Source organism: Aplidium turbinatum, chromosome 17, assembly GCF_918807975.1.
Source record: "Aplidium turbinatum chromosome 17, kaAplTurb1.1, whole genome shotgun sequence".
Taxonomy (NCBI): domain Eukaryota; kingdom Metazoa; phylum Chordata; class Ascidiacea; order Aplousobranchia; family Polyclinidae; genus Aplidium; species Aplidium turbinatum.
In genome coordinates, this window is record NC_137488.1 from 16,676,798 (window position 1) to 16,731,797 (window position 55,000).

At 37.1% G+C, this 55,000-nt stretch overlaps 2 protein-coding genes across 2 annotated transcripts; both read left to right on the forward strand.

The window, feature by feature from the left end:
• The first annotated feature begins 10,084 nt into the window (after positions 1–10,084).
• Positions 10,085–39,059, forward strand: LOC145786259 (uncharacterized). Its single transcript, XM_082597901.1, has 24 exons — positions 10,085–10,199; positions 10,488–10,641; positions 11,335–11,423; positions 12,511–12,664; positions 13,390–13,478; positions 14,451–14,604; positions 14,977–15,059; positions 15,491–15,644; positions 16,939–17,027; positions 17,459–17,612; positions 17,941–18,026; positions 18,305–18,458; positions 25,606–25,694; positions 27,872–28,025; positions 28,697–28,782; positions 29,511–29,664; positions 30,371–30,459; positions 30,776–30,929; positions 34,327–34,430; positions 34,926–35,079; positions 35,912–36,000; positions 36,912–37,065; positions 37,617–37,705; positions 38,971–39,059. Exons 1-24 carry the CDS (start codon positions 10,085–10,087, stop codon positions 39,057–39,059), a joined length of 2,880 nt encoding a protein of 959 aa, XP_082454027.1.
• A 3,031-nt stretch (positions 39,060–42,090) lies between these two features.
• On the forward strand, positions 42,091–54,173 carry LOC145786260 (uncharacterized). Its single transcript, XM_082597902.1, has 14 exons — positions 42,091–42,214; positions 44,233–44,386; positions 44,812–44,900; positions 45,504–45,660; positions 48,370–48,461; positions 48,926–49,079; positions 49,523–49,614; positions 50,392–50,548; positions 51,188–51,276; positions 51,657–51,810; positions 52,427–52,506; positions 53,443–53,596; positions 53,952–54,040; positions 54,169–54,173. Exons 1-14 carry the CDS (start codon positions 42,091–42,093, stop codon positions 54,171–54,173), a joined length of 1,590 nt encoding a protein of 529 aa, XP_082454028.1.
• Positions 54,174–55,000: the final 827 nt, after the last annotated feature.

Sequence of the window (55,000 nt, forward strand, 5' to 3'; positions counted from 1 at the left end):
TTTTAAATAATTTAACCTTTGTATTAGAATTTCCTCACGGGTGTCGATTCTACCGAGGGCCCCACCCTACCCGTTGCTACATAACAATCTTTCTGAGGGTTGGCTGTGTGAGGCCTGGTTGGGCTTACCCTGCCAATATTACAATTGCTTTGAATCACACTCTAAATTTGTTAAACCTAGTGTAAGTACCTATTTAAATCTTGCAACATATAGGCTACCTATTACTATTAAACATATGTGTGCTGTAGGTAACTTTCTTATACAATTGCTATAATTTGATTTTTTTGCAGTGTTTTTTTTTTTGTCATATACCGTGATGATTTTTAACGTGATTTTGTAATGATGAGTTTACACTACAGTGGTTTATAACTGGTGTAGTTTACCCAGATTTCATGAAATTCAATTCATCAATTTATAACAAGAGATAATAATCTTTAAAACATTTCAATATTTCTAGCGAAGTGGAAGATTACATGGATAATATGACTCAAAAAGCAGTTGTGCCCACACTTGACAAGCAAGCTCAGCTAGACTGCTTTGGATTAGGTATTGTTATGTAATTTTGGCACACGTAAACGTGATAAAACTCACTCAAATTGTTTAAAAAGTATATTTACAGTATTTTACTTATCCACACTTAAAAGCCTATATTCACAAGAGCATTACATTGCAAGTGTAATTGGTATCATTTGCGTACATTTTCAATGACCACAATTTTATGACGATTTATTTTGTATTCCAGTATTTCCACCAGGCTGTCGTTACTATCGAGGCCCACATCCAGAGGAATGCCAAAAGTCGATTTGGCTAAGGATTGGCTGCATTAAACGAGGCTGGGATTGGCCATCAAATATTTCTATTACTAAAAACGCAACAATTAATTCACTACCTCTGCCGTAAGTTCATGCCATTGGTGATTTAAGAACAATGTAATGAAAAGTTTGTAAGATTTATCGTCAGCTAGGTCAGGACTTTTCAAAACGTTTTTATTGTGCGACCCCATATAAGAAATTAATTTTTCTATCCAACCATTGTTGGACAGTTTACAGTGTAAACTACGCAATGTAGGCCCACTTTTAATTTGTTTGGCGACCCTAAAACTATGGGTTTTGGCGACCCTAAAACTAAAACTATCGACCCCGATAGTTTGAGAAGGCCTGAGCTAAATGATGCTTTTCCTTAGTATTTTGCTTATAGGTGACATATTGTATGACCAGATTTGGTGTTGTTTATCAAAATTGGTTATGTTTTGCTTTTAGTGATGTGGAAAGCCATTTCCTAAACATTAGTTTATCTGCTCTCACAACTCGAAATGCTTCAGCTCAAAGACGTTGCTATGGAATAAGTGAGAAAATTCCTTTTTATCATACAAATGGTGTTTTGTTGCTGTTCACTTTTAACTTAAATGCAAAAACATAGTCATCTAACACGAGATTTAGGCGCGTGAATTGTGGTCGTTGCTTGTGATGAACTGATAAATTAGCAGAAATATAATGAAGAGAGAGTGATTTGCTGTGTCAGACAAAATTAAGATCCTGGTCAAGTATTTTCTAATCTTTTAGGCAATTTAAAATGACCAAAAGTGATTTAAATTGTAGGTGTGAAAAGACTCAAAACCTTATTTTAAAACTTTTATTAAAAAAACACCCTTGTTTAAAAACAACTAGATTTTTTTTATGTTTCAAAGCAAACGATATTTACAATTTGTTTTTGTTGTTCTTAGCAAAACAACCACAATAAAGGTATTCACATCATCTTCATCACCTTGAAGCCATTGTTGTCTATGAACTTCTTTCAGAATTTCCTAGAGGTTGCTATCACTTCAGAGGACCGCATCGAAATGAGTGCTTGATCATTGTTTTTGAACAAGAAGGCTGTGTTAGAGATGGTTGGAGATATCCCCACAATATGACAGGAGTACAAAACAGAACCATGCACCAGCTTGATTTATAGTACGTTTGTAGTTTATCATTATATTATAACGGTTTACGTTACGCATTGTTAATGCGTTCTTCCTTACACGTTTATCATAAATCTATGTGAACATGTTAACAACAACTCTTCACGATAGTGGCATATATAATTGTGTAAAAACATAATGTCTTACACGTTTTCATTGTTTTAATGTCTTACACATATTCCTCAATCTAATTACGTTTTTCAGTGGTCTTCGTGCATTCTACCGCAACTTAACTGCGAAAGCTATTCATCCAAGTTTGGATACCCAATCTCAACTGGACTGCTTCGGGATACGTGAGGAAAAAGTCTTTAATGCACATTTTAAAGATTTGTGATTTTTTTGTCATAAAGTCGAACTTGGAATGTAGCCTAAAACTGGCATAACTTCACTATGGAGGGTTGTTGTTCATTGCCGCCCTTTGAACCTTTCTTTGCGAGTCTACTAGTCGAGGGTGCCTATCTTCTACTTCCCTATTAGTATTTAAGGTAGTGGATTAGTAACATGGATTAGATGCCAGTGCAACCATCAAACAGCATTTTATTAGTCAGTGGCGACGCTTGTCTGTAACCTTTGCTATTTGGTAAATGTAGTCTCATCATTGTGACATCACATTTTACTAACTGTGCGCTGTCAGCGTGTACCCGCTGTTGGTAACCATTGTGATTTGAACTAGAAATTCCGAGACATCAAATCTCGGTCCTTGTTGACATTGAAGCAGTGTCTTCAAACGTTCAATCAATGTCGAGAGCTGTTTTACCGTCTGGGGTATAGTTGTATACTGCATTTGCTTTGCAGGGTTTGCGAATGGCTGTCATTTCTACAGAGGACCCCATCCAGTAGATTGCCTCATCACTATCTGGCGTAGAGTTGGATGTATTGATTTTGGTTGGAAATTTCCACCAAATATTACCCCTACCGTCAATATGAGTTGGAATTACATGACTTTAGTGTAAATGCTTGTGATTAATTGTCTTTTAATCAATTATCGCATCATTTACACTGCTTTACTAAGACTGGAAAGGCTATCTTTTTTTGGTTTAGCAGTTAATGCAATAATTTCGAATAAACAAGAATAAATCAATCAGCCAGCCAAAAACACTTTGGGACACTGCACGACATAGGAAACGCTGGAAAAATTGAATTCACAAATTAGCTCTGCTTGTTTGTTTATATGTGGCGCTATTGAAACAAAATAAATTGACTTGACTTGAGCATCTCTAGTTCATCACAGACCGCATCGGCTATGATACAAACATGCATAGCTAAAGATAGTATTATTACATGCTCGAAGCTCACTTGTACAACACTCACAATGAAATAAACTAGGTCTCTTTTTGCTGGCTGTCGTACCAAGGCCTATCTATCTTTCAATATAGTATTTGTCTTAAAGTTGACACAGAATGCTAATATTTTTTATTTACAGTGAAGTAAATCAAGCGATGTCTGATATTCTCCAACATGCTGTCTACCCCACATTACATGTAAGATCTCAACTGGATTGTTTTGGATTGAGTAAGTTATATTTTGTCACTTTCTAAAGCTGCTTACTGCCATATCAATTCATCAGTGAAAGTGTTTAGTCCACTTAATAAATTGTCTATTTGTATTGTTCGATCAATTTGGTTTGTCTCTGCAGTAACATGGCACGTTGCTTCCCTATATGACGTAGACTTGATGTTTTACAACAACTTTCACTTTTATATTTTTGTCAAGACATATTTGAAGACTTTAATTTTCAATACACTTTAGAAGAGAAGTTATACAAATCCACATTACTACGAAGCTTTGTCATCTCTTTTCGGCATATTTGATAATTTGAACGGATTAATTGTGAAGAAGGGATCGTTCTTCCTGGCTATCAGCTCAAGGTGGAGCACTCACTAGTACAGCAGCAATTGCGATTCGCTAACCATAACAGTGTCTATTGCTGTCAATTCTTGCTACAATCGGCTGCCAAGAAACATATTGAGCGGATTAATTTTACTGGATGAGTGTGAAAAGTCCACACTTTAAATTGTTGGAATAATAATGCTATTTACAGTTAAAGTTATTTTTGTAATTTAACCGTGAATAAAGATACCTTTTCCATTGAACCAAATTCAATATTTTTTTTTGTTAGGGTTTGCTAAAGGCTGTCGTCATTATAGAGGATGGCATCCAAACTTATGCTATAAATCTCTATGGGAGAAAGTTGGTTGTTTGAAAGAGGGTTGGCAATATCCTAGTAACTTAACAGGCATGCAGAATATCACTTGGGGAACGTATAACTTAAGGTACGTAATTTTTTGGGGGTTATCATGAAAACCAAAGATGATTTAAAAAAACAAAAAAAAACAGCTCAGAATGCTGCCGAACCAACTGTAATCATTTCTTTAAACTCTTTTACGACGCCTGACGATGAAAAGTGATTACTATTCAGTGCAAACTAAAGTAGTTTCAAAATCTAAATATCATGTAACTGCCCTAATGACTTTGTTAATTAAACGTTTTTTTCCCAAGAACGCTTGAAGAATATTTGGAAAATATCAGTCTTGCAGCCATTCATCCATCACTTGACCCAGCATCTCAGCTGGACTGCTTTGGAATAAGTGAGCTTTCTTTCACTATGCATGAGCAGCATTTTGTATGTTTTTTGTCGTATTTAGACTTACGCCCTGTGGTTGAAGACTTAGATTAAGTGGAAGAAAAGACAAGGAAATCAGTTTTTGTGTCCACCTTCAAGCATGCCTTTAAGTGTCTTGCCAAAGACACAGCCACATGCTCTTGAGCGGTGTTGAACCGGTACCCTTTCGAACGTCGAACCTGTGCACTCACCACTCTGCTATGAAGCCGACATGTTGCATGATCATAAGGTTCATAACTATTTAGCAAAAACTTGATACGTATGATCATGCAAACTTAACAACACATGTATTCCTCGGTCGCTTAAGTGTCTGATTCTAGTAGGGATAAATATGGCAGCGTTGTTTAGTTGCTTAAGTTATGTAGATAAAGATTTGTTTTCCCAAGATTTTACTAATCGCCACAGTGTCGTATACTTTTACAATCATGAAATCTATAATATTATGCACAATAATCATTTCACAGTAAATACTAACCAGCCATTTACATGGTTAATTGGTTAACCATTTGAGCAAATATAGTTGCTACTCTCCTAACACCTTACCAGGCTATTTGACTGTTAACTAGGTTTTTAGAAGATTCTTATTCACATAGAACCTTACCATTATTAAATGCTTTTTCATTCATCCGACTGCAATTACCTTTATCCAGACCCCTGTTATGTTATGGCAAGTCATATTGTGTTTTTGCTTGGGTAGTCGAAATTTATAAATATTGAAAAAAATTATGATTTAGAGTTTCCAAAAGGGTGTCACTTTTATCGTGGACCACATTCCGAGGAATGCCAAACCACCATATGGTACGAACAGGGATGCATCAGGGAAGGCCATGGCTTTCCATCAAACATCAGCATCACTAGGAACGGCTCAATCAACTCAATGAATTTAAGGTTAAATTGTATTGTGAACTATGTTTATTTCTAACGGATGTGTAAACGTCGTCAAGTGAGTTTTGTCACAACAATGCTTTTCAAACTGAAGTTTCGATCTGCCCTGAGAGCTGTTAGATTATTTTGTGAGAGTTGCATTGTTTCCCTGAAGATGATGCCATTTGTTTGAAGAAATATTGAAATAAAAATTGAAAGTGACGAGAGATTATTTTTTTTCGAATGTCCATGATCTTTTGTGCTGCTGAATCATACCTCGTCTGTTGTATTGCGTACAGAGAACACAGAGCATACGTGTACGACTTGCATCAGCGATCTTATGCGCTTGACGTGGAAGCTCAATTGCTCTGCTACGGAATAAGTAAGAACAAATCATACGAAAGATTAGCTGACATTACTGATGAATTAAAAAGTCTTTTATTGATGAGCAATGTTGAACCTCCAATGCTCATATACAAGTTTTTATCTGGTCCCGTAAAATTGTAATTATTTGTTGTACTTTTTTAGAATTTGCACCTGGTTGCCGTTACTACAGAGGACCCCATTCGACACCCTGCCTAACTAGTTTATGGCGGAGGGTAGGTTGTTTGGAACAGGGCTGGCAATACCCTCCTAACATGACCAGAAAACAAAACTTTTCGTTCTACAATTTAAACCTTGTGTAAGTTCTAGCATAATTACATTCTAAAATATGTTTTAATGACCTGCCATATGATACCAGTAACTACTATAGGTTAAAGACTTGTTGAGTTATTTCAAATATTTAAACTCGTATTCGTATATTTGAAAATGTGCTTCATTTTAAATAGTAGCCTGTAAAATCCTTGCTTGGTTTTTGTGTAATCCATCGTCATACGTTGCGGAAAAGGCATGTGGTGAAAAGATGGAAATAACCACCATTTATGTTATTTCGCAACTAATTGCTTGCCGTGGGCCTTGAACTGAAAACAAATTCTGAGTTGACTATCGTGCTAAATTTGGTATTTAGAATTAACTATTGATTAATATTATCGGCAGCTTGCTATTATAGAATAGGGTAATTATTTTTGAGCTATTGGCAGCTTTGCGACAGCTTCTCATCAAAATACTTTCACATTCACATGTTATTCAGCGAAGTGGAAGATTTTATGATGAACATTACAAAAGCAGCAGTCACTCCCGTTTTAGACAAGCAAGCTCAGCTCGACTGTTTTGGCTTTGGTAAGACTGCATAACTTTGTATGGCACGTTCTAGACTTGTTATTAACGGAATTATTTTCACAAAGATTTAATTCAGTTTAGTAGATGGTGTTTGAACGTGTTACCAAGCTGCAATATACGTTTGTACACCAATTTAAATTAACATGTACTCTTTGTAACCAAAGAATTTCTGTTGATGTGCATATATTTTAACTTTGAAACGAGAAACCCCAGTTAGCAAATCAGTCGTTTTTTGTCATTATCTTCAGTCAACGTCTGCAGACGTTGAATTAATGTAAAAAAGGATTGATTTGCTGACCGCGATTAGACACAAAATGACATCTCGTATTCATCAAGTCAAGCTTTGATTTACAGTGTTTCCGAGTGGTTGTCATCACTATAGAGGCCGACACCCTGAAGATTGTTACATCACAATGTGGCATAGTGTAGGTTGTATAAAGGAGGGATGGAGATATCCTGCTAATCTAACAATAACGAGGAATGGCTCGTTGAACGTGAAGACTTTGAGGTAGCGAAAGAAACTTTTTGTTATCGTATGAAACTCAAGAAGTGTTTTATCACGAATTTTTATGTATCCTTGAAATAGAAAATCATTACGCTAAGTTACTTTATACAATAGTAAGGCGTTCTGTCTAAGGTGTGTTTAGTGTTTGCTGCACTGAGGAGACCTTCTGGTTGAAGAAGTTGCGCCCTGTCTGGACTTAAGCTTACTGATGTTGTGAATATAACGACCATACGTAATTTTACAGAATTCCACGTATCGTTACTAACGTTTATTTGTTGCTTTTAAGCGTCAAAGAATGTACAGAAGGCTCTGAATAATCAATGATGTTATGTTTTGTTTTTTTTACGCTTTCTGTGCCTCAGTTAGGCAATAAAATCCATGTGTATGTCAACATTTAAGTATGCCATTAAGTGTCTTGCCGCCAGGGACACAGCCAGGTGCTGTCGGTTTGTTTCGAACTGGCGTCCCTCGAACGTCGTACACAGCTTTTAATTGAGTTTTGCTTTTAGCAGCAAGATCGTTGTTTACTTCACAAATGTTGATGCAAAAGACCTGTTTTAGCCTGATGCTTTTTGGAACACAGTTTTTTGGTCATTGCACATGGCTACGAAAGTGTGTTCCAAAAAATAGTAACAAACCGCTACTACCACAGCGAACTCGCAGCATCAGGCGAAAACAGATTGTTTGTATCTACATTTGTGGGGTAAACAGCTTCCTTTATTCGATCACACTGCCGATTTTAAAGGTTTTGTTATCTTTTGCTGTTTTTGTGCCACATAGACTTTCAAATTTTACTTCATCCAACCTACTTTACTGTTGTTCATTTCTTCAGAGAAGTGCAAGAATTCATGTACATTGTAATTGAAAAGGCAGTTTTTCCGAACTTACAGAAACAATCTCAGTTGGACTGTTTTGGCATTGGTGAGGGAATTTCTTAATATTTTCCTAGTTTTTAATTTTTGGTTGAGCATGTAGAACAGGGATTCTTAACTACGCCCCTCAACCATTTTTCCTGCGGTCCTCATAAGAACTTCCCAAAATTCCAAAAAAAATCGCGGTTGTTACATAACGTACGTGCTAGCAAAAAATGTCTCATGACAACCTTTCTTCACACTACAGATACAGAGCAATTAACTGTGTTTATCAGGGGAGCTACGCCTGACTTTAACACTTGCGAGCAATTCGCGTTCCATTCACGGCACACCAAACGGAATATACAATATACATGTTTTGTGAATTTCGTTTAACTCTTCTGGAAGCACATGCGGACTCTTCAAAGCTGTTTAGTTGCAACAGATAGGTATCCTTCCATGTTCACTAAGAATCAAAGTCTTCATGGACTCCTTTACAGATGGCGTGATGAGGATAATCTTACCCCGGTGATGTGACACCACTGCACTTATACCAAGAAAATATCGTTGCTAAGTCACTGAAGATATCTAATGTGATAGAAATCGTAACATCAACAGTTAATTGGATTCCTGTAAATGTGGTTTACCAGCACAAACGTATTTCTGGAAGATATTGATGCTGACTATGGAGAGATTCTCATGTTCACTGCCGTTCGGTGGTTACGCCATGCTCTGGTTAGGCCAGAGCACCAACTCAACGGATCATTTAAAACTCAAAAGTACACTAGGCTTATTAGCGACGTGATTTGATTATTTGAAAGTCGCATTAACGGTATCAATTTTTTCCGGTCTCTGATGAAAATATTTGCAACACCTACGGCAATAGACGCAGCTACCGCCTCCCGATGATTTTCAGTCCGAGCTGCTACTTATTTGCAATCAGATGTGGAGCTGACGCAAGCATTCAAATGTGATCATCTGTTTCACTTCTAGAGTCGAGTCCCAGAAAGAATATACTTAACTTGATGACCAATGCACTGAAAAATGCCTCTGTATTCGGTTCAACATAACCTTCGTATGTGAAGCACTTTTCAGCTAAATAGTTGGAAGTAAAACCAAATATCACAACCGATCGACGAACCATCCACTTTAACCAGCTTTTCAGTACAGCATTTTTCAAGATTACTTTTAATAAAGCTCCAAGCCAAAATCCAATTCCACATTAAATTGCTTTGTATGTGTTCGTTTTTATAGTACATGTCATATATTCTTTTGTGAGTTGTTTGCTTTTGTTGCGACCCATGACAAAACTGAAGTTTTGAATTTGGCCTCGTGCTGAAAAAAGTTAACAACTGATGTAGAACAATGCAATATGTCTTTTGAAGTAAAACTTTTTCTTGTTTTTGTTTATTTTTTTATTTATTTTTTGTTAAAACATTAATTTGTGAACTTGTTTTTCCTTCTAAATAAGGAAAACCACAGAAGTGTTGGAGTAAGTTCCTGTATGTTTTCCTAATAACAAAAACTTGGTTTGGGTTATATCTCTGCAAAAATTGAGAGGAAAATTTTGGTTTAAATATCAAGCCATCTTTTTAGCTTTCCCTTGTGGTTGCCGCTACTACAGAGGCCCCCACACTGAAGATTGCCTGTTAACGATTTGGGATAGAGTTGGTTGCTTAGAAGAAGGTTGGCAAAACCCGCACAATCTCACAGGGATGCAAAACCTATCACTGGGCAACTTGAATTTGAGGTGTGTTCGCTTTCTTGACTACGATTCAAACTCAGTTTTGTATATTGAAATATGGTTTCGAAAACTACTTCGCTTTTGGTACCACAGACAAGCAAGGCACAGCAACACAACATGGTTGAGAATTATAACAATTTATTTTACATATTTACAAATACTTTTTACCATTGAATGTTTTCGGCTTAACTTAAGCCTTTATGAGAAATAGTTTTAGAAGCAATTTTTTTGGGTGAAAGTAGTAATGATATTAATTTCATAAAGCTGCATTCATCTGTCTGTGATTCTCTTCCAAACGCTTTGTCTTTTAAAAGAAATGCTTTTTCACATTCAAATTCACAGAGAAACCGAAGAATACATGCGTAATATCTCGTTGAGAGCAAATCACCCCAACTTGATCAAATCAGCACAATTGGATTGCTATGGAATGGGTACAGAAGTTTAACTAGAATAATATACTTAGAATAATAATTTTTTTGTAAATTTATATTGATGCAAACCTTCTTCAATGTTTATTCTTGTGATAATAATGTGTTGCTCTCAGCGCTTCTCAACAGTTTTAGCGTATCTACATAAGCACAGTTTTAGTATCACATTTTGCATGTACCTATGGCCGATATAGCATCAAAGCCTCTTTGACTTTGTAAAGATGGGAACTCTATGCAACCAAAGAACTGGTTATCTGCAAAAATATTGGACTAACCGCAATATATTTTCAGTGTATCCTAATGGATGCCGGTACTACAGAGGGCCCCACCCTCTTGACTGTCTGGATAGGTTGTGGAATAGTGCAGGCTGCGTTGCCGCTGGATTTGATCATCCCAGTAACATATCGAGGAGAAAAATGGCTTTACTTAACAAGTTGAATTTAAGGTAGCCTACTGTGTTTTTTATTTTGCAATAGTAGGCTTACTATTTTGTTGCAAAGTATATGAATTCCTATTAATAATAATAATAATTTATTTTACATCAGTTGGGTACAAAATAGCGTCAATGAAAAGTTTCCACCACTGGCGATTTTCATCCAACTGTCCCAGTTCTTCCGGACTGTGTAAGAGATCGAACGGATCTTTGTAAGAGATCGAACCCTTCGCATGAATGTTTCTGCTGGTCTTCCTTGATTTCATTTGTTTTTGATATTATAAATTCAGCTTATTGAATGTTGTGTTCTATGCCCCAACCATTAAAGTTGAAGTTTGCTGACTTATTAAAGCAGGGGAGTTTCTGCTACAGCACAGTATAAGAAGTCATTGTGAATTATTCAGTCCATTAAACTTTGAAAATTCTACTTAATGATTGTATGTAGAATGTCTTAATGGTATTTTGAAATTTTCATGTTGGTTTCCATGTTTCACAAGGATAAGTAAAAACGGGAAAAAGAAGTGTTTCATATCGCTTAAGTTTTAAAGTTGATGACAAAGAATTTCTATTACAAATCGTAAACTAAGTTTCAAAAATTGTTGGTATCTTGAACTTTCTAGCTAGGTGTACGACTTGGTTATAAGCATGCAGAAATATTTTTGTTTCAAATAATATCTTGTTTTAAAAGCCATTTTTATGTTACAGAGAAATTTCTGATCAATTTCTTCATTTAATTCAATCAGCATTGGGATTACTTGGAGATATGCAAGCACAGAAAAAATGCTTTGGAATTGGTAATTTTGCCATGTTTCAACTTTTTTACGAATTCCTACTTTAAAAATAGTTGCTTGTTAATATTGTTTTAAAACAAAATCTAGTAATTTCATGCAAAGGCAATAGTAAAACTATTTTCATATATTACTTCAGTAGTTGCCTGCGTTGGTGTTTCAAAATTATTAAATCTTTCAAAGTTAGTAGCCTATATCGCGTCTTTAGAATCAAATGTTTCATAAGTTTCGAAGCGACACACTTAGAAGAATTTGTTGGACTCGCGACGCACTTATGACGATTGATGACATTGACGAAGCGATATGAGCTAAATATGTTGGCACACAAGATCAAAAACCAGTAATCTATATGCTCATTTAATGGTTTTCTATAAATTTTATCAAAAATGAATAGAATATTTGCCACCTTTACAAAGAATTCCTTCCCTTTTGTATTTTTAATCATTATTAATTCGTTGTCATCACTCAATCATGACACAAGTGTTTAGTGGTGAGATACTGCTAACTAATGTATGCAATTTTAAGTTAAGCATAGATCAACAATATGCAGTCTCAAAACAATTAAGTTAATTATTGCCAACATAGTCTTATTAAAAGATTTAACTCATTTACATGATTTTTTTAGTTAGAAAGAAAAAATTTATGCGATGTCTTTTGAAATTTCAAACGACGCACCACCACCAGTGCAGTGATACACATTGTTATACAAAACATCACTGTAATACATAACTAAGACACAACCAATTTTTAAATTTCGTAATCAATCATGCTGCGAACTCGGAAACTTTTCGGCCCCCCTGAAATCGCTTCGTGGACCCCTGGTTGAGAACCACTGCACTATGTTTTTGAATTAGTTTCAGTTAATTAGTTTTACTTACCTCATTTCTTAAAAAAATTTAATTCACCAAAAATGCTTTAAATTTTCCAATACAAGCCAACGAAGCTACTCAATTGAACACTTCGTTGGTGGTACAAGATTGGAGTTGGCGAGGTGGCAACTCTATTGAATCTTTTATTCCGTCAAAGGAATAAGATTTTCATTGTATTATTTTGTTGACGAACGCAGCGCAAAAACTTTTTCATTTATTTTTAGTGTTTCCATGTGGGTGTTCACATTACAGAGGACCTCATCCAGACAACTGTCTCATAGAGTTGTGGCGTCGGGTTGGTTGCATTGAAGAAGGCTGGCAATATCCTCCTAATATGACAGGGAAAGAAAACGCTTCGTTACACTATCTCAATCTCGTGTGAGTTCAATGTCAAAACTTGTTTTCCTTTAAGAACGATCATCATTCATTTGTCTCTACTTTAGTAAATGAGACTTGGCCTATGTCCCCACTATCAGGGGTCCGCCCAGTTGTTGTAGCTACTTCACCATGCTTCCAGGCTATAGGAGCTAATTCTATCAAGGTTTCTTACTCTGATGTCTTCTTTTGCCAACTCAGGCCATCTCTTTTCTTTCCCAAAATGGAAAGCTTTGCCAAGTTTAAGGTGATGACCGCAAGTGGGCCAAGTTAATTTGGGCCGATTGAACGGAAATATCTTGCGGACACATTGGTTCTGTCACAAACGTTTTTATGAAGCTATTTACTTTTTATGACTGCATCTTATAACCGCATCAGTGAACTCCTCCTGTGAATGTGGTGCCGAGGAACAGACCGCATACCACATCATCAATGACTGTTCCATCTTCAAGCCACCTAACGGAGTGGAAGGTCTGCGTGTCATGGATGATGAAACCAAAGACTGGCTGCTCTCAAGCAGCCTTCCAGTGTAGTCCGGGAATATCGTGAATCTGTGGTGGTAAAAGGATGGACCCTCGGCCCCAGAGGCTCAGACGACGACGAGTGAACCATTCCTTTTCTAGTTTGATTCATTGTTAGCAGTTGTTCAGTCTGTGAAAAGGGGTCGATAACTAGGAAGCATTTTTGAATTTATGATCGTAAAATTACAAAACTTTAACGTATTTTAGAGAAATTGAAAATCGCTACAGAAATATAACCATGAGAGCTTTGGAACCAAATTTGGACACTCAAGCACAGTTCAACTGCTTTGGAATGAGTAAGCACAAAATTAATAACTATTTTCCAATACTTCGTTATAGTTGAAGAAATACGTGCTGACTGCTGATGTCTCCTAACCTCTGTTCTGGTTCCTCCGTGTTATTGATTTAAGATCATTTAAGATACAATCAAAAACTTAAACTTAACTAAACAAAATTAGTCAGGTTCGGTAAATCGGTATAATTTATTGATAAAGCTTTTGCCATCGTAAAGTCAGCTTCTTCAGTATTTTATTCAAATAGAATGTGCTTATGTTTGCCGCTTTGTCAATCCACTTTTGTAAGATAAATTGGTGATGGTTATTGATCATCAAATTGTTCAAATGTTAGTGAATTGAACGAGCAACAGCAAACACTACAGACATGATAATTTGACATTATTTGGACTTTGTCGTTGATTTACTCTGAACACAAAATTCCCTGACATTGCATACGTTGGATCCAAACCTGTGCTTCTCTCCTGCATCGGCTTGACTGGGCGTGTTGTTGTTCTCTAACAAGTTAAATTGCTTACTCCATTGTTTTTGAGTGCAGTTTTATACGGCCTAATGCTGAAACAGACCACATAAGACATCTCTTCTTTCATACTGGAAAATGGTGCAAAATAATACACAAAAACATTGACAAGTGTGAAAATGTTCATTATGGAATGCCCTAGTTCATTTAGACTCTAACGATCTGTTTTAGCCTGATGCTGCGAGTTCGTTGTGGCAATATCGAATTGCACTAGCTTTCGGAACACAGCTCCCTAGTCATGTGCTATGACAAGGGAGCACAGAGGGAACACACAGAACACAGTTCCCTTGTCATAGCACATGACTAGGGAACTGTGTTCCGAAAGCTAGTGCAATTCGATATTACCACAACGAACTCGCAGCATCAGGCTAAAACAGATCGTTAGAATCTACACTGTGAAGTAAGCAACGATCATGCTACTAAAAGCGAAACTCAATCAATTGCTTAACATTTAGAGTTCCCAGCTGGATGTGAGTACTACAGAGGACCTAATCCACTTGATTGTTATGTGTGCATATGGACGGAGGCGGGTTGTAGTGATCATGGCTATGATTATCCAATCAATATGACTGGATGGAAAGTCAGACGGCTTGCCCCATTCAATTTAAGGTGAGTTGATATTCCTACCACACTAATTTCACCTGATTTAAAAGGAGTCGTTATTTAACTTCTTTTTATAACTTTTTTAAAATTTTCATGATAGAGATTTGTTGCTTAGCACCACAGATACAAGGTAGAAAAATTTTCAATGCCGTCAGTACAGGTCATCAACAAAACAGCCAAGTCTGTATCAAAGACACATAATGGCATACCAAAATAAGAGAAGCAGCTGACCCGAAGACTAATATGTCACTTCGCTGCTTCCTGTCCGTTGTATCGCAATGGGCGTAAAAATAAAAACAAAATTGCGTATTATTATTATAGTGATGTCACATTAATTATTATAGTGATATCACAATTTATACGTAAATCTTTCAACAGACAACTTAAAGAAAGATTTTACAACTTATCACAGTTGGCATTGTCGCCAAATGTAAAAGCTCAACGTGAATGCTTTGGAATGAGTAAGCTTTTCAAATTGTTCATTCAAGTTATTGAGATAATATATGTCTTTGAATTAAAAAAGCGTCTTAGGAATCCTTGCAGTTTCATATGCCTACAGCGGCTTTGAACCATGAAACACTGGCCTGGTCAGTGAAGTTGTTAAATGGTATCTGGAAATTTTGCTTAAAGCATTGCCTGTAAACTTTACTTATCCTTTGCTACCAAGTGTGCTGTAGACAAGAGTAATCAAAGCAGACAGTACAAGCATGTGTGTTGCTTGTAACCGTTCCATTGTGACGAAATAATACTGCATCCGACACCCCATGTTCTTCCAATTAAAATCACAGACTCATGTAGACCTATTGATTGTATTGTATTGATCAAACACTAACATTGATTTCTTCCTATTGTTCAAATAATTTTTACAAATCCTGACTTGTTGTTGGTATAGAGTTCATGCCGGGCTGCACCTTCTACAGAGGTCCACATACAGCGCAATGTTTAAATAATGCTTTTGTCAAAGTTGGCTGCGTTCCTCAAGGCCAGCATTATCCTGCGCACCTGCCATGTTCAGAAATGGAGGTTCTCAGCAAAATGACCTTGCAGTAAGTGAAGATAGTCAAGTTATTACAAGTTTATACAAATACAGAAAAGTTTCGGTATTTATCAAGATGATTGTTTTTTCAAGCAACATTTATTACGCTCATGTGATGAATGCAAAAGTAAAAGCAGAAACATATGAGATGTTTTATTGCACCACGGTCGTCTTGCGCACCATCTCAATGCGCATCCTCAGAGCAAATGACGCACAGAAAATGTTATTCGCTCTGAGGATGTGCAAGAATGCGCATCTACCAAGAGTGCGCATTCTCATGATGCGCAAAATGTCAGTGAAGCAATAAAACAACTTGTAGGTTTCTGCTTTTACTTTCGCATTTATCAGCTGAAAGATAAAATTATGACGTGAAAAGTTTATACAAGTCACTTATGTATTATTATCATTTTCATGGATAAGTCTAATCCCAGTCAGCAAAGGTTCGTGGGGCCCACTTGGGCTGCATATGGGTTACCCACATTGTATTGCGTGGGCCCCAGTACGTATGTGTCCACGGTTTGCAGAAATTTCCCAAGTGGGCAGCCCACCTACGTCTAATGGGTGGGCAGCCCACCATGAAACCATTATTAAAATGTAAACCGCCGTCGCATTGTATCGTTGTATATATTCAATTTTTATGATTATTGCACTTTAATATAGCATAATGGACCGGTGCGAACGTATATTTTATAATTTTTCATCATGGTGGGTAGCCCACTTCATGCCCACAGAAAGCCCAGAAAGTTTATTTCAAGAAATGAAAATAAATTCCCAGATACATTTTCATGATATGATAACATTATTAAGATAAATTCAATAAAATATGTCGGGAATCGGTTGTAAAGAATAAAATATGAAGTAGGTCGCGCACTTGGGGCCTAATCGGAAACATCAGATAAATCCACCTTAAGACCACAAGCCCACGAATGCCCATGGAAATCTCACGTGGGCCCCACGAACCCTTGCTGACTGGGAACAGGGTCTAAATACAGCTTATACTTTTATCCTCAATTATTACCAGTTAATATTGATGTGATGCTTGATGAAAATCTTGTAAACTACTGAGTTTACATTAAATGGGAAAATTTTTATATAAATGAAGAGCCTAAAACTTAGACTCATGTTTGAAAACTAAACTGTCTTCATCTTCAGTACTATAAATGTATATAGCACTGAAGGTGAAGACAGTTTAGTTTTCGAAACGTTTGCTGAAAATAAGTTTGGTATCTACATTTTAGGCTCTTTATTTTTTGATTAGACTCAGCGTTCCAACTATTTTGTTCATATCTTTCGTTTTATCTCAGTGAAATTGAGGCTTGGTCTCTTGCCACGCTACAGGACGCAGTATTCCCTTTACTTGACCCAAAAGCACAACTCCGCTGTTTTGGGATGCGTAAGTGTTTATAAAATACGAAGATTTTAACTGGCAGCATTTTTGATAAACTACGCCATTGTTACATTATTCTGCACCTGTGTTCACTTGTCGCTAATCATACGCTGACCACCACAAACTTTTGTTCAAACTTTCTCTCTGAAATTCGTGTTTTATTTTATTGTTTTAAAAATAAATGAAGCTTTGAAACGACATACCTCTTTGCCATTTAATTTTATAGTTAAGTTCATTTTAGAGAACGAAAATCATTTTCAGTGGAAAGTATAGCAGTCGTTTTCAAATTGAGAAGCAATTTTTAGAAAGTCAAAGCACAACTCGCTCGCATGAAAGGCCTGATAGTTCGTCAACGCAATGTGGAAGCTGTTTAATGAAAAACAACACTTTATACACTGAATATAATGCAACGTTAATCACACTCTATTTTATGTCAGGCTTTTTGAATGGATGTAAATTCTACCGAGGACCCAATCCAACTGAATGTTACAACAACATATGGCGTGATGTTGGTTGTTTGGATCAAGGCTATCAATTCCCTTCCAATATAAGCGCAAGACTAAACGCTACCTTAAACAGTAAAAATCTGCAGTACGTAGTTACTGCTTTTGTTGAAATGGTATTTTTATTGCTTTGTAAAGTTATAAAAACGCAAGCCTACAAAGTTTTGAAAATGACATTATCAGGCGCTAAAACTGTCTGCTTTGTACTGCGCTAAGAGTAATGCATATTTGCCATGGATACAATGTATGATCCCCTACCCCTACCTAGTATGTGAACACACATTATTATTATTATTAATAAAAGCATTTTTAGAACCATTTCGTGTGTACATTTCTGAGTGTTAAAACTATAGATTTTATATGTGAACTGCATCGTTTTCTACTCCAAATTATTTCCATGCTATTTTTATTTATAGTCAAATTTTCGAGCAGTTTGAAAATCTGCTGGACACAGCTGAAAAACCTGGATATCTGAGACCACAACTGAACTGCTTTGGAATGGGTATGTGTTTTTTAATATAATTCCTTCATACATTTATATTAACAGGTAACACTGCTGAAGACCTCAATATTTGTGGTTAAATTTTTTTTTAGATCAATTGACGCATTGGCTTAGGGTTTTAGTTACCGAAATTTAAGGTGTTCAAACTTTTTAGTGTTGTTGTATCATCACCTGCTCGATTGTTATTTGCATAAGTGCACTATTGTTTGTATTATTGTTGGGTCATTGTTATTGCTTGCATTGTTGCATTCAAGATATAAACTTGCTGAATATTTCAGCTGTCCCCAGATCGTGTGGTTCATTTCGTGGGTCACGTACCACCGAATGCTACACTGACATTTGGAGGGAGGTTGGCTGTACTATGAAAGGACAAGATTACCCATCTAACATATCCGCTCTACGCAACGCGACCCTGCACCTAATGAATTTATAGTGAGAAATATTGTAATTGTGTAATAGTTACAAAAACGTATAGTAGGCTACATAGACTTAGTTTTATGACAATTTTATCACTTTTTCATTGATATAATTGTTCAAAGTATGGTACAGTTAGTTTGCAAGAAGTTGGCCTAATGAGTTTATAGTACGATGTATTTGTTGTAAACGTAAAACAGTTACAAACGTATAACATATAAACTTATATTACTGACGACATGATCACATCGATAATTGTTGGAAGCATGGCGCAGTCACTTTATAGGAAGTTGAACATTGCTGAAAATTGGATGTCACGTTGAGATTTTGTTTATGCAAATGGTGGTAGACTTTCCTTATTTTTCACATTTCGAGTGGTTTATCAACCAAATTTCCCCAGAATAGATATTGCGATTAATCTACTTTTGTGGCTGCAATTTTAAGTGATGACTTATATCTTAAAATGTTTATTCAAAGTTTTGCTGTTCTTTTATAATAAACGGAGTAACCCATTCATTTCTTGTGTCAACGGACATAGAAACTGCAACAGCACTTGAAAAAAAAGCTTCGCTGTGTGAAAAGCTTAAATTGTCGAAAGCATGAGAAGTAAAAAAATTCATGTACTAGTTTTCTGTTTCACCAGAACAGATGTTGCGATATATCTAAAATTCGTGTAGGCTACTTGTTTTCTGTTCAACTGATGTCCATGTCTTGCAGCGACGTGAAGCAATGCTTTCTCCTTTTGGTTCAGCAGTCTAATGCGGGAAATGTTACTGCTCAATATCTCTGTTATGGAATTGGTAAGTTTGTTATCACAAAATTAAAGTTTTAATGCAGTGTATTCTATGTCAGAGACAGAAGAGTGTTTTTAATTGAGTTTATAAATGGTAATCTTGCACATGAGGCCTTTGCATGAATAAATTAACAATAGAAAACTTAACTCTTGTCAAACTTAGTAACCAGGCCTGCGTCAAACCGTCACCTCCGAGATAACAAGGCCAATTGTCCGATTGTGATGTCATGCACTGTCGATACAGATTGCTGAAGTGCATAACCACAGTTAGGCTGAGCTGTTGTAACAAGATGTTCAGGTGATAGGCTACTCTATAAAACACAGAATCCGTTTAGGCAGCAAAGTTTAGCGATTCGTGTGCAGCAAGTTAAGTTAATTAAGCATAGTGGTCTTGGGACATTGGTGGACTATTAAGCTAAAATGGTACCTTGGTTTGAAATCTTTATCCTCGGACTGACCAAGCCTTTGATAAGTTATTACTGGTAGTTTTGAATACCTACTTGTAGGCTAGACTCGTAGAGGCTTATTGGCAAAGTGAAGTTTTCCGATCGTTGAATTATTGTTGCTGGAGAATTATTTCATAGAAATGTTTCATTAGATTAGCAAGGAAATAGGATTTGACCAAGTAGTGTGTAGCCCAGCAGCAGACTGCTGAATATAGGCTAAGCCATCTTTACATTACCGTTCATCTGCACTTTTTCAGCAGTATGTTACAGGCACAAAAGTACGGAAAAAACGTTTGTGTAGCCTACCTATCACGGGTCATAATAATAATAAAATCGTTAGGTCTAGTAAGGTGGTTGCAAGCAGTAGGAAATCACATTTTATAACTTTTTGTATTATACTGTTAAACTTACGTTCATATTAGAAAGTTAGTTGCTAAATAGTTAATCTGTTAATTTCTCTTTTACAGTTTATTAATACACCATAAGTGTAAGTTTATGCCCCTTTGCAGGTTGGGGGGGGGGGGCTGTCAATTCAACTTTTTTGTATCAACAGTTGTATCTCTAAAACCACTAAGGCTGCGACTACGAGATTTCTTGACTTTTCCTAACTTTCATTCACCTCTATTGAGCTGAAATTTTGAGCGAATAAAGGTTATAAATTGAGAGATATAAGGCATTTCTCAGCACATCCTGAAATATTTCATTTTCTATTGTTCAAAATTCTCCCACCAGCTGGACGAAAGCAATTAATTTGGCCCATGTCTCGTTAATCAAATGATTTAAATTGAGATTATGTAAAAAAAATTTAATCACAACATTGCAATGCATGTTTTTCATTACTCTATCAAAAAATACCAAATAATTCAAACGTCATAAGTCACATCAACATTTCAACGTATATAAGCAGTTCTAAAATTTACATAGTTTTAATTTTCGGATATGCTCTGCGTGAATAGTTTTACAAAGTGAATCCTAAATTTTGAAACCGTGCCTTAAAAAATAACAGAGGTATCACTCCTAAAGCATAAGAAGAATCGACAGCCCCCCCCCCCCCCAAACTGAGCAAGACCCCAGGAGCCCAACCGCCTAAGGGTTAAGATATGCCTAATTCATGTTGTGTGCCAAACTGTCAAGGAAACTATAAAAATGGACCAAAGGTTCGTGTATTCGGATTTCCCAAAAATGAAAAGCTACAAAAAAAAGTGGCTCAATGCTATTCAAAGAGAACAAAGTTTGTTGTTACCAACAGCAGTAAGGTAGGTTTCTCCAATTTCTTTATTTACTATTGTAGGCATGCATAATAAGTAGCCTACATACATTTTAATTGTCTTAAAGAATACGTAGCCTACCTTCGAACACTCTGTACAATTTACATGCCTTTATTTTCATAGGTTTGTGAATTGCACTTCCTAGAAAATGAACGGGAAAAGGTGACAAAACCTTGAAAGGTTTAAAAGTGGATTCCATTAATGCTGTGCACCAAATTTGTGATGCCCTTGTTGTATTACAAAATACTGCTTCAACATCCAAATGAGACAGCACTAATAATGCCTTGATTTTAAACTTAATTTTATCACTACTGTTGCCGTTGAAGTGTTGAAAAGTTATCTTGTAATTTTGGAAAAAACAAAATGGGGTCGCATGTAAATGTTGAAAATCGTTTTCATTTAAATTGGGGTCGTTTCAATGGTTGGAGACCACTGCCTTAGAGGCCAGATTTGGGCAATACCGCCAGTTAGCTGGCGCCCAATATGATGTGTCATTGCGTCAAATGTATGATTGTGAAAAAAAGCTTCGATTGCTTTCTGTTAGGTAAGACTGAATTAGGACACAGTTCTCGCTATATTGGGATGAGTTTAGTGACAAATTTAAAGGTAGGGATGCAGCTTCAGTTACTGTTTGTCAAGACAAATTTTCTTCATTACAAACTTACATGCCGGTTATAACGTATGTTGCTGGGTGCTGCTTTTACGCTGTTACTAAACGGTTGGGTTGCACTGAACGCAAGCAGAGAGTAGTTTGTCCTCACTGTGATGCCAGTCAAATCGAAAGTTCATTAATAAAAGGCATTATCAGAGGAAGTTTATTGTACCCATGTTCCGATATTGTTTTGATGGCTTATGTTGTAATTAACAAATTATGTGAAACTGATCAGTTTCAAAAATCTTGTTTCCAAAAAAGTCATGCTATTGATTGTATTTTGATCACGATTTTATGTTTTTTCATGAGAAGAAGTGTGAAAAAGGGCATGAAAAATACAAATTAGTAAAAATGGTTTTGTGGCCTTGCACCAATATTCTTTTAAGCAATTATTGTTTTAAAAGAAATAATACAGTTATCAGTGATAAATTGGCCAAAAGAAGAACACTGCAAACATTGAAGTAATTTATACTTTTTGTGACCAACTTATGCTGTTTTGAAGTGGTTGTATATTTTTATTGCGCTATGAAATTTGTCTGAACTTTTACTACCTTTATTTCATGATGAAGGAATGATGACTGAGTTTTAACTTTACATTGATTCAACGTTGTCAAACGCTCAACCAATGTGAAACTGCCGTCTCATTGAACTTGTGTTGCTTTAGTATATATTCGACTTTTATCGGCATTAATGAATAAATGTTGCTTTTGCTACTCTCACTGCATGCTTTGATTCTTATCTGGTCAAGCGGTCATGCTTGTTGTGTGTATTGTACTAAAAATAAAACAAATTACATAAAAGTTTGTGTTTTCAAATAACAGGACATTGCATAACTCAGGGCTACTCAACTGGCGGACAGCGGTTCGAATCCGGACCTTCTGGGTGTTGATGATGGACCTTGAGCTTTTGAAAGAATAACATCATTGCCACGTTTCAGGGCTTCTTTGAACAGATTTCTACTGGGAGGAAGCAATTTTTACTGTGATTATCCTAGTTGTTGGGAGGCTTCGAATCCCCAACGCTTTCTCAGAAATCCAAACCTAGTTACATTTTAGGCTACCATAAGTGGTTTGGTACAGATAGTTTAACTTTCGTGCGACTTTTGTGGTTGCGTGTGAAATAACTTATTCCCGGACCACTAAAAATATGCAACTTGTCAAACTGGACCTTTGTTAAGATTAGTTGAGTAACCCTGGCATATCTGGTTTCTAGTGGAGTTTAAAAAAACAAGATAGGCCTACCTGCTGGTTGCTAATAAACCGCATTGTATCCACTAGCTGTGACGTAGACATTTACGTCACAATAGCGCAAATGGCCTTGTTATCTCGGAGGTGACGGTCAAACCCTCTACAAGTATGCGAAGCTGTCTGGAAAAAGTTCTTAAAGAAGCTTTCTCAGTCCAACGATAAAAATTCCCTCTTTTAATTCAATTCCATAGGTCATAGATTAGTGTCAATACCAACGAGAAATTTACTGTAGTCCACACCTTCTCCACAAGCCTTGTGATCCAGGGCTGGAACCATCTACCGTAGTTTTGCTTTGTTGATTACTGGTACCTGGTGAATGAGCATTCTACATAATAGAATATTGTTCTAAACATTGGCAGTTCTAATCTAATGAATCATTCTACTTAGTTTAATAGTTTTCAGCCTGAAGTAAAACGTTATTCAAACAACTAAGTAGGCTATTCCAGTTTTCTGTGTTGTTTTACTGCATGGCCGAGTTTTGGTAGTTCGATCGGGCGCCGGTTCGATACCGCTCAAGACCATGCCGCTGTGTTTTTGGCAAGACATTAATAGGCATACCTTGTTTCCTTGAACAGTATGATGCTCCAGAGAGAAATTCCTACGGCCCTTATCAGGGCTATGACCTGCTAAACTGGGTGTTTAATTTTAGTTGATATAGATTCATACTTGCGTTATATTATTGCAGAGTTTCCAGCTGGATGCACAAGTTTTAATGGCCCGTTTTCTGATAATTGCTTGATTTCAATATTTACAAAAGCTGGTTGTGTAAACCAAGGCACGCAATATCCTCCCAAATTAATCAAATGGCAGAATGACAGATTGCAAGCTCTGGACATAGAGTAAGACTTACGCAATTATGTTATGACAGTCTTTGGCCACCTATATGATAAAGGACAGTATCGTATTTTCATGGGTTTCAGAGTTTTATAGACTTGATTAAATTATGAAACTAATATTTTCGTACGGCACTTTCAGTTTTACACGTGAAACTCGTTGTCTTTAAGCCAGTTTTTAAAAGTGTTTTAAATAAAGAATGCTGCTTGTACTTTTTGCAACCATTTCTTTTACTGCTATGCCATTTGTTTTTTTGTCCATATAACTATTGCTTTGTGATTAGTTAACGTGCCACTGTACCCGTTTAACTTAATTAATAGGCCTGCAACATAAAGACCTAGGCTATATCGAGTAAAATTTGCCGAAGTGTTTTGAATGATGCGGAAATATTTGAGAATCAGCAAAGTGTTCGTGTGTTATGTACAATAGTTGAATAATTCTTCAAGTATAAATATTTTATGTTTTCTTTAGTGAAATATTGGCCAGGTTTCAAGGCATCAGCGTTGCCGCTCGTGAACCAAGAAACCACCGTGCACAGCTTGCTTGCTATGGGCTAAGTAAACAATAACAATTTCCGTTTTTTTCAGTTCTTGTTTTTGTTTCACGCATGTGAAACTGTTTATTAATTTGCTGTCGGCAAAATTTTATTCTTCATGAAAGTAAATTCAAAAGTTTCTCAAAAAAATTCAAAAAGTCGGCTGTGTAAAAGTCTGCGCAAAAGTGAGAAAGTCTGCGCGACGTTCGAAAGGACGTGGATTTGACACTGCTCCCGAGCACTCGACTGTGTCTCAGCAAAAGCACTTCTCTCTCTATAGGTATCATGGCTGATACAGCCCTCGATGTACAATGATGTTCCAGTTTGATCGATCTCGTGCGTCTTGCCAAATTTTAGTAGGGTTTTTGATTTGTGGTTGAAAATTGTGCAAAAATGTGAATCTTTGAGCTCCTCTTGACCGTTTTCCTATTATTAAAAGCACTTAATGGCATTTAAAAGCACTCGAAGACTATATGTCCCTTCCCTGCTTCCTGTTATATCGTATCTGTGATCGCAGTGTACTAGATGCTGTCGCAGTGGGCGCATTATAAAAACTTGATTATTATTATTATTCAAAAATACATTAATTAAACCTTGCAATCTTGTAACTTTTCAGAGTACCCCCTCGGTTGTAGATTTTATCGCGGCCCTCATAACATTACGTGCTTAAAGTCGATGTTTTTGAAGGCTGGTTGCACTAAAATCGGATGGCTTTATCCCGTTTTTGCTAACTGGACCAGTATCGCTTTCCTGAGTAAGATGAATCTGCAGTAAGTGCTTAATTGAAGCATGTGTATTTTATTAACAGCTGTTCATCATATAGGCTATCATTTGTTGATAATTGTTGAACTACATTGTGAATATTACATCCCGCGTTTACACAGTTTGATTGTAAGTCAAAGTTAAGTTGTTACATTTTCAATTGAACATATTGATAAATATACGTCTCGTAAACTAACCAACTGACTGCAAAACCGAGCGGTGATTCATGGTACGACACTCAAAAGGACGTCTGTTCGATGCCTCTAAAGAGCGGCTGTCCGCTTAACCTAAATTTTCCTTTCCCGGCTTAGGCGAGCTCAACTGAAATCTATTCTTAGGCACTGCGGTCATGCAATAGCAATAACACCAGCACCATGTTTGAAACCCGGACATAAAAATACAAGCTTGTGAATGACAAAGTTTGGCTCTCGCAAGCTATAGTTTAGCTCTCGCAATATTAATTCTTCAAACCTCTATTTCATTACCAAATATGTACATCCTTCGACATGCTACTTTGTGCCAAGAAAGGTCAAACCCAATTTCATAGTGCATTCTACATGGCATGCACTGGAAAATAAAGTTTAGGTGACGTCTTTAATACATTTTTTTTAACTTTGTGTATTTTCAGTGATGCTGCGGATTACTTTGTGAAGGTGAGCCAAAATGCTATTAATCCAGTTCTGGACCCTCAATCTCAGCTCGATTGCTTTGGAATATGTAAGAATACGTTGTAGTTATATTTTAAATGCAAAAACGCATTGGCATTGTTCCCAGTATAAAGGTTACATGTTTGCTCTTGCAAACGGTGCAGACTACAACTGCTAAAACAATTGCATTTATTCGAACACAATATCATACTCCTGATGCGGCCTGACTTGTGTCATTTTGCAGATTTTTGCAATAGTTAGTTTCCAACTGAAATTTTCTAAATACCCGATTTTTTCGCTTTTGCTGACTCATAATATCATTATAAGCTTTTTGTTGCTTTGGGAAAGAAGTAAAACATGAGAAGAGTAAGTTAAAAACCTCTAATTAGACCGTTATCAAGATCCTAACAAAAACGTTTCTTCGCTTTTGCAATCCTTGTAAGCTAAAGTTGTAATTCATTGTGCCATTATTCATTGTGCCACCTTGGGAAGATATCGTACGTCCTTATACATTAAGGAACTAGAGTTATAATTTTTACTATTGATAAAATCTACGTACACTATGTAATATTGCAGGGCTTCTCAAACTATGGGTCGCGACCCCAAATGGGGTCGCGTAATGAAATTTTGGGGTCGTAATGAAATTCTAGTGCCGATGGGTTGTAGTCTTGCCATGATGTCAATTGACCGCAACCGTCGGTATGAAATGTCGAACGATAAAATATAACCAATCGTAACAATTGATGCATTGTTACGCTATCATTGCTGTAACGTGCTGACCAAAAGTAACCTTACCGCTCGCATTATGATTTCAGAGTAGCTTATCAACTAGTTTCTGAAGGAACCAGTTACAAGATTAATTGACTATGAATCAGTGGTTAGGTTTCGTAGATTCATGCGGTAACAATTGCAAGCACAAAGAAAACAATTGATAAGTCAGAAAGAAAAAGAAAATATAATGATCAAAATGATCCGTTTTAATGTCATTAACGTGGATGTCCCCATAATGCAACAAAACTTTAATTGCAACAAAACTGTTGGTGTTTTATTTAAATCCAAGATGTTGAAACTTGACTTTAATCCGATCATATATTTAAATGAAAAACGTATCTGCTTTGAGACCTAGTGAAATATTTAGGAGTAATAATTAACGACTTGCTATCCGATGATGAAGACACGAAACGACAATTACGGTCGTTGTATTGTGCTGGAAACATGTTAAAAGCAAGGTTTTCCAAATGTTCGATTGCTGTTAAAAATGTGTTGTTTTGTTCCTATTGTATTCCTTTTTATGCCTGTCAACTATGGTGCAACTATCTTTCATCCAATAGTAATCGCTTACGTGTTGGATACAATAATTGTTGCAGAATGTTGTTTAATCTGCGGAGACGACGCAGCATCACCTCTGCATTCGTTGATAACAATACCACAACTTTTCAAGCTCTCATTCGTAAAAATTATACCAGTTTGTAACACGATGTAACTTGTTTTCCAATCAATGAAATAATGCCAACAGACTGTTACTATCAATCTTTGTATGTGGTACAATGCAACTCAGCTCTCCACAACTTTTCAAGCTCTCATTCGTAAAAATTATACCAGTTTGTAACACGATGTAACTTGTTTTCCAATCAATGAATTTATGAAATAATGCCAACAGACTGTTACTATCAATCTTTGTATGTGGTACAATGCAACTCAGCTCTTCGGAGTTGAGTATCTGCTTTGTTTCTACATTTTATGTTTGATTGTAAAATGGACCATGTTGAGTCTGATGTAAATAAATAAATGGGGTCGCATAGAAATATATTTTTCAAAATGGGGTCGCAGAGCAAAAAAGTTTGAGAAGCCCTGTAATATTGTAATGCAAACACAAGGCAAAAGATAACCAAGCATATCATTAACTTGGTTTGTTTTAACAAGACGTTATTGTGTGAACATTCTCTGTTGATTGTTGATATGAACTTTCGTAACTGATGAATGTGTTTTGAAGAGTTTTTTGCTTAATGTCCATCATTTAGAATTTTAGATGGTAATATTAGCTCGAAAGCAGCTCAAAAATAATATACAAAATAACTACCACTACTCAAACTATCAACTTATACTGGCGAATCTGACTGCAATCAAGTGTAGCAGATCGGCCTCTAGTCAATTTTGAAGCTTTCACGTTGGCATGTCCTGTGTAGTGTGTATACAGGTCGCCATGGCATAAAATGTTTGTAGTTGATGAATTGTTGTCTTTTGAAGCGTTTTTGCTTGGATGCACAAGCTACCACGGCCCCCATAGTCAGAGATGCATGGCCAATGTATGGGCAAGCGTTGGTTGCGTGTCGCAAGGGTATGATGCTCCATCGAATGTGACCGGGTCAAGGCATACTGTTCGATCGTTGACCAATCTACAGTAAGTTTTTTTCGTTTTTTTGTTGTTTTTTTTTTCAGTAAAGTAACAGTAGAAAGTGCCTTTCACAAACAGCGAAACTCTATCTATTACATATTTTTTCAAAGTTGTGCTACCTGAATCTTTGCAATTTGCAGTGCTACGTTTTGTAAATCAATACAATGTAAGGACAATTTAGGATGGCTTATAAAATGCAATTTTGTTTCTTCAGTATAAATTTCGTAACCTTGGTAAGAGCGATATGATTTTATGTAACTGAAGTTATTGAAATCTTATTACCTACTTGGTTGATGTTGGAACGTTCAACCTCGGACTGAAAAGTCTCTTAGAAAGCTTAATTGTGATGGGGAAAGATAGATTGTTTAGATAGACAACGGAACAAATTCTAGCATTTTCAACGCTGCATGCTTTCTCTAAAAAAGCATTTCACTGTAAAAGGAAATGATTACTTTTTCTGACAAAAAGTTTTATTAGACTTTAATCTAATGGGTTGACATAGTTGCTGAAACAAAGGCGGCCAAATGAAAGGAGACGATCACTTTCATTGTTGCCAGGAAGCGCTTAGTAAATAATGAGAAACTCATTTTATCACCCCCGACGCTCAGGGACCGTATGAGACCACCCTTATTTGCGTAGGCCTACCGTAAAATCATAATATTTTTTTAACATCACAGTGAACTTCAAGACAAGTTTTTCAAGGTGTTTCAAAGAGCCTCCAAGCATCCTTATAGACAAGATCAACTAAACTGCTTCGGAATGCGTGAGGGCCAATTTGTTGATTGCTTCTTATTATAGCCTACTCAGTACTCATTGACGATATGTCTCATTAGTGATGGGCTAACGCTTCCGAGCCAGTGGGTTACAGTTCACTGCTACGCCGCTAAGCTCACTTTAGGAAAACGCCAAAGTTTTTTTTAATTTAAACCATCCCGTATCCAACTAAGCTTTCTCCTGGCAATCCAGCTCATAATTTTTGTTTGCGGAGCCAACTTTTTTTTAGCCATTCAACACCAGTCTGAATTTCAACTGCACTGAAATCAAAGGACAACAATAGTCTTAAAAATGAATTGCATTACTTGTTGGCTTGTTTCTTATTAAAGTTCTACTACCTACTTGGCCTTCTAACGTCGAATTGGTAGCTATAGGGAAACAGAGCTATTTGAAGATACTGTCCAATTTCATATTATGAATCGTTGGTTTCTTGCAAAGAAGCATAGTTAGCGTTTCTCAAGTTTCTTGAGACCAGAACGAAAAAGTTTAAGGATCATTGGTATGGACATCAGGATGTCAGTATTCGATAGTTTTGCAAGTTTTAAAAATGTTGAGTTTTCACTGTTGTAGTGACTTGTTAGGCTAAACGAATTGACATGTTGCTAATATTACTACCTTAGTGCATTTAGCCACAGGACGCATTGGTGTTTATGATATGCTGTGTTGAATGTTGGTACAATGCTAATTCACTTAAATTGTTTTTATTGTGCTATTCAGATATTCCAAAGCCTTGTGTTGGTTATAAGGGGCCGCATTCCACAGAATGCTACTTCGCCATGTGGATAAAGGTTGGTTGCAAGGAAACAGGTTGGGGTGCGCCGTGCAACTTGACCACGTCACAGAACGCTTCATTAAACAGAATGAATATAGCGTATGTCCAATTGTTTCTTGAATTACATATTTGGCGCTTCGATTATACATTATACAATCTACCTTATCTTACATGAAAATTTGCGTCAAATATGTTATGTTACGTATTATTATTTAACCTTTGAAAGCAAACTTACAATTTTAAACATCTGCTCCTTAATTTTTTAGATTTTTAATGCTTAAGTTTTGTCCGTTTTAATCAAATCTATATTACTTTCTTTATTGGTTTGCTTGAGTTTGAACTCAAAACAAAACTCTATTACAAGTTTATTCCAGCACCACTCACTAAATGGAAATAATCTTCACATTCCAGTGTGACTTGATTCAACATTGATCACATGACACATTGATCAACTTTCCATTAACTGCGTTTCGATTGAAACTACGAAATTAAAAATACTGTCCGATAAATTTCGTATTTAACTTGGAAAGAAAACATCTCGTTCAATGGGCTCATGTAGCTCTGTTCCCAGACCGCAAATCAGCCATTTTTACATTGATTCAACGTCTGCAGACATAACATCAATGTAAAAAACGACTTATTTGTTGTCTGAAATTATCTAATTATGTCAATGATTTACAATTTTTAAATTTCATGGGATAGAACAGATGATTTAATTTATCCATCTCTACACTCAATTTATAAACCATATATTTTGCTGTCATAATTATGATTATTAATCAAGGTCATAATCCATTTGTTGCAGAGACGTGAAGAGACATATGGAAAGTATTATCGCATCCGCTGTGGAGCCAACTTTAGATGGGCTATCACAACTCAGATGCTTTGGTCTTAGTAAGAAAATATGTTTTCGTGTGTCGTGACTAAAATACAAGGCTGTGGCGTTGGGTGAAAAATATACGACTCCGACTTGTCGGTTTACAACTGGACGACTCCGGACACTTCAAAATCCCTCCGACTCCACAACCCTGCAAATATCCCGATCTCATAAGATATCTAGGAGTGTTCCAAATGATAGATTTTGGATTGATTGTTGGAAATCTTTATCCTCGGACTGAGAAAGTTTCTTTGAGAGCTTGATCCTGGCAATTTCGCATACTTGTACTTCTTTTCTTTCCTTTTTTTGTACTTTTTTTTTTTTCTTTTGCAGATTTTCCGTCTAACTGCCACAGCTATAGGGGTCCACACAAGAGAAATTGCTTGAAGCACTTTTGGACAGAATCTGGATGCATTAACGCGGGTTGGTCACATCCTGACAACGCATCACAAGCAACGTATTATGCTTGGAGTAAAATGGACATAGTGTAAGTGTGTGAAAAAATACCTAAGTTGTATCATGCTTTGTACTCTGTGTGGAAATCGGAAAGTTTCCTAATTTTCTCTCATGTTTGAATGATATGATGTTAACGACTTCTCACACTGAAAATTAAACCTCTTTGGTTTGTCATGGCAGTGTGAATGTACACAACGGATCACGAACAATTTATTTTAGTATTGCAGCGAACAATGAACGAATATTGTCAACAATATGAAAAGAACAGATTTCACTAGCCTACCTAAGATGTATTGAAACCTCGTTAATCAGAAGTTTTATAACATTCTGGTATTCATGTTACTCCAAAAGAATCTATCCAAGTGGGTTTCGTTCAATGCATGCACTCAACGCACTCATTTTGTAATGGGACAACCCATTAAACCAGTGGCAAATCCAAGGTAGGAGGGCGATTGGAGCGACACCCCTTAAAACACAGAAAAAATTAACTTTGTTCACTGTGTATTTGCAAAGTTGGATTAATGTAGGGTTGTAGGCCAACACATCATAGTGTTTTGTTGAAATCACACTTTCTCGGTCCCATCTAAGGCTACTTGCTCTACCTATACCTACACTGAACAAGTATTATTTACTATTCAACAAACAAAGCCGGGTGAACGAAACCTGACGGCTTTGTTTTAAATGTTTGGAAAACTATTGTAGGCTACTAACGAGTCGTGGCGGTAGTAATAGCTAACAGAACTTTTCTGGAGTGATTGGAGCAGGTAGGTTTTGAATCTTTATCCTTGGACTGACAAAGCCTTGATTGATTATTCCTGGTAGTTTCGCATACTTGTAGAGACTTTTGACGCAAGGTTGGTTACCGAAATTGGCAGAGTGAAGTTTTCGATTGTTGAAGTATTGTTGCCGGGGAATTATTCCATTCATTAGATGCCGCGAAATGGAGAGCAGGCCTGAAATGCGTTGCTCAATCGCACACCCCGAGAGTCAAACTTGCGCCGCGTGGTCTTGAGCTGGGCGCGTAACCACTGAGCTAACAGGTTTCGTTGAAAGTTTGATTCAGCCCATTGGTTCGTATACTCCGCTAATATGTCGGTTTAATGTGCAGTAAAGTTGAAAAGAAAATTTATAGTATTACAAAATATAACGTGTCCTACTAGTTCATTCACGCCGCGCTGATAGGTGAGTTTCATTTTGCAGTGAGATGAAGAATGATATGCGTAAAATAAACTTGGATACTCAACCACCCATTCTCAGTCGCAAAGCTCAACTACACTGCTTTGGAATAGGTAAAACTTTATTAATACTTGTCTTGGAGTTACTCAATGTTCCAATTATGCTTTTTGTATAAATAGATCGTGTTTATTGAATCACATAAAAGACTATAAAATGGTAGTAAATTGCTTTAGTACTCGTCACTATCCACTAAGATTTCAATTTATTTAGGTTCAATTTTTAGCAATTTTGGTCTTCAAACTAGCTAAACTTCACCGAAAGGAGGCCATCATACACTTCTCTTGCCGGAAAAAAAGACTCTAACGACTTGTTCTACCTAAAAGTCCACATACCACCTCAAGAATCTCCCGTGGGTCTAAAATCAAAGCATTAGTGTAGCACATTGGACGAAAGATACTTGGAATGCAGCTCCGTGTGCCACTGACACCAGACTCCATGATTTTATATCTCATCCAGTGGAGCGGTCCTAGGGGCTGGACCTGTCCCGGCCGACTTTCTTTGGTCAAGCTAAATCGAATTCAAACAAAAATTGAACGCTTCCATTCCACTGTGTATATGTGAGATTTAGGCCCAGTAACGACCTAGAAAGCCGGCGTGAGACAACAAAGTAGGCCTACTGACCATGTCGCACTTGACGAAGTTATACACTGACCTGGTTTTCCACCGCCTGCCCTAAAAATAGCTGAACAATCTGCGAGATTCAATAAAATAGACAAAAGATAGAAGACGCGGTAGCATGCAGTTTTTTCTTGGATTTTTAAAGTTTATAACCTTGCCATCATATCATCAAGCAATATTGCACATCCTAAAGAAAATTATCAGAAAAGTATCTTTTTTTCGCTTTCATAGTGCTATTTGTCTTTTTGAAATAATATGATCGCTTTCTACTGTGTATGATTTTGCATTCCAGTATTCCCAAGGGGATGCTTCTACTATAGAGGGCCCCATTCTATCCAGTGCTTGATTGCCTTATGGAAAAGAGCGGGTTGCGTCGAGAAAGGCTGGAAATACCCTGGCAACCTTTCGTATACTCCTAATCCTATCTTCAATGGTTTGGCTATACCGTAAGTGTATTACTATATTTTCATTTGTGGTATAAGTAGGGGGGGGGTAATTTTAATTTCAATTTTAGCCCTGATTTTAGGATACAACAGTACATTGTAAGACTTATAGAATGTACCGGAAACTTCACTCTGACCACCGAGATTTGCAGAGTGAAGTTTCCTGTTGTTGAAGTGTTGTTGCCGGGGAATTACTCCATTCATTAGGTGCCGCTGGATGGAGAGCAACCCTTAAAGTGGGTAGCTCAAGCGCAAACCCAGAGAGTCGAACCAGCGCCGCTTGATTTTAAGCTTCTTCGTTCACGAAGTTACACGCTAACTAACTGAGCTATCGAAGTTAAATCAGTTACTACAACAAAACAAGCTGAAAGCGACTTTATTTTTTGAAAAGTAGTTTTAAGAGATAGGTTTGGTCAATTTACCGCGGCTCAACTGCAACCACTTCATACCAGCAGCTTGCATTTATGTCATGCATTTATGTCATGCATTTGCGCATGCGCGTATTCATGCGCACAAATCGAAATGACCACTTTCCAGTGTTGTACGATGCAGTCAAGACCAGAAAAGTGTTTACGGCAGTCTTGCAATATATTTAGTGTGTTATAGTACAGTAGAAAATAATATTTCAACTTTAAATGTCATAAAAAAAAGTGGCGTACATACAATATTAGCAAACTAAACGCGAAAAGTAATTTTCATGGTATGGGGAGATTTTTGGATGAAAATTTACAAAAAAAATTCAGAGATCTTAGAATGTTCTGTTGTATTCTAAAGCCAAGGCTAAAGTTGAATTTGAAAAAAAAGCCGATTAACACCCCTCCCCTAGTATAAAGTGCTTTATTTACATCAGTTTAAACGTAATTTCAGCTGTATTTTGTTCAGAGTTGCCAGTAGTCGATATACGTATTATTTAAATTCATTTAATGTTGAGGAAAAGTATGGGGTTGGCTTCAGATTCTAGCGAAAATTTATGTCGTTTTCTAAGTCATTAATTATTGCTTTAGACTAGATCTACAACAGAACAGGTGAATAGCGCTTATGCGATGTTGATGTGCTGGAAATATTTATCATATAGCCTACTCTGTAGCATGTTTGTTTTTGTTTTTTTTTATTCAATATTTCTTAACATAGTTGCTATTTCTACAGCGATGTGGAAATCTACATGAAAAATGTACTCAAAGACGCGACACATCCTTCGCTAGACAAAAACTCACAGAATAACTGCTTCGGATTAGGTAAGCTTTTGCAATTGGCATTTTGCTTCATTCCAATTTGTAGTTATGAGAATACGTAATCTATTGGTAATATATTGAGAATAAATAATCTATCGACTAAGAAAGATTTTTCTAATTTTCATAACTTTTACTCAGATATCAAAATCTCTTTATTTTACCTTTAATTAACATCCTCAGACGTCAGATCAATGTTAAAATGAAACTCTTTTCTCTCTGGTATTTAGGGGATATCTTGTGGGATTGAGTTACCCCAAAGAAATAGTTGTTTCATGTTATAAAAAGTTAGAATTTCCAGTATCAAACATAAATTTGTGTCTTTATTTGCTATCTAGTTATTATAAGTTTTAACTACATCAGTATGGCTAAACGACGTAAGCAGTATACTGTACATTGCAATTATACTTAGTATACTGTACAATTGCACATGCTTTTTTGTAGCAATTGGATTATTATAAGGTTTCTTTAATCTATTGTTTTTTGTTTGTTTTTTTATAGAATTTCGTGGTGGGTGTCGTTTCTTTAGAGGACCTCATCAAGTGAGCTGTTACAAAGCGTTCTGGTTTGAAGCTTCGTGCGTTTTTCAAGGCTGGGATAACCCTGACAATTGGACGTCGCATCGACAATGGGTTATGAGTTCTCTTGACCTGTGGTAAATATTTTACAAACACTCTAGTTTCATGCGAGTTAAATGAATAATAGCTTCTTGGAGAATAATAAATGAAAAAAAAGAAAGATCATAGAAAACATGGGAAGACACCGTGAAGGATGATCTGACAAAAAGCAAGTGAAACTTGAAGATACCATAGAGAAAAATAAAGGTATTGCTGCAGACAACTGGTCGTTCCTGATGTTTCGAGATAAAGATTTGGTTTCTTTGAAGCAAAATAAAGAGAGAGAGATAGCTTTGAGTCAAATTGACTTACTGTCAACCCGGGATTAATTTACTATAGCAAGAAGCATAAAGTAATTACAAAAATGTCCAATTTCTGACCCAAACTTGCAGCTGAGGGTAAAGTTACCATTAAACCTTCAAGAGAGATAAACTAAACAAGTGTGAAAAGTGAGAACTTATAGTATTTTATCAAAAGTTGAAACTGAGTGTGGCTGTTCACAGGACAGACAACAAAGAAGTATGGTACGTTCTTCCAGCCTAGATCGAGTATGTTGTCACATGACGTGCTATTGTGTATGATGTTGCACTTGTTTTGAGGTTTTAATAGTCATCGCCTTATCATTGTTTACACACAATTGAAAAGGGCTAAGTTTCTGTGCTAGTTTGATTTTTAACCATTACTTTTTCCTGTTTGTGAGCTTGGATTTGTTTGAAAAAAATGGAATTGCTTTAATCGATCTTTCGTAAGGGCTAATTTTTCTTTCCCAATTTGATTCATTCAAACAATTTAACTTGTGATACTGAAATATAGTAAATACCCTAGTTTGGTAACATCAGCCAGTGTATCAGATATCTTTGTCTCACCCAGGGAAATATATGACTGGGCTTATGAGAGCCGCGACAGAGCAATCTGGCCAATGCAACAACCACGTGCACAGCTTGCTTGCTATGGAATGAGTAAGTCCAACTGTATTCTGTTAGCTCATAGGTTTTTTTCTCATAGACTGTTTTAAACAGTAGGATACCTTTATTGATCATAAAGGGTGTTAAGCTGATATTCATGAACAATATTACATATTTTCAATCTTGCCGGCCCAGTTGTTAATTATACCAAAAACATCTATCAATTTAAAGTACTGGTAGCCTATGTTTTACTGCAAATTCACTTTGTTGTGTCACAAATCAATTGACATCTAAAATGCTGCATATTAACAATATGTAATTTCCTTATTTTGCGAAATGTGCTATGTAAGTTTTGGCATTGATGAATTAATTATTTTAAGGTCAAATTTTTTATGTTTTTCTGCCGAATCAAAGTTTACATTTGATAAACTTCTTTTGTCTGTTAGCTACATTTGCATCACTTGATGTATTAGCGTTGTGGAGTCGGAGCCGTTAAAATAAAGGCCTGCTACGGCTTGATACAAAACGATAAATCATAAAAATAAATTTTGCAATCATTTTTCCAAATATTTTTTCTTGTTCTCGATAATTGCGCTTTTAAATTTCAACAGAAAATGGAAGTGTTTGTTGTTGCCAGTGTTTGGAAACGTCGCCGTTTCAATTTTGATCGCAACTCAAGTAATTTTTTTTTTTTTTTAAATGAAAAAGAACAGAAACTTTCAAATATCTGGCAACCCTCAGATATCTGGCAACAGTGGAACCGGTGTCGGCCGGTTATAAATTGAGGAGTCGTATAATTTTCGCCCGATTCCACATCCCTGTTATATATATATTAAAACAAGCAGTGGACATATGTAAAAGAAATGTGTTCATGTGCAAAAGAAGACGTTATGCAGATCTATTGACCATTTTCATGTACTAAACGCATACAACACTGCTTATTTTATTTCTTTGTGCTTTCTTAGAATTTCCCCTGGATTGTAAATATTATAGTGGTGTCAATCCAACGGAATGTTATGCACACTTTTGGAACAAAGCTGGATGCCTAAGGGAAGGGTGGAGATGGCCACATAATCTAACGAGAACGGAAGTGACGAAACTACATGCGTTCAATTTAAGGTTTATACTTTCCATGTGGCCTACTCAGTACTCAAGTCACAGTTTAAATATACAATGAAAGCTACATTGAGAAATCTGTTTTAGAATACTTTGACACCGCTATAGAATTATGTATGTAACAGTAGGCCTAATCATCTTACATCAGGTACAGTCAAACAGCATTCTTCAATTTGAAATAAATGAATGTTTACAGTCAGTAAGAGCTGAAGGATGGAATACTTTAGCTGCCGAAACACTGCTTTAGATTAAAGTAGAAACTTGAAACTTCCCAACTCGATTTGTTTATTTGTACTAAATGCTTCAAGCCCCTTCAAGTGAAACTTATCTAGGTACTTATTTCAAGTGAATTCCCAAGTAATGCTGATTCAGCATCTAGTTTAAGTCCTTATAACTTTTTTATTACAAATCGCATCATTGTCATCTTTCGACAAAAGTAGAAAAATTATCTGAGGTGATGAAAATTGTCCTTCAATTGCTTAAAAATACACTTGCTTTAGCTGTTGAAGTTTAACCGTGCTTCGTGATCATAAAAGCTGATTCAATTTTCACAGGGAAACTTTGCAGAACATGAAAGATATTTTGGCGGAAGCAGTTCATCCGAATCTCATAAAACAATTCCAGTTGGATTGCTTTGGAATGGGTAAGCAAGTGACCGAAATAGTTCGTTTGCCAAGACTATTAAAAATTTGAAAACATAATTGGTATCTTGTTCATAACAAATCGAATGAGTTCTGATGTATGTTGGTCGAATTGCGAGATCAGGAAGTGGAATGTACAACGCATTGCAATCTACTGTATATACTGTAGAACATACTGTATAGCCTGGGTCTGCTACTATTCGGTGAGTCCGATTTGGTGAGTTCCTAACCTCTAACCCCTAACCCTAAAACGGCAATGAAAATTAGGCTACGGTGCCCGATAATTTAAAAATAAAAAATTGAAAAAATCACCGCATAGGGATCAGACTCACCGAATCGGACTCACCGAAACGGGCCATTCCGGTATAGCCTACACACTATTACACAGTGTACACAGGCCTTGTCAACGTGAAAACTTATAATGACTGATGTAATTTTGATTTAACTCGAGGCTAAACGTACTTTTGAGATTTTGTGTGATGAGTTTCCAATAAGCTTGTTGACCTATTTTAAAAATTGAATGGGAAGGGAATTGCTTAGTCACAAATAGTTGTCCAAAATGCCAAATTATATATTTTTGAATTCTGAAAGCAGTAATGCGTTTGAAATTTAGTAATTCTTTACACATTCAAAAGCCTCACAAAATTTCCTATACTTTAGACCAGGGGCGTGCAACTGTTTATCGCAATGGGCCACAACGTACAATTACAATGATGCTGAGGGCCAGTCTATCGAATAACACATGAATTTATATGAACAATTTATTTAATGGAAAAGTACACACAATCAAGTTACACATTGAGTGAGTGATTAATGAGATGTCTGATATCTTTGACGGAAGAAGTGGCAACTCGAAGTTGACTTGACAAGTGCTCATCTGCCAGCTGATTCTTGCATTTTGTCTTGAACAGCTTCATTTTTGAAAAGAACTGCTCACAGCAGTATGTGCTTCCGAAAAGAGAGATAATTTTTCTCGCGTGATTTTCTAGATTTGTGTAATTTCCATGCACGTAGCTTATGTAAAAAGTAAGCAAATCATTTTCATTGTTTGCTCGTTTGAGATCGACGTTTGCTTGCAATTCTAGTATTTCTAATTGAAAGCTAGATGGATTATTCTCCACAACCAGGTCAAATGGATGAGCAAAAAGTTGAAAGTTGGCATTGTGTTTTCGAAAATCTTCAAAGCGAGTTTCAAATGCCGAAGTTAACTTTTCAACCATTCCAACATATTTTTCCAGTCTTGAATTTGAACGCTTCTACTTTCCAGACAAGGAAAGTGAGTCAGGGATGCTTTGCTCAACTGAGATCGAAAGAGTTGTAGTTTTGCTTGAAATGAGGAAATATGTTAACAAATAACAACATCCTCCGATCTAACAGTGAAAAGCATTTAAAAATAATGGGCTACTTGATGAAGAATGTGCGGGCCACGTAAATGGGTACCGCGGGCCGTGCTCTGGCCCGCGGGCCGTATGTTGCACGCCTCTGCTTTAGACTAAAAAAAAATTAAAAAAAGTTTATTTTTATTAGTGTTGTCCCCTTAATTTTTTTACTTTTTAACTTTTTCGAAAAAATGCAACAATTGAAACTGGTAAAGTGTTGCTGGTTGATAGCAATGTAGCGACGTATTGATCAATTTATTAGTTATTTATCTTTCATTTTTTAGCTTTTCCGAAAGATTGCAAAACATACCGAGGACCTCATAGCAAAGATTGCTACAAAAGCATATGGGAGGATAATCGCTGTGTTCCAGCCGGTTATGCTCATCCCTCTAATATCTCTGGCTACAGCAAAGTGATGAGGACATATAATTTACGGTAACACCATTTTAAATAACCTTAATTTAGTGTGGTTGAATGCACCAACAGAGGATCATTTACGGATACAGAAAATCGTACGATTAAAATAGATTATGTTGGAGACTTTATATTCTTTATGGATCAACTGTAATGCAGATTACTAATCCACCGATGGATTTTGCACAAATTAAATCTACCGATTAGCTAATCAGGTGATTTGATTAATCGGCCGCTTAAACATGCCGCTGGTGGTCCTCCAACCCTTATCATTGCATTATGACTTAAACTCATTTAAAAGTGTGAAAATTACAATGTATACAGCTACTAAAGCCACCAAGTCAAAAGCAGTTGATACTTTTTTAGTTTTAAAGTAGCCAAACTTAGAAACGCGCCGCTGTGTCTTTGACAGGGCACTCAATGGCATGCTTAAAGGTGGTCACAGCTTGGTTGCTTTACCTTTTCCACCATTTAATCTAAACCTTGAACCACTGGCTGTATGCCTTGATACTCCACACTTCAGCAAAAATAAACCACCACATTGAATACAATTTTGACACAAATGTCAGTTTTTATGGAAATGGTGATTGCAAAAAGATTTTTCCAGAGGATGGAAACTGTTTTCTGTTCTTGTTTTTCAATATTTAATTATCCAAAGGTTTGGTTGAGAGTTTGCTTTGTTGAACCCTGGCCAACCAAGTTTTGTATGTCTGTTGCGTGAAGGTAAATGTTTTTGTTTTTTTCTTTTTGTTCACAGTGAAATGATAGCCCACGTCAACCAGTTAGTCAACCAAGCACTTTACCCAGTCTTGAATGTGAAAGCACAACTAAGTTGCTTCGGAATAAGTAAGGAAGCATTTAATTTATTTTTATGTTTTATGTAAACATGAGACAACACAGACTTTCCAAAAATTTTCTTGTATTAGCCTATACATGACAAAGAATACTTGTCATCGTTCTTACTAACTTTTATCGTACGGAACTAGACTTTCCTACTTGTGCTCATAAAATTTTACATTATGATTCCTGAACTGGAATTTGTAAGCATAACACACTATTCTTACTGTACCATTTACGTTGTTATATAAAGCATGAGTTTTCACTGCCCGTGAAAATCTTGAATAATAATTGTAAGTAAACAAAAATTGAAACTGCGAGTATTTCAACTGCTTGTCGCTAGAGCTATTACATAGAAATATGACTTTGACACTGACATTTTTATCGTAGGATTTCCCAAACATTGTCACTTCTTCAGAGGACCACAACCGGTTGATTGTTACCAAACAATATGGGAGAAAGCTGGTTGTGTAGAAGAAGGATATGAAAACCCTTACAACTTCTCCTTGGGTTTTTTCACCTACATAAAAAGGATAAATCTTCTGTAATTACTGTAGTTTCTTAATTCCGTAAGATCTTATTGTTGTTGAAATGTCGCAAAGGGAGGTATTACACTTTTTTCTTGCTCAAAATATTATTTGTGTAAATTTTCTTGTCGGCTCAGTTGTTCTTTAGAAGGAACATCTTGCTGACTGAGGCTTGAAGGATGCTAGACTCATGTCCATATAGAGCAAGCTGCTCTGTCTCAACAAGATTGTTTAGTGTTTTTTTGTTTTTTTTTGGATCTTTGTCTTTGGACTCACAAAGCCTTGATAGGTTATTCCTGGTAGTTGCACATACTTCTAATAGTATTTGCCGCAGGGCTGGTTACCGAGATTAACAGAGTGAAGTTTTCGATTGTTGAAATGTTGTTGCCGGGGAATTATTCCATTCACTAGGTGCCGCTGAATGGAGAACAGTCCTGAAATGCGTTGCTCAATCGCACACCCCGGGAGCCGAACCAGCGCCGAGTGATCTTTAGTCAAACCTCTGAGCTAACAAGGCGGAGATGGTGAAATGAGGATAACCTCACTTCCTGCCGTGCAAACACCACCCAGACAACCACTTAGTTTCTGTACAGATCTTCACGATACGTCGATAAAACTCACTCTCATGAAGACATACGTCAGATTATGTGGCTGTTTGACTTGATCTCGTTTTTGAAAAATGCGTACATTTTTACCGTTGCTATATTCATTAATGTCATAATTCTGTCCAGGCAAATCAAAACACTATTCCAGAACATCAACGAAGATGCTATTACACCGAAATTGAACCAAACCGCACAACTTCAATGCTTCGGCCTAAGTGATTTCAATTATATGAAATTGATTATACTGCATTTTATTATGTTAAAAGCATTTTGCACAACGACTAATTTGAAATAATTAACAAATCTGTTATTACCTTAACAACAAATTGTTTTTTTAATTAAAAAGTTAGTTTGTGACAGCGTTTATTACCCTATTGTATCGTTGAAGCAGATATATATTTTTACTTGGGTTTCCAAACTACTGCTGCATTTACCATAAAAACAGCAGTTTGACATTGTTCTGTGACCTATCATATGCCCAAAAAGCCAGTGGTTCCAAACGTTTTCTCATAACCAACTTCTTAAAAGCAACATTGAGTGAAGTTTTTGCAGAATATTATTCTACTTTAAAGTAGGCTACATGTGAATTTTGTTGCTTAAACCACAGGACTTTTTCCTAAAGTCGATGCCTCTAGGTATCCCAAAATGTTGGGAACCACTGTTCTCGACAGTTATTTCCGGATTGCGACAGTTATTTCCGGATTGCGATTCCGATGAGTTCACCGCTGCCCTACAATCTACTAAGACCCGTAAGGCCCCTGGTCCCGATAACATCTGCCCCGAACTTGTACTCCATGCTGGCACCGCCATGAAGTCTTGGCTGCGAAAATTCCTGTCTTCCTGCTTATGCCAACTCAAGATCCCCAAAATTTGGAGACGAGCCAAAGTAGTCGCGATCCCTAAGCCTCATAAGCCACAAGAGGATCCGAAGAGCTATCGACCTATATCTCTTCTCTGCATCCCTTTTAAAATCTTCGAACGTCTTATCTACACTCGAGTCGAACCAATTATAGACCCACTCTTGCCCCGGGAGCAAGCTGGTTTTCGACATGGAAGATCTACTGTGGACCAAGTCACTCTCTTGACTCAAGACATCGAAGACTGCTTTGAGGCAAAGAAGAAGGCTGGTGCTGTGTTTCTCGACCTCACAGCTGCATACGACACTGTATGGCACCAAGGCCTCACCTGCAAACTGCTCCGCCTGCTCCCGGACAGGCACATGGTCCGCATGATCATGGAGCTCGTTTACAACAGAAGCTTTACTCTCACCACCGGAAGTGGTAAACCAAGCAGGTTACGACGCCTTAAAAATGGCGTCCCTCAGGGATCTGTCCTGGCCCCCCTTCTGTTTAACATCTACACCCACGACTTGCCAATCACGGTATCCGCAAAGTATGCCTATGCCGATGATTTGGCCATTCTACACTTGTCGAATCATTGGGAAACATTAGAAGGGACTCTAAACCAGGACATGTCGACACTTTCGGCATACCTCCAGAGATGGAGACTGAAGCTCAGCGAAACCAAAACAGTGACGACAGCCTTCCACTTAAACAACCGGGAAGCAAAGCGTGAGCTCAAGATCAGCACCAATGGAAAAACCCTGCCCTTCTGCCCAAACCCTAAATATCTAGGGGTAGTCCTGGACAGGTCGCTCACTTACCGTCAACATTTGGAGTCACTACGCAAAAAGATCTCAACACGCACAGCTTTGCTAAGGCGTCTGGCCGGCTCTGGCTGGGGAGCCGGAGTTGATACCCTGCGCATTGCCACCATCGCGCTAGTTCACGCTCCAGCAGAATACTGTGCACCTGTCTGGAGCCGCAGTGCCCACTGCCATCAAATCGACACTGCCATAAACGACGCCCTGCGTATCGTGACAGGATGCCTGCGACCAACACCATCGGAAAATCTCCCTGTCCTTGCAGGCATCCAACCAGCTGAGCTTCGTCGTGAAGAAGCCATCCTGTCTCTCCCTCGTCGAGCTACGAACCCCAACCACTTACTCTACTCAAGTCTCTACGAGTCTGTGAACGAGAAACCTCGGCGACTGAAATCGAGACACCCATTTGTACGTGCCGCACAACTCCTGATGAAGAGTGCTGAAGACCAATCCATCAGTGCGGCAACCTGGGCGGACCACCAATGGAGCTCGGAGTGGAAGAAGAACTCCTCAAGACTCCAAAGTTTCATCTCCGACACCAGCCACCATCCAACCGGAATGCATTTGCCCAGGAAGGCCTGGGTGCGGCTCAACCGCCTTCGTACTGGCGTCGGACTATTTCGCTTCAACATGCACAAATGGGGGATGGCTCCATCCGCGATCTGTGAGTGTGGCATGGAGGAACAAACCGCAGACCACACCATCTGTAACTGCGCCATCTACCATGCGCCAAATGGTGTGCGTGGACTGCGTGAACTGGATGACGAATCAATTCAATGGCTGCTCGACACCTGCCCAAACATTTAAACCGCGTCGCCGCCACTGCCCAAGGGTGGTAAAAGGCAGAGCCCCTCGACCCTTGAAGTGGCGAAGAACAAGGTTCAAACGAAGAAGAGAAGATTTCCGGATTTTCTTTTAGTCAACCTTGTTAGATTGACGAAACATTGTAATAAGCACCCCTCGTCATGCAACGCTTTGCGACAGTTTAACTAATATAGGACACCAGAAAAATGTAAGATAGCCTAAAATTTGTTGTCAAAGGAGTAATTCTCAAATGGAAACACTTTAGAAGGTGCATTTTGAGAACTTGCGTTTTGATTTTAGAATTTCCTCCTGGATGCGCTTTCTATAGAGGTCCTCATACTATCGGATGTCAAAGAGAACTTTGGAAGATGGGAGGTTGCCATGAAAAGGGTTTTGAGCATCCTGATAACAGAACAAACTTGGAAAAGTCTACCTATGGAGCGATGAATATTCGGTGTGTTTTTACTTTTTCTTTCGTTACGGAGTTTTACATCATTGCTGTACAAAATTAAGTTCGCTTACAAAATCGCTTTTTACTGGTGTGACGTTTACTGGTTTCTTTGTAGGCCACTCTATAGTGGGTTTGTGAAGTTAATAACAAGTGAAAGTTTCAAATGCTGACTGTGATATTGTTTTGTGGAAGTGTATTCGCTCAGTTGAAACCCTTGCTGGTTGTCGCATGCCTTCCCACAAGTTACCCCTATGAACACAAACACAAATTGTTTTTTTGCACGCGAAACATTAAGTTCCCTTGTTGCGTAACAATACACCTGAATGACTGGTTGAAAACAGAACAATGTGACAAACTAAACACACCGATTGGACAACAGTAGCCTTATATAATAGAGCTTAATTGTCTCATGTGTTATTTTCACGCAGAGAATTGCATTGCTTTGTCGATAACCTTCTTGCCAAAGCAATTCCACCTTCATCGAATGTGCAAGCACAGCTAGACTGCTTTGGATTGAGTATGAACAACTCATTAAATTTTAGGATAGTTTTTTCGTCAAAACTATTTGGTTTTGAGCAACGACTTAGGAAAATGGAGTAGACCGAAAATCCCTAAATTTTATGCTTTCGGGTGATCTTTTCGCTACTGATAACTTTTAGTGGAAGAATTGTAAAGATTTCAAAACTTAAAACGTATCAGTTTTGCCACTAAGCCTACTAAGCTAAATTTAATTAGCTTACGCAACTCTGCATTTTTAAATAGTTGAAAAAGCGAAACTTAAAGAAATGAAATATCCAAAAACATAAAAAAGCATAGACTATTGGTAGATCAACATCGCCATAAAAAACACTGGAAAAAACGTTACTTTTTTGCTTGTTAACTTTCTTGCAAAATACTTGGAAAATTTGCAGAATGTTTTGTTTTTGTTCACTTTGAAAAAGGTTCAAATTGCATCAGTTGTCTTTCTGCACACATCGCCAATACTTTATTGCAAAAATGTAACTCTACAAACAATTAAGCTTTGTAATTGTGTTTTGAAGATTCGTATCCCTTTACGATATTTTGTGTTTGCTCTTTTTTTGGACATACCACAGATAGGTTTACTTGTTTCTTTTCGCAGAATTTCCCCCGGGTTGCTTGTACTTTAGAGGGGGGCCCCATTCATTGGAGTGTTACAGTAGTATATGGCAAAACGTCGGATGCCTTCGCAACGGATACGGTCACCCTAACAACATGTCCAACCTGGTGGCAGCTGACTTAGCTGGACTGGACTTACAGTACGCATTTTGTTAAATATTGTTGTGTAAATCACTTTCTTTGCAAAATATAGCCTATAGTTGGTTGATTTTGAATCTTCATCCTCGGTTTGGGAAAGCTTTTTTGAGAGCTTAATCCTGGCAGTTTCGCATACTTGTTGAGGCTTTTCAACCACTGACGCAGGTCCGGTTATCGAGATTGGCAGAGTAAAATTTCCGATAGTGATTCAATTTGCCTAGGAATTATTCCATCCACTGGGTACCTCTAAATCAGTGGTTTTCAACCTTTTTGTTGCCACGGACCCCTTTAGACAATTTATTAATTCTGCAGACCCCTACCTAAATTTTGCCTGAAACTCAATTAACATACTATTGACTCTTGTAGTAATAATAAATTATGCTATTCAACTACTGTACTGTGTCATATTGCATTGCCGCTATGACTCCTGTGGCAAATATCAGGTTGAACAGTTGCTCAAATAAGAAAACGAATGAATTGTTCAAGAAATGTCAGCAGTATTTGAATATTAAGGTGACCCAAAGTGCCATGCCGAAACTTTTTCAACGTAAACACATTTAATGAGAGGGCTGTTGTTGCCTTTCCTGAACTAAACGACTGAGACTTTAGTTGCACCGCATGCTTTCTATTACGTAATAGACGAGCCAATCCTGATTTGACTGTAACCGACATGCGTTGTTGTAGATGTAGTTTAAGGTCAATGTAGGCCTACACCAGCGTTTCTCAAAGTGGGCGATTTCAAGCGCCAGAGGGCAAAAAAATCAAAGGGGGCGATCGGGGAGCGAAAACACTCGAAGGGGGCGAATTTATCAAACCACCAATAACAGTCCAACGCGCTAATAACAGTCCAACGCGCAAACCATTTACTGCAAATAGATGAATCCAACTTGACCGACAGTGTATCGCTGCTGATGCTTGGTTATGTGCGTTTTGTTCATAATATGAGAACAAGAAGAAATGATTTTTGCGCTCAGTCTTCATATAGATATTCGGGCATCAAGTATCTTTAATGCAGTGAAAAACTTCTACAAAGAGAAGGGGATTCCACTGAAGAATATTCTACAATGCGCAACTGATGGTGCTCCGGCAATGGTTGGAAAGCATCGAGGGTTCATTGCACTGATGAAAAGAGCAATTTCTGGACTTATTTGCAATACATCGTGTAATTCACCATCAGCATTTGGTTGCCCATAATCTCAGTCCTGAACTGCATGAATCACTGAATATTGTGATAAAATGCGTCAACAAGATAAAAGCGCATGCTCTCAACGACAGATTATTTCGTTCACTTTGTTGCCAAAATGATGAACAATTTGAACGTCTTTTATTGCATGCCGCGGTAAGATGGCTTTCAAAAGGTGCTTGTTCGAGCCGCTTTTATGCCCTTTTTGTTTTAGTTATCGAATTCCTATCAAGCACTGATGCGACATTAGCTGAAGATGTGATGCCGTACCCTTATCGCATTATCTGACGGACATTTTCAATGCGATAAATGAAGTAAACAAAAAGTTTCAGGCAGAAATGATAACTCTCATCAAGTGCAAAAGCGTGATTACCTCATTTATTTCAAAGCTATCTTTATTCAAACAAAATTTGGGTCAAAATGTCTTAACTCAGTTTCCCAATTTGGGCGAGAATGTTATTACAGAAGAACAACGGGAAAAATACTGCTCACATTTAGACATGCTTCATAAAGACATGAAACTTCGCTTTGCAGATCTCGTGGACCTCCACGTTCCAAACTGGGTGGTACAACCATTTTCTACCGAACCCACAAACATACTGTAGAAGTGGAACTTCAAGAGCAGTTTATTGATGTGCAAACAGATGATGAGTCAAGAGTGAAATTGAGAAATGATCGATACGATTTGTTTTGGTGTCAGGTTGCTGGCAAATATGAGCTTCTCTGGAAAGAAGCTAGAATGTGGATTTTGTCGTTTCCTGCTTCATATATGGTTGAAAAGGGCTTTTCGGCTGTGACATTGATGCTTTCAAAGCAAAGAAATCTCTTGCTAGTTCATAAACGGGATGATCTTCGATTCTATCTTACGAAGATGTCGCCAAACATTTCAAAATTTATTAAAAGTCCCGAAGCTCATCCATCCCATTGAACATTATCATGTTACTGTCAATTTCGTTGATTAAATTCCCAAAGCTAAATTTATCTATCACTCTATTTTTAATGTTTATTTTACTTGACAGAATTAGGGGGGCGAAAATTTATTTCAATGACGAAAAGGGGGCGATGGACCAAAAAAGTTTGAGAAACACTGGCCTACGCACTGTAGGCAGCAGCGTAGATTTATTTTAATGCATACCGGTACAGTTTATTCTCGCGGGCTTGAGCTTGACACATTTGCATATAAAGAGAGAAATGAAAGTAAAAAGATCGCTTTTCGTTTTTTTCCAAAATTCATCAAGGTAATCACGGACCCCCAAATGCTTTCTCACGGACCCCCAAGGGGTCCGCGAACTCCAGGTTGGGAACCACTGCTCTAAATGAAGAGCAGTCCTGAAATGCATTGCTCAAGCGCACACCACGAGAACTGAACCAGCGACGCTTGATCTTGCGTCTGGCGTTTAACCACTGAGCTAATAGAGTTATATTAAACGTATGTTTTGTATTTAAAAATGTTGCTTTTATCTATTGAATGTTGAATCTATTTACGCAGTTTCCCATACAAATAGTTACGGTGATGTATGTATTGCAGTGGTATTGAGGAATATATGCGAAACAACTTCACATTAAAAGCTATCCACCCCATACTGAATGATGATGCACAACTCAACTGCTTCGGAATGAGTGAGTTTTTAGTTAAATCTAACTTTAAAAAGTGTATGAAACTAAGCAAGGCCACTGCATTTAACTTAATATACAAAATTTAACTAAAAATTCCAAATGTTTCCTGCTATACCATTTCTCCCTTATCATCATAAATCAATTCTTAAAATCATAATTGTGTGATATTTGTTTTTATTGCACTTGCACTTCAAACGTCATAATGTTTATTGTTGTTCATGTGTTTATTGTATTTCCAATGCTTATGATGCATTTTAAAAGTTATAAATTTCCACTGCAATAGCCTACTGTATGGGTCATTTTATGTTTGATGTGTGCACATTAATATATTTTATTTTCTCAATTGATGAAAGGTTTATTGTAGGTATGGTATTAATTTCGCTTGTTTTGTACATGAGATTGTTTTCTTCTTTAAAGTTTGTGGATATTAAAAAGCCCGTTTGATTTTCTTTCTGCTGTATTTCCAGGATTTCCGTCCGGTTGTGTGTATTATAGAGGTCCTCATACAGAACAGTGTCTCATTACAATCTGGAAAAGCGTAGGCTGTGTCAAGAAAGGATGGGGATACCCTCCAAATGCCACAATTACGTTGAACGCGACTTGGGCCTCATTGAACCTTGTGTATGAAACGTCATGCACAGTATTTTCTTTGTCAATGTTTTGATATTGCATGTTTTAGTATTTGAGTAGCTTTTTGGGTTAACTAACAAGTTGGACTTTATCTAACTTGCAAGTTGGGCCATATCCTTTACAAAACACCATTCACCACCCACTATATGGGCACAATTTGAATGTCTTGAACGATGAGACCAAAGTTCGAGTTTTTCTGGCCGGTTTTTGGTAATGTCAGGGCAAAATCCGACACCCAATCCAAATCTTCGTGTCCACCTGCAAGCATGTCTTTGAATGTCCTGCCAAACATACAGCCACATGTTTTTGAGCGGTATCGAACCGGCACACTTTCGAGTGCCATACCTTGGCTCTTACCACTCTGCTATGCAGCCAGCGAGCTTCTGTTGACTCTTTGAATATATTTCTCTCGTTGATGTATCTTTGACTTGCAGTGAATTGAAAATACACATGCAAGGAATAGTGAAACAAGCGATTCGACAACTCAATCCAAGTGTGAGAGCTCAGCAGATATGCTTTGGCTTAAGTAAGACTTCTTTACTTCATTTCACAAGACGTGTAGTTTAAACGTTCTTTTTCGACTTGATGCTGTGGTAGCGTAATAGCGGTTTTTCACGGGCTTTCGAAACACAGCTTCCTACTCAATGTGCAAGTGAATCTTATTCCATTAAAGCAGAGCATGACTGTAAACTTATAGTCACTTGCAATTCAGAAAGTGGGTTGCAATCCAATTCTAACAAGGCACAGCTTATTACATTACTTTATAAGTAACCCTAATGATTCATCATTAAAAGCTAGTCTAAGACTACTCTTAGAAGGATAAGTTTGGTTTAGACTTACTTTTGAAGAAAAGATATCTTTGAAAACAATCAGATTATACCCACTATAAAAATCTAATTCCAATTCGTTGTCCATTTTTAAACTAAAACAATATCTTTTGTCGGACACTGGGTAGGTTCATTTTTGGGAAGTTTTTTTTTTTTAATATTTTTGACGATTACTTTGCAAAATATCAAACACTATTATTATTCTAGCATTAGAGTTGGGACAGACAATCGGCATTTGTAATGTAATTATCGTAAGTCATTTATTGTACTATTAAGTCATTTATTGTATCATTTAGTCATTTATTGTACTATTAAGTCATTGAGGTTGATGAAACTCTTCAAATATTATTCCGCAAAATAATTGATGACCTTGTTGACAACCATGTTTGACTTCCCATTGTGCTGAGCTTGTGTGAAAAAGTTTGAACTTTTTCTCATAACGAATCGCATTTGTTTTCAAATCACCTTTTTTTCAGAATTTCCACTTGGGTGTAGATTTTACAGGGGACCGAACCCTATTCCTTGCTATTCCCATTACTGGAAAAAGGTCGGATGCCTGGAAAAGGGATGGCAGAATCCGACAAATCAAACCAATCCCTCCCCTCCAGCAAGCATATCAACGTTAAATCTGCAGTAAGTAATTTCATTGTAAGAATACAGGAAAAATAAATTGTTATATAAGGGTAGCTTATATCTCGTTGAAGTACGGCAATTCTTTTAAGGATTTATTTTAACATAAATCAGCATAGGCTAGGGGAGTTTTGTTTGTGCTAATAAATTGGGAGTACCGGAATTCTGTGAAATTTGACTCTGTGCTTTCAGGATGAGATCTTATTCGTGCTTACGTTGTTAGGGTTGAAGACCACTGCTCTAATTTACATACAGTACTCCAGCGGTGGGATGGCGCAACAGATAAGGCGTTGGCTTTCCAATTATGCAAACCTGGTTCGACTCCCGGTTTCCGCTGGTTGTTGAAAAACACCGCTCACCTCTACCCAGGGTGTAATAAATTGGGTGGGCGTAGTTGTTGAAGTAAAGGCGGCCGAGAGAAAGGAACTGGCCACCCTTCTCTCCTTAGTGCAGAAGGCTTCATATAATGAGAACCTTATCTTCTCATTCCCCAAAGCTCATTAACTGAGTATGGAACCTTACTCCAGAAATATCACATAAATGTTCTTCTGTAACAATTTTCTTAGCTTTGACGAAATGTTTTTTAGGGATTGTTGCTGCCTACCTCGAACATTTAAGTTACTTTTGTGATATCTGTTTCAGTGAAATAGAAGAATACTTCGTCAACCTAACCCATAAAGCATTTCATCCAACTTTTAACAAGGATGCTCAATTGGGATGCTTTGGAATAAGTAAGAACACTTTCATTAAAAGCATTTCAATTAGTTGGTTACTTTAGCTGACGTTGCTATTTCGGAAATAGGCCAAGCGTTTGATACAAATAGGTTTGTATCGAATCGCATTTGAATCTACCGCGTCCGAGCATTGAACTGCTTTCATATTTCAAAGTTTTTCCCCAAAAACGCCATACTCGTATGATATAACCAATAAAAAAGAAGATAACCCTGCACTTGGCTCCATGACATTTCGAAGTGGAACTTAACAGTTTTGGTCTAATCTTTGTTCTGAAAATACTTTCTTCATTGGTGTTGGACGTCATAAAGTTTGTTGGCACAAAGTTATTTTATTACAGGTATGGTATACTCATTATTATATAACCTTTTTTGTTTAGAATTCCCAGCGGGTTGTCATTATTACCGAGGTGCCAATCCTGTGAGGTGTTACGAAACCATATGGCGAAGAGCAGGGTGCTTGACAGAAGGTTACGATGATCCTTCCAATTTGACTTACTCAAAAAATCTCACTCTCATTACTTCAAACCTTGAGTAAGTGAGCTTACTACTATTTTCAATTGTTTTCTAAGCTAACGTAAGCTTAGGCGTATGAAATGTATGGTGTAATTCATCATATACGTCACGTATGACGTGAAAAGGCAGACAGTGTCAATGCAGCCAAACAAAGATGCAGCCTCGTGTAAAATACATAGCCTAGTTTTTGATGTCGCCATGTTTCCCACATTAACTCTAGAAAACTTTATTTTGCATGGATCGTCCCTCAAGGTTGCTCAAGGAGACTTTCAAATTTAGGAAGCTTGTATTATAAGTCTTCCTACCCTTTTCTAAACTTCCTTCAACGCACAACTTTTTGAAGCTTATTTGTTTTTTCTTTTTAAAGGATTAAAAATAGTTCTTTACAAACACCAAAAATTCTCAGCCATCCGGATGGTATTAACAAAAAACTGAAGTGATTGAAAGTAAACAGTGAAACAATATTGGCTCTACCTTTGAGAAGGCGCCTTCCCGCAGGAAAAGCGCTAACGAATTAGGTGACGCGTGCGCAGAAACAACAAATGAGCCTCGGGAACACTGCAGACTAATAAGTTATTTGTTATTGTCGAGTAAAAAACGTAAAGTAAACGTTCAAATTATGTTTTCTTTTCAGTCAAGTAGAGGAGATAATGAGAAATTACACTCTTCGTGCACCAACTGTTGCTTCTGCCCAACTGGGTTGCTTTGGAATAAGTAAGCTCGATTAAAACTTTGTAGTACCCTTTGTTGCATATATGGAACGACAATTTTTGGGAAGTACTTGATATTTGGCTACCAGCTCAGTGGCCGAGTGGTTTCGCCTTCGACTCTGGTGCTGGTAGATCTGAGATCGATTCCAGGTCGGGTCAAACCGAAGACTTTAAAAACGGTGCCGATTGTGTTCTTTCTTGCATAGCCCAGTGAGAATGAGTCGGGTAATAATGTGATAATATCGTAAACCTGATACAAATTAAAAATGAGCCCTGTCGCTAAAAGACCTTAGCTGTTGTAGAGCGACAATAAATAAAACCATAACATTATTATTACTTGATATTTGGAGAGTAGAATGAATATTTGTGAAGAAAATGAAGCAAAAAAGTTGTTTCAATCGACCCTTTATAGCCCAATGTCACAAGTTTGCAATGAGTTGTACTGCTAAATATTGTGTGTTGGTTGTACTACACTTTTCGAAAACGAAAGTCTGGAATTTTTTTTTTTTGCTCGCTACGGGGTTGTTATTTTCTTTCTCTCAGGTGAAGAATGCGATACTGTAGCCTTCGATGCTATACTATGACTACACTACAACATATTTAATTAATGTCTTGTAATATTGGCCAATGACTAAACTGATATGCATCGACACTACAACAATATCCCAGCTTAGTCAAAACATTTTTTGAATCAAACTACTTTTGTTTTTTCAAACGGTTTACTTTTTGCAAATAAGTGTTTGAAAAAATGTTTGTTTGGAAACAGCACACCTATATAAGAAGGTGCAACACATCCAATGAACCTTTGACTGTAACAACTTATTTTTCTACAGCTTCTAAGTATGGTCATGGTTAATTATAGCAAATTATTGTTTTGCATTTCTTTTGGTTATATATTTTTGCACGCAACTTTTTATTTTTAAGATTTTGTTAATTTCAGAATATCAAAGTGGGTGTAAATACTATAGAGGACCTAATTCTGTTGACTGCTATTGGAGCATGTTCAGAAAAGCGGGTTGCCTAGAAAATGGTACAGGAAACCCCAAAACTGTTCCCAACCGTATTGTGCAAAACTGGAATAACATGAATTTACGGTACGTTAACAGTTTAAGATTCCTTTCAGTGGTAGAAAAATATGGAAACACTATCGGGTGGAAGATATGTACAAAAACACTATAGGCTACTGGAAGTTCTATTTCCTCTCTATTGATCCATTAGTATTAATTTTTTAATAGTAGCAATTGGGGATATGAAAAAAAATATGAAAAGATTCTTTTTGACAACCCAACATTTCCCCCTTATTTTGTCGATTAAGTTTGGTAAGAGAAGATAATAAGGCATAATCATTCAAGTCGTATTTTTACTTTATTTTATCCGCAGTTGTTGTTGAACAACCAATGCTTATAGAATTATAGATACATCGTAAAACCGAACGTATGCGTTTTACAGCGGAATTGAGAAAGAGTTTTCTGGGCTTATAAAGAGGGCTAATGCACCCACTCTTGAAGCGCGCGCGCAAAGGGCCTGCTTTGGAGCTGGTATGAAAAAAAATATAAGCTACAATATCTCAATTACCTTTTTAAATAAACAAGTCCAAATAAATCTTTTTCCTTGTAGTATAACAGTCGATTGGATTAGAACTGGATTCTGCAAATACTTGTTCTAGAGTGATTTTTGTATTACTGTTTCGTTTGCCTGTTCTTTCTTTTTTGATAACCGCTATGTATATGAGCTGCTATCCAACCTGTCTTCTTCCTAACTTTCGACTCAAGTTCCACATGTGTTGAGTGAAGATTGATGGTATATTGTTAACAAGAGACGGGTTCAATTGTGATGTGGAATAGTCACTTCACACTCTTAATTACGTCCGTCCGTTAGATTCACACATCGTAAAAAGGAAGACGAAGCACGTTTGGAAAACACAAGTTAGAAAATTAGAAAAAGAATGACGAGAGATTGTCGCTCAAGCGTGACAGTGCATCGCAATGATGACGTCACGATTGCGCGACAATCCATGTCACAATACGGAGACAGATAACTTGGCCATAATTTCGTGAACATAGCAGCCTCCAAGATGAATATTACAATATCCATCTTCCAGAAGATTATTTTTGCCTAAACGAAATTACTCATCATTGGCCATACCTAACACGCATTAAACATAATAGCAATACCGCATAATATTGTCGTATAAATAACATACATAGTCATGTAGATGAACCTGTAGTCCCATACTGCTGTCTGAAGGTATATAAAACGGACCATGCTCACACGACATTACAGTACTAACACACCATACACCTAAAGTTATACAAAACAAAGTTGTCATATGAAGATACTAAATTAAATGTGAAAGAATGAATAAGATGCTCAGCTTAGTCACAGGTATCACAAGCAAATTTGCTGTAAGCGATATTGGCGTAACTCAAAGTGACAATATGTACTTGATAAATACATACGGTTCCAGCCAGACTGTATCTATTTAATTTGTAAACAGC

Excerpts from the sequence above, each read along its gene's own strand:
- LOC145786259 (XM_082597901.1), top strand. The coding sequence starts at position 10,085 with ATGCTTTTTCACATTCAAATTCACAGAGAAACCGAAGAATACATGCGT. Across the intron at positions 13,479-14,450 it reads GTTCAACTGCTTTGGAATGA|AGTTCCCAGCTGGATGTGAG; the intron begins GTAAGCACAAAA and ends CTTAACATTTAG. Across the intron at positions 14,605-14,976 it reads CTTGCCCCATTCAATTTAAG|ACAACTTAAAGAAAGATTTT; the intron begins GTGAGTTGATAT and ends ATCTTTCAACAG.
- LOC145786260 (XM_082597902.1), top strand. The coding sequence starts at position 42,091 with ATGCCTCTAGGTATCCCAAAATGTTGGGAACCACTGTTCTCGACAGTT. Across the intron at positions 51,277-51,656 it reads ATTGGGATGCTTTGGAATAA|AATTCCCAGCGGGTTGTCAT; the intron begins GTAAGAACACTT and ends TTTTTTGTTTAG. Across the intron at positions 53,597-53,951 it reads TGGAATAACATGAATTTACG|CGGAATTGAGAAAGAGTTTT; the intron begins GTACGTTAACAG and ends TGCGTTTTACAG.